This window comes from Nicotiana tomentosiformis, chromosome 3 (assembly GCF_000390325.3).
Source record: "Nicotiana tomentosiformis chromosome 3, ASM39032v3, whole genome shotgun sequence".
In the NCBI taxonomy this organism is placed as follows: Eukaryota; Viridiplantae; Streptophyta; class Magnoliopsida; order Solanales; family Solanaceae; genus Nicotiana; species Nicotiana tomentosiformis.
The window spans coordinates 136,044,628-136,116,716 of NC_090814.1; the positions used below are offsets into that span (position 1 = coordinate 136,044,628).

A 72,089-nucleotide genomic window follows, 5' to 3' on the forward strand; every position below is an offset into this window, starting at 1 on the left:
TTAAACTCTTAATGCCTCACTTACTCACAATAACTATATTGTAAGCCTCTTTGTAATAACTCTATTTCAAAGCTAACCACTTGACTAACTCTAGTAAAAACAATCACAAGGATAATTGTTCAAAAGTAGTCCTATGAATGTTTTTGAAAAGTTGTATAGGAATTACAATTTAATAACACAAGACAAAGACACAACAATACTAAAGGACACACGATATAATCAATGATGGGATCTCGTCCTTTGTTCTGTTGCTGCTTTATTCTTCAATGCCTCAGGGAGAATAGGGGCGGCTGCACACTTGAGAAAATTTAATATTTAGGTTATGCAAATGTGTGTTGAAATCCTTTGCCTGAGAGAATAGGGGTAACTGCACAATTTAGAGAATTCAATATTCAGGGTTTACAAGTGTGTGTTGAAATTCCTTGCCTAATGTTGATAATATATGAGTGAAGTCATCAAAGATGATGCAAGGGAGTGTCCGATACACAGTACGCTTCAACGGTATTGATATACTATTGCGAGTAAAGTGCATCAGCTTTAATAATTGTAGAGTTGACTTGTACTAAGGGTGGCAAGTGGGCCGGTCCACGCCCGGGACCGGCCCGGGACCTCGGGCCAAACAGGCTAAACGGACCAGGACCGTTTGGCCCGGTTTTAGCGGTTCTGGGCCGGTCTCGTGGGCCGGTCCTATGATTTGGGCCGGTCAGCCCCGAACCGTTTAGCCCGCAAGGGAACGGGACCGGCCTGGTCCCTTAACGTGCCAAACGGTCCCAACGACTATTTTTAAAATTAAAAAAAAATATATTTTTTTTTTTAAATATAGCCGTTGGGCTGTCAAAAATAGCCGTTGACTATTTATAAAATAGCCATTTAACCCCCCAACTTTGTTTTAATCCCAAACTTTTTATAATTATACTTTTTCCCTATTTTCAACTATAAATACTCCATCATTCTTTTATTTTTTCTTACAAAATCATCAATCTATCACAATCTCTCTCTAATTTTCTTCTATAATTGCTACTATTGCTTACTTTATTGTTATAATTTGTGAAACAATTGTGAAGTTGGTGAATTGAAGTCTTTAACGATAATCAATTTCCAACAAGTTGTTCGTCAATTCGGTAAACTCATTCCAACTCTTAAGTTTTAATATTATAATTTTTGTTTGTGTTTATTTATTTTCTATTACTTTATTAATTAAGATGGCTTCCTTAAAAAACTTTTTGATAAAAATAAAGAAAAATCCAAGAGTGACGAATGTAGTGCTCAATCTGTTCCTCCCCACTGCCTCGGGCTCCCCGAACCAAACTCCATATACATCCTACACCTGCTATTCTTGATAGCGATAATAGTTTATTACAATTTACTGAAAGTCAATTTTGCCATAATATTAGATCTGGTGAACAATTAGACCATGAATTAATGAATGCTCTTTATTCTAATCCAACTATTGATGAAAATGATGACGAAGAAATAGATTTTGATTAAACTCAACCGGATGATGATACACCAACTAGTCATGCTCCTGATGTTAACCCAACTAGTAGTAACCCTGTTAATCCAAATGATGCCCCATTTGATACTCCTGTTACTACCCCTACTTTTTCTAGACAACCTAGCAAACAGACGGAAACATCTCCCGTTTGGCCATTTTTTACTCAACTAATTCCAGAAAATAAGGCTAAGTGTAAAACTTGTGGCACAGAGTTAGTTTTTAAATATTTTGGATCGCGCGGGGGAGGGGGGAGGGGGGGAGACGGGAACTTTGGCTAGACACATAATGAAACACCCTCAAGATAAAGTGAGATATCTTCGTCTGAAAGCTTTGGCCGAGGGGCAAAGTCTACCTACTCCTAGTCAGGTTGACCTTAGTACCGGTTCAAATCAATTTCAACCGGGAATTAATACTGTTACTAGTGGTATTTTATATTATGATCCAAAAAAAGATCGGAAAGAATTGGCAAAAATGGTAACTGTTATGTATTTACCCTATAGTTTTTCTTCTGATCCTAACTTTGTGCATTATATTAGAAATTATTTTAATCCTACTTATAAAGGTTTTCATCGCACAACCGTAAAGAGCGATATTTATAAATATAAACATGAATATGAACAATATTTGCGCTATTTATTTACTCATATAAATTATCGTGTTGCTATTACAACTGATATTGGTAGAAGTGGTAACGACTGTGATTACCTTGTTGTTGCCAGTCATTGGATTGATGAGGATTGGATAATGCAAAAGCGCATTATTTCTTATAGAATAATTAATTCATGTCACACAGGGCAGTTTATTGCTAGCACAGTCACACGGTTCCTTTAATCTTTTGGAATGGTGGAATGACAAAGAAAAATACTTTCCGGTTCTTTCAAGGATGGCCCGAGACATTTTAACTATTCAAGCTTCAACAGTGGCATCAGAGAGCGCTTTCAGTCAAGCAAGACTTCAACTCGGTGATTATAGAGCGTCTATGAGGGAGAGTTTGGAAAAATCAGTACTTTTCAGAGATTGGATCCGGTCGGAAAGAAAAAATTTTGGACTTGCTGAATCACAACCAGATGAATACGAAGCTTACGAAGAAATGCTAGCTGAATATGCGGAGGATGTTGCATCGCCCGGAAGTGGCGATGACCAAGCAACTTTTCTGCCCACCACCAACGGAAATTCCTCCGGACCTTGATAGATTTATGAAGTTTGTAAGAGATACCATGTTACTTGTATGAACAAAAATTAGTATGTATTATGTAACTTATATTTTGGCACATCTTGATTAGTTTCTTTTTCTTCTCAATGGTGGTATTAGCAGCTTGTTGTGCTCATTCCATAGGGGGATGAAGACTAAGAAAGATATTGCCATATTTTTTAATGCTATAATAAAATTACAAGGCATATCTCTTTACAATATTTTTGTCTTTAGACTTAGATATTATTTTTAACAACCTTTTGTCTTTAGACTAATATATAAACTATACTATACTATATATACATCTTATATATAGTATATAAGCTGTATATATAGCTTATCGAATATAACTTTTATATATATATACACATCTTATATCGATATACTATATATACATCTTATATATATATTATATATATATATATATATATATATTATATACATTTAATATATATACTATACTCTATATATACATCTTATATATAGTATATAAGATGTATATATAGTTTATCGAATATAGCTTATATATATATATACATCTTATATCGATATACTATATATACATCTTATATACTATATATATTCGATATTAAATATTGAATATTAAAATTTAGGATGTTAAATAAAATTTAGGTCACAATTCTATAATAAAATTTACAAAGCATTGCGTTAGATATTTTTTTAACATCCTTTTGTCTCTAATATCTATTTAATTTTTTTTTTTAAAAAATATATATGTTGGGCCCACTTAGCCCGTTTAGCCCGCGGGCCGGGACCGTTTAGCCCGGGACCAAACGGTCCCGGTCCATACAAAAGCCTGTTTAGACCGCTTAATTTGGGACCGGCCCAGGACCGTTTGGACCGGCCCACTTGGCCCGTTTAGGCTCGGGACTGACCCACTTGCCAGCCCTAACTTGTACTGTGACCGGAAGAACTAATCCTTATCTGTTCTCTTATCTGATTTCATTGAGAATTGAACCAGACATTTGACTAGTTGCTCTTAACTCTGAAGAACCAATTGTATCAGGTTCCCTATATGTTCTCTCATGAAGTTTGACAAATTATCAAAACAAAAGACAAATAGCTTATCAAATCTTAAGTTAAGCTTTGGTAAGCACAATTTTAGACTCGTGTTTTAAGTTTTGAAATTCAAACTTTCGAATTTAAAGTTGATTTTGAAGCCACTAAACTTCAGTTACTCTTTATATAGAGGTCCTCCAAAGCCGTGTGAGTGAATGTCCGCGAGATAAATGATATGGACATTCAAGTTTTAAATTAGATCTTCACATATATTATACATCATATATGAGGACGATTTGAAGAAGCTATAAATTGACAAGATAAATCTAAAATCATATAGAAAAGAGTCGTTGAAAAGTTTGCAATATCACATAATAAACACATATTTAACAAAAACAATAGAACATATGGCAACAAATGACCCATATAACAATACCAATTACTTTGAATTAACGTTTAACTGTTGTTAGTATACTTACATTTTGCTTGGCGTTTGTAATAAGTCAGTCATTTTTGCTAAAGAAATTCTTGATTGTATAACGATAAGCGTGATATTCATAGAATATTCAATTTTTTAAAGTAAAACCTTCACTTTGCCTTATAGCACGTTTATTTAGTATTACAATGAAAATACCTTTAATTTATATCTATATATATATACTATATTGAAAGCACAAAGGCCCTTAGCGAAATATCGTTCGCTTTTTTTACTCTTTAAAATAGAGATCACACTGGATAAAATAGTCATTTGCTTATTTTTCTGCTATTAAAAAAATAGTCATTTAATTAATTCCCTAACATTTAGGAGTTTGTATAATAAATTTTTTCCTTATTTGAACTGTATTAACTATTCTGATATTTAGAACTTTAAAATCATTAATATTTTACCTTATATAAATTTTACACTTAAATTATTTATAAATAATAAATAAAATAAATAAAGGAGAGAATAAGAACATTAAAGAAAGAGGAAGTGAGTTTGGCTTAGGATAACATGGAGTGGTCCAATTTTTTAACCTTTATACGTTCTGATTTATATGAAACTCTTCTATATTAGAATATTTTAAAATATATAGAAGTCTATTCCACTAATAATAGTATTCTATATTATAATTTTAGTTTTCAAAGCTTTTAAATTAGCAATTACAATTATTTGGAATATTGAGCCGAAATCAATAACAAACTCCAAAATTATCAATTATTCCAACAAAATAATTTATGAGATCTTTTAACTTCTCTAGATTGTATTAAATTTAGCTGAATATAAGCGAGTTTCTTGACTATAATTATGGCTTCTAAAAGGGCATTTCAATTGCAGACTTTATTTATGATATAAAGTGATTCTTAAATTTTTTAGATTTACAAAGAATTTAATTTACTTCTTTGGAACATGTCATGCATGAATGATTTTTCACCTAATTTTTTTACTATTTGAGAAAGAATTCTTATCGAATAAAAATATAATTGTAATTAAATACCTAAAATTTGGTATGAGCTAGCTAATTAATATTATTTAAATATTAATCTCACTTAAATAATGATACTTTCAAATTAAATAAACACTTCCTATTCTAAGTTTCTAACTTCAGTTATTCTTTGAAATGCATTTTAGGTTGAATATTGAGTATTTTCGTGGAGCAGTTTTATTTTTTTATTAGTTATATACGACCAACATTCATTATTTTTAAGGACTTATATTTTTATTTTATAACTCAAAGATAAATTTTAAATAAATTTTCATTGAGTTAGGTACACGCGCAAAGCGCGTACTAATTGGCTCGCAGATGCGAGCTCCCAAAAGCGAGCATGGCAAGCGCAGAAGCGGACGAGGGGCTGGTGAGGCATTGGTCGCAGGTGCAGACGGGTGGTCCGCATAAGCGGCGTCGCACCTGCGAAGGTTTGATTGCAAAAGCGGAAATGAGGGGGCCAAGCGGCTTCGCAGAAGCAGACAACTTCTCGCATAAGCGAGTCCGCAGAAGCAGACTTCTTGTCCGCAGAAAGGATGAAGCCGCAGAAGCGAAGGAATTCAAGTATCTGCGAGACCGCAGATGTGGCTAACAATTTCGTAGAAGCGGAAACCCCTGGACAGTACAAAAATAGAGGGGTTCCGAATTTTTGCCATTTTTGGGCAATTCAAGCTCGGGCTGGGCGATTTTGAGCGAGGTTTTCATGGGAATTCTTGAGGTAAATTACTTGTGATCATTTCTACTCCATAATATTGAATTATCATCTAATAATCCGACTAGATTACATATTTTAGAGGTGTAAATCGGAGAGTTGAACTTAGGGATTTGAAAATAAGATTTGAAGATTTGGAGGTCTAGTTTAGGTCGGATTTTGGTAAAATTGGTATAGTTAGACTCGTGGTTGAATGGGCTTTCGGATTTTATAACTTTTGTTGGGTTCCAAGACATGGGCCCCAAGGACAAATTTTGAGTTAAAATTTCGGATTTTGTTAGAAAAATTATATTTTCATATATAATTTGTATTGATTGAATCGAATTAATTATGACTAGATTCGAGCTGATCGGAGTCGGAAAATCGAGAGAAAGACATTCTACTTGACTGATTGAGCGTGATTCGAGGTAAGTGACTTGTCTAACCCTGTGTTGGTGAAATTTCCATAGGATTTGATACTGTTGTAACATTTTGTGATATGTGAGCGCCGTGTACGCGAGGAGACGAGTGCGTACACGGGCTAAATTTGGAAATATCGGTTCTTGCTGAGTAATCTTTTTTTAAATTCTTTAACTGAGTTGCCTTAGTATATGTTGTGATCATGATTAGCCTAGTATCACATGTCTACGTGCCTTAACTCTTATTTGCAATATGTGCAACATGCTTAGCTGAATTACCTGCTTTCCTCGATTTGATTTAAATATTTAACTGTAAGATTTCTTGCTGAAAATTTGTTGTTCCTGTGATTACCTACTGCATATTTACTTTTGGGAGTACGAGGCGGTTCCTCAGGAGATCCCCCTGTACTGCATATTTACTTTTGGGACTACGAGGCGGTTTCTCGGGAGATCCCCATGTACTGCATATTTACTTTTGGGACTATGAGGCGGTTCATCGGGAGATCCCCTGTACTGCATATTTACTTTTGGGACTATGAGGCAGTTCCTAGGGAGATCCCCATATACTGTATATTTACTTTTGGGGTTACGAGGCGGTACCTCGGGAGCGCCCATGTTGTTTACCTCTAATTGTTGTGTTATCTTTCTGTAAATTTCATTTATTTCTCAGTCACTTCATTACCCTATTATAAATTTTTGCCTTATTTTCTATTATTTTCAGTAGGGCCTGACCTGATCTTATCACTACTCTACCGAGGTTAGGTTTGGCACTTATTGGGTACCGTTGTGGTGTACTCATACTACGTTTCTGCACATCTTTTTGTGTAGATCCAGGTATTTTCTATCAAACCAGGTATCAGTGAACTAGCTGTACACGGAGACTTCAAGGTACATCTGCCAGCGTCCGCAGACCTCAGAGTCCCCCTCTATCCTTATTATGTTGTTTTCCTGATTTCTCTTTAGACTCTGATGTATTGAAACACTTAGAATAAATTCTTAGAAGCTTGTGAATTATATCTACGGGTTTTGGGAGTTGAAATTATTGGAATGTAGTTTTATATTTATTTCATATGTTGAGAATTTGGCTTCAATTTCATTTTATGTATTTCTGCAAAATTTGTTAGGCTTACATAGTCTTATAGACTAGGTGCCATCATGACATCCTACGGAGGGTGAATTTGGGGTCGTGACAAGTTTGTATCAAAGCTCTAGGTTCATAGGTGTTATGAGTCACAAGCAGGTTTAGTAGAGTCTTGCGGATCGGTACGGAGACGTCTGTACTTATTTTCGGGACGCTATGGAACTGTTAGGAAAATGTTACTTCTTTGATTCCTTATTGTGCGCATTGTTGACGTCGAAATTCTAAACTCTTGTCTTTCTATTCTCTCACAGATAGTGAGGACACGCATAATTGGATCCGATGATCAGACACCCACGCCCCATGTTGGAGACGTAAGAGAACGGGGTCGGGGCAGAGGCCGAGGTAGACCACATGATGCAGCCAGAACACCTGCACGAGCTACAGCAGCAGAGCCACCAGTAGCTCCAGTTAGAGGGCAGACACCTGAGACGCCTGTTACTACCCCTGTACTTCAGGAGACTCTTCCCTAGTTTTTGAGCATGTTTGGTACTCTAGCTCAGGTACAGTTAATTCCACTTGCTTTTGCCACATCTCAGGATGGGGGAGGAGCACAAAAATCCACCACCCGTACCCCAGAGCCACAGGCCTAGGTTGACCATGCTCCCGAGGTTATACCAGTGCAGCCAGTTGTCCCAGTTCAGCCCGAGGCTAGGGCAGCAGTTTCGGAGAGGGAGCAACTCAGGATTGAGAGGTACAAGAAGTACCACCCTCCCACTTTCAGCGGTTTAGCTTCAGAGGATGCCCAGGGTTTTCTTACGGAATATCACTGCATCCTTCATACTATGGGTATTGTGGATTCTAGTAGGGTTTCTTTCATGGCATTCCAGCTTAGAGGAGCGACCTACCACTGGTGGCGGGCATACGAGTTGGATAGTCCGGCTGAGGTAGCTTCACTCACTTGGACTCAGTTTTCAAATATGTTCTTGATGGAGTATGTTCCTTTGAGTCTTAGAGATTCATGGCGCGCAGAGTTTGAGCAGTTACGCCAGGGTTCTATAACTGTGTCATAATATGCGGTCTGATTCAGCGATTTGTCTAGGCATGCACCAGCCTTGGTTGCTACTGTTCGAAAGTGGGTTGGTCAATTTTTTGAGGGCTCCACCCTAGTATCAGATTCAGTATGGCACGATAGTTGGAAATGGACATCGCATGCCAGCAGGTGGTGTATATTGCTAAGAGATTGGAGGATATGCGAATCCAGGAGAGAGAAGAGAGGGAAGCTAAGAGACCCCGAGATTCTGGCACGTATAACATTTCTCGTGCCCCATCTACAGCTAGTCAGGGTAGGGGTTATGGGAGTCGTCCTGTTCATTCAGCACTTCCAGCCGCCAGTAGTACTCCGGCCATTCCTAGGCCCCAGGATTCTTATTATGCACCGCTAGTGTCTAGTGTACCTCATGTACGGGGTACTTCCAGTGTTCAGTCCAGTAGATCAGTCCCGAGCCAGTCACAACAAACACGTCCTCCGAGAGCTTATTTTCAGTGTGGTGACACTCATCATATGGTTAGGGATTGCCCCAGATTCAGGAGGGGTGCACCTCCACATATTTCGCAGGCCCCACATATTCCACAGGGCCCTCAGGCTTCTTAGGTCATGATCACTGCACCAGTTGCTACTCCACCTGCACAACCAGCTAGAGGTGGAGGTCGGACAGGTAGAGGTCGCCCTATAGGGGGAGGCCAAGCCAGATATTTTGCCCTTCCTGCTTGGACGGAGGCAGTTGCATCCGATTCTATTATCACAGGTATTGTTCATGTCTGTCATAGAGATGCATCAGTCTTATTTGATCCAGGCTCCACTTATTCTTATGTGTCATCTTATTTTGCCCCGTATTTGGGCGTATCCAGTGATTCTTTGAGTTCTTCTATTTATGTATCTACACCCGTAGGTGAATCTATTATTGTTGACCGCGTGTATCGGTTGTGTTTGATTATTATCACTGGTTTTGAGACTAGAGCTGATTTATTATTGCTTAGTATGGTGGGTTTTTATATTATTTTGGGCATGGACTGGTTGTCACTCTATCACGCTATCCTTGATTGTCACGCCAAGATGGTGACGGTGGCTATGCCAGGTCTACCGCGACTAGAGTGGAGAGGTACCTTGGATCATGTTCCTAGCAGGGTTGTTTCATTTCTTAAGGCTCAACGAATGGTTGAGAAGGGGTGTGATGCGTATCTGGCCTATGTGAGAGATGTTAGTGTTGATACTCCTACCGTGGAGTCAGTTCCTGTAGTAAGGGATTTTTCTGATGTATTTTCCGCGGATCTTCCGGGTATGCCACCCGACAGGGATATTGACTTTGGCATTGATTTATTACCGGGCACTCAGCCCATTTCTATTCCACCGTATCGTATGGCCACGGCAGAGTTGAACGAATTAAAAGAGCAATTACAGGAGTTTCTTGATAAGGGCTTCTTTAGATTGTATTAAATTTAGCTGAATATAAGCGAGTTTCTTGACTATAATTATGACTTCTAAAAGGGCATTTCAATTGCAGACTTTATTTATGATATAAAGTGATTCTTAAATTTTTTAGATTTACAAAGAATTTAATTTACTTCTTTGGAACATGTCATGCATGAATGATTTTTCACCTAATATTTTTACGATTTGAGAAAGAATTCTTATCGAATAAAAATATAATTGCAATTAAATACCTAAAATTTGGTATGAGCTAGCTAATTAATATTATTTAAATATTAATCTCACTTAAATAATGATACTTTCAAATTAAATAAACACTTCCTATTCTAAGTTTCTAACTTCAGTTATTCTTTGAAATGCATTTTAGGTTGAATATTGAGTATTTTCGTGGAGCAGTTTTATTTTTTATTAGTTATATACGACCAACATTCATTATTTTTAAGAACTTATATTTTTATTTTATAACTCAAAGATAAATTTTAAATAAATTTTCATTGAGTTAGGTACACGCGCAAAGCGCGTACTAACATTAGTAGAGTAAAATGAACAAATAGCAAAACTGACTAATTTGAGGTTAAAGCTTAGTCCCGTTTAATGATTTCGAAACTTTCAGTGCGTCGTTCATATGAAAACTAATGTCAAAATCATGAGTTGTAAATTGTAGCTCCACAAGACATGTTTTTATTATTTTAAAAAAATCAAATGAGATGTGATGCATCAACCAACAAGAGGGGCAAAAAACAGACGAGAATCACATTATATAGGAGGGTTAAACAGTGAAAACCAAAAAAGTTGTGGGATTAAACAGTGAAAACCAGAAAAGTTGTGGGATTAAATAAACAGAGAAAAGTAAAGAAAAGGAAATCATTTTCACACAGAGGAACATGGACTTTTTTGATCCACTCTTCCATCAAGAAAGGTATGATTGCATAGTGTGCCCCCAATTTTAACCCCACCCCCACCCCCCACCCCCCACCCCCACCACACACACACACCAAATTTTGCAGGACCAGTACTGATGCACAAGAATTACACTGTAAACCCAACAATACTTTCAGGGTGATGTACTGTACCCTTACCCCTTTCTGCTTATCCTCAAACTATTTGTTATAGCTTCCTACATTCCCCAGAGAATTGAATCCCTAATTAGGAACAAATGTTGGATCCGGCGAGTGATTTGGTACCACCACCTTCTTCTCCCACAATTTCATCAGTTTCTTCTTCTGATCTCGACACTGAGGTAACTACTTATTGCTTATTCACTTCCCTAACTGCATATTGTGTATGTGAAATGTGTTTGAAGTTTACGGTTAGGTTTTACCGTGTGACCAGTCTACAGGTTCATTTTTTCATGATCGGAGTATAACTTTAGGGACGCTTATGGGAGTTACATTCCAGGCGATCACGTTTAGAGCTCCATCAATGACTCAGAACCGCCAATCGAACGTTGAGAGCTCCGTCGGCGCGGGGAGTTCTCGGAAGAACAGGAAGTCGAAGAAGAGTAGGGTGGCAGCGGTGGCCGCGGCGGCGGAAGAGGAGGAGCGCCGGAATTGCCGACGGCGGAGGTGGTGGAGGCTATGCAGAGACGAATGCGACTCCAAACCTGCTTCGCTCGGGGAGTATCTCGAAGTCGAGCGGAGGTTGGGAGACGGAGCGATTGACAGCGGCGCGGCCGCCGCTGCGGCGGCGGAGCTTGAAGGTGTTATCATTGACACCCAGCCGACAAACGGAAGGACGTTATTCGCCGACGGGAGAGTTCTGCCGCCGGTAGAAGCTGAGGAAGAATCGTCGTCGGCGGGAGCTTTGGGGTTGTGTAGATTTTCTGTGGCGTCGCTCTCCGGAATCTGTAGCCGTGGTGCTGGCTGCGTTGGATAAGCATAAGATGAACTTATCTTTAAATTTTATTAATGAGTTTAAACTTTGTCATTAATATAGTCATTAAGAAGATGCAGAAACTCAGAGAATCAGAAAAGAATACAGTAAAATCGTCCTTATTAGCCACTGTCATTTATTCGCGTTCTCTCTTTATATTGTCATGATATTTATTTGGATTTATTCTACTAAAGTAAAGGCTAGTTTCGGACCTAGTATTTGTTCCTATCTCTTTTGGAGGGATGCGAGAAACTGGGCTAAGAAAAAGGATGAACCTATTTGACAAATTACACGAAACAATTTATATACAACTTTTCTTGAGTATAATGTTGAGAGATAGTTTAAAAAGGAAAATATAATTAGTGGTGATTTAGCTAGTCTATTTTAATTTGTTTGAGATTGCAGCGGAGTTATTATTGTGTACTCGTATTACTTCTTCTTGATCTTGCCTGCCTTTCTTGCCCTCGTTTTGAATGCTAGTATATTACAATGTTGAGGAACATAGACGAAGTCATTATTTGAAGTTTATAGGTTCGAAAATTTAATCTGTTTAAGTTATTGGGTTCTAAATTAATAAATTAGATATATTCAATTAATTTTTTAAGATAAATATATAATTTGATCAAAAGCTACTAGGTCCGGTGTTTGAGTTCTAGCTCCACCCCGCTTGAGGAAATACCCTTTAATGGTTATAAGTCACCAGCTGGCAATAGATCACTGTTGAAGCTAAAGTTATGATCAGACGCATAATAAACACCAATGTCTAAAACAGCAAGCAAACTGGCCTGTTCATCCATCTTCATTCCAAACAAAGGCGAACATCTCCATTGAGTGACTCCACTTCGACAAATTCTTTCGCAGCAGCTTGAACTGAACCGGGGCTATCAACGTGAACGAGAGAAAAACAAAGCCCATTACTCGATCAGGGGATCTAAGCCACAGTGTGCAGGCAAGAGAAGTTGCCCGTGAGCAGGGAGGAGTGCGGGACGAACTTGCAAAAGCTTTTACAAGTAAGCACTGCCAGATTTGAGGCAGTATGCTAAAATCTGATAAAATGAAATTCATGTGTAACAACTAACAATATCTATTTCTATTTCTATTTCCTATACTATAAGTGAGAATAAGAGCCCGTTTGAATTTTTGTTTATTTTTGTCATTTTAGCTTAAAAATAAGTGCTTAAAAGCACTTTTTTATTTTATCCAAACAGTACAAAATAACTTAAAATCACTTAAAATAAGTCAATCCAAGCGGGCTCTAGGTAGGTAGCTGACGGTCATGCTTGATTCTCAGGGTATTTCTGTAATTTTACAAAAAACTAGCAACGTTATTGGCTAAGAAAGGGCATTACTGTAGCTGCCAAGTAAAATTTTATGTGCCTTGACCAAATTACCCATTTCTCCCCCGGTAGCTTCCTTGCCTAACTTTGTACCCCCTCATGTTCCCACGTGTTCCCACCTTCACCCAATCGTTTGTGTGTATAATTTTAGCAGTTCCTAACATCATGGGCGTATCTAGGGAGAATTCCATGGGCACGTGAACTCATGCTTCCCACCCTAAATAATGTATAGTAATGTTATATTTTTTTTAAATAATATTTAAATATATGTGTGTGCACTCATGCTCAAAATATTATATGATGTGATGGTTATTGAGTGCACCTCTTTACGTGAGGTTGTGAGTTCAAATCCTATGTCAATCTTATTATTTTTTTTATTTTTTTTTTCTAGAAGTACACACCCATGGGAGATGGGCGTGTCTTGTGTTATTTTTTGCGTATTATTTAAGTACTTTTTCTTTTTATTTCTTTTTTTATTTGGTTAATTCTTTCAAAATTTTCACACATTGAAATTCCTATTCTTCTTTTGTCGCTGTAAAATCTTATATGATTAAACAAAATGTGTATATTAAAACTAGTAGCAGTGTATGATATAGCATATAGTCAATGGGTTCAAGTGATCTCAATATTTTCAACATGGAAAATATATATAGATGTAAGAAAATTACAATTTAAAAAATAAAAATTTGAACTTATAATTCCAAAAGTGCAATGGATATGCAATCTTAAGAACTAAAGGTTTAACCAGTAGAATTTTTATTTTGGATCCAGCTCTTCTTAATAGTGCACCAATCCTGGTAAAATCCCGGATCTGCCTCTGCCTAACATGCAATTTGTTTGAATGGCAAAGGGCCAAATATACCCCTGTACTTTCGAAAATGGTCTAAGAATACCCCTCGTTATACTATTGGGTCATTTATACCCCTCCCGTCATACTTTTTGAACAAATATATACTTATTTTGGATGGAGTGCCACGTGGCAGCACCATATGAAAATGACACATTTTTTTTTTACCCAATCCGTTTTAAAATTCAGTTTTTTTAAAGCATATATTTTGTAAAAACTGAATTTTTTTTGTTATAAAAACTAGAAGAAAAAAAAAAAGAATTTGCAAAATATATATTTTTAAGTTTTTTTAAAGTATTATTTTTGTAAAAACTGAAAACAAAATAATATTTTTTTGTAAAAACTGGAAAAAAAAACTCTCCTAAAGCAGTGGACTACATATGCATTAGTTTAAAAAAAGAAAATAATTTGCAAAATCTTTTTTTTTCTTCAGTTTTTACAAAAAAAATACTTTAAAAAACTTAAAAATATATATATTGCAAATTCCTTTTTTTCTTTCAGTTTTACAAAATATATATTTCTCAGTTTTTACAAAAAAATATTTTTCTAAAAGTTTTTACAAAAAAATACTTTAAAAAATTGAAAAAAATTAAAAATATATATTTTGTAAATTTCTTTTTTCTAGTTTTTACAACAAAAAAATCCAGGTTTTACAAAATATATGCTTTAAAAAAAATTAAAAAAACTGAATTTTAAAACGGGTCGGTGGTGGGTTTTTTAAAACGGATCGGGTAAAAAAAAGAAATTGGTCGTTTTCATCTTGTGCTACCACGTGGCACTCCATCCAAAATAAGGGTATAGTTGTTCCAAAGTATGACGGGAGGGGTATAGATGACCCAATAGTATAACTAGGGGTATTCTTAGATCATTTTTGAAAGCACAAGGGTATATTTGGCCCTTTGCCGTTGTTTGAATCTATGTGTGGCAAAAGTTTTAAAAATTAATTGAAGTTTTAACTCTACCCAAACATTTTTGGTGTGTGCATTCTTTAGAAAATTATGACATGTAATTTGTTTGAATTTTTGTGTGTAGAACTAAACTATAAAAATTAGTTGAATTTTTCTAACAAGTTTTTGCAGAATAACTATAACGGAGGAAACCAATTTTAGTACAGTTTATACGTAAAGTATTTTGGACTTAACCATATTAAATTATATTTAACTTACTTATTGTTATTAATAATTTGATATTGAAGGATCCTATATAGTTTAAATTTATGACTTTATCATTTGACATTTAATTATTTACGACATTTATGATCGGTACTAATTAAGAAGGCATTTTTTTAAACCATATTTGGTACTTTTGACAAGGGAAAAAAACATTATGCAATACAAATATTATATTTCAGTTTAGTACAATATATTTATTCCAAAAGCAAAATTATTCTCTTTCAATTGTTTGTGAGTAAAAATAGGATGAACTAGGATACAATAATAATATGAAAAATTGAATTGATAGATGGGCATAGTTATAAAGAATTACTAAGCCTTTTGGTAAGAATTTTTAGACATATGGACAAACACAAATGACCATATGTGATTAGGCTCTAAAGAGGACAACAACATGTTAGGATAATCATGGATTTTATATCAAATGCACGAATTTAAGATTGAGTAATTTGTGAAATGCTCAATGATTATGTAGCCCATTCTTTTCCAATTTATAGTCAGGTATTGGATAAGCCATCGCTATAAAAGAATGATCGTATCACTTATCTAGGAGGATAATTATACCACTTACTTAGGAAGATAAATATAATACTATAACAATATAGATTATATAATTATTTGCATTGTTGCGAGAACTCCTCCCAGGTAAGTGCAGGCAATCCAGCTGGTCTGGTCAATCTATAATCTCTCCACCACCTCTTGGCGGAACCCGTCATCTGAAATACAGCAAAATCGATCCCATTGGTCTCAACTATACCCATGTTCCACAGCACCTCATGGCAACGGTCAAGATAATCCTGTGGGTCCTCAGAAGGTGTACCACTGAAGTGAATTGGAAAGAGCTTAGTAAACTTATCCAGTCTCAATAAGGCCTCAGAAGACATGGCGGGCCTATTACCGGTCTGTGCCGCAACAACTAGCTGAACTACCCCAACTGGCGGGATTGCTGGGGTATTATTATTATAATAACGGGAATAATAATAATAATAATAATAATAATAACAGGAATAGTAATAAGACCAGTAAATAATTTTAATAATTGAAATCAATTTAGCAGTCACAATCCCTCAACTTGTTTTCATTGCGGCGTACAACCCCATCCCCCAATATAGACTTTTAAATAAGTCTGTCGCGGCGTGCAACCTGATCCCCCAATATAGACTTTTAAATAAGTCTGTTGCGGCGTGCAACCCGATCCCCCAATATAGACTTTTAAATAAGTATATTGCGACGTGCAACCCGATCCCTCAATATAGACTTTTAAATAAGTTTGTTGCCGCGTGCAACCCGATCCCCCAATATAGACTTTTAAATAAGTCTGTTGCGGTGTGCTACCCGATCCCCCAATATATTTTAACAACTCATAATTGTAATAAACATTACTCCAATAAATACCACGTTCAATGAGATTAAACATCAAGGCACACAATAATTATAATTTATTTATGAAACAAACAACGATAATTAGCAATTTATTTGTGGAATTCAGGGAGAAAATAAGCACTTTAATATTTAATATGTTAAATGTCAAATAGCAATTAAGACACATAAGTCAAATAAGCATGTAACAATTATTGCAGGAATTCAAGAATTATTTGACAAGGAATATGAGTGAAACAATTATTATAACGATTAATTCGTGTCTTAAAATAATTTAAGATATTTAAATAATTAAGCAAATAATTAATTTGACAAAGTATAGGCACCCATCACCTTACCTATACATCGTTACACATGAAATATAAATAGCAAATAATTCAAGGATTTTATTCCCTCAAGTCAAGATTAACCACGACACTTACCTCTCTTTGCAACCAAATTTCAAGAATCCAATAAACCTTTGCCTCGTGAATTCGTGTCCGAAATCTTCAAATCTAGTCATAAATAATTCAATATACTCAATACAAATCGTAAAAATTAATTTCATATGAATTTATAAATTTTTCGGATAAAAATTTGAAATTCATTTTAAAAATCAACAGTGGAACTCATGTCTCGAATCCCGGAAAAACTCAAGAAATTCGAACACCCGTTCCGATACGAGTTCAATCATACAAAAATTATTGAATTCCGACATTGGATTGGCTTTCAAATCTTCATTTTATATTTTTGGAAGATTTTATTAAAAAAATCTGAATTTTCTTCCATAAATTCACGAATTTATGATATAAATGAGTATGGAATCATGAAATATAATCAATATAGGATAAGGAACACTTACCCCAATATTTTTCCGCAAAAATTGCCCAACAATCGCCTTACCCGAGCTCAAAATCTTGAATAATGAAAAATGGGATGAAATCCCATTTCTAGAACTTAAGTTCTGCTGTCCAGGAATTTCTTCATCGCGTTCACGATAGCACCCTCGCGTTCGCGAAGCACATTTTTGTGGTGCCCCAGATTTCTTCTTCGCGAACGCGATGCCTTACCAAACTTGGCCTTCGCGAACGCGGTCTCCCCTACACGAACGCGAAGGCTTATCGCATGGTGCCCGGCCAGGCCTCGCCCTTCTACGCGAACGCGAACGCTCCAACGCTTCCGCGACACTACCTCTACCCCTTCGCGAACGCGGTCCCCTCTTCGCGAACGCGAAGAGTAAATTTCGCTTGCCTCCAGTTCCTCAGAAAAATTCCAGCAGAGTTTCAAGTCCAAAATTCAACCCGTTAACCATCTAAAACTCACCCGAGGCCCCGAGACCTCAACCAAATACACTGCTAAGTCCTAAAATATCATACGAACTTAGTCGAAACCTCAAATTACATCAAACAACACTAAAAACACGAATCACACATAGATTCAAGCCTAATGAACTTTGAAACTTTCGATTTCTACAAACGATATCGGAACCTATCAAATCAAGTCTGATTGACCTCAAATTTTGCACACAAGTCATAAATGACATAACGGACCTATGAAAATTTTTAGAACTCGAATCCGATCCCGATATCAATAAAAATCAACTTGTGGTCAAACTTTAAAATCTTTAAGCCTTTAGGCTTCTAGTTTTTGCCAACTTCCGATAATTCAAGTTAGGGACCTCCAAATGGAATTACGAGCATACACCCAAGTCCCAAATCACGATACGGACCTACCAGAATTGTTAAAATACTGATCCGAGTCTGTTTACTCAAAATATTGAATAAAGTCAACTCAGTTGAGTTTTAAGGCTGTATTTCACATTTTAATCAATTTTTCATATAACAACTTTCCGAAAAATTATACAAACTGTGCACACAAGTCGAGAAAATTATATTTCTATACTTCTTCCATTTCAAAAAGATTATCTTGGTTTGACTTGGCACAACTTTTAATAAAAAGGAAAGACTTTTGAAAAATATGGTCTTATATAAGCCATAACATTTGTGTGGCTGTAACGCTTTTGAAACTTGTAGTCTCAAACCTGTTATAGTATTTGTATGGCTATAAATGAATCCTATTAAGGAAATATTGAAAGGTACCAATTTTTTTTGAAATTGACTAATAAGTGTCAATCTTTTTGAAACACAGAAAGTACATTATATGGTTATATAAAAATATAATTTTTTCATAGTTTTTGAGTTAATTAAAACAAATATTTCTTTCCTTCATAATAAAGTAAAATTTATGTAACTTCAGCATATATATATATATATATATATATATATATATATATGGCACTATATGGTGTCTTACCAGTAACATTGAGGTTTTCATGCACTTCCCTATGATCGAAAATACGTTTTACTTTAGCTAAATTAATTTGGCAAAAATAATTATGGCTTTGAAAAATCAAGAAGGCATTAATTAACATATTCCCAAAACTATCCTTGATCTAATAAATGATCTACAAAATATGAGAATATTTAAAGAGTAATTTAGAAGATATAAAGGATAATGCTATTAAATGATTCTCTTAATAGGTGTGTCAAAAACTTAGAAGCACTTATTTTGAACTAGAGATAGCATCAACTAAGAAACTATCCATAACTATTTTAAAAATTTGATATTATAAGTAAAATTTTATATTACAAATATAAATAAATTAAGAAGAAAATTTACACATACTAATTCATACAACCTAAACATAGTGTTATTGGACCCATGCACAACATGGGCTATCCCTTGCTAGTATTATTTACAAAACGGACAAGGCCTAAAAAATGCCACTCAACTAACAAAAATGGCATGTCTATGCCATCCGTTAAAAGGTCACTATTTCCATACAACTACCGTTATACTTTTGGCCTATTTATACCATTGTCTACTAACAGTTCCATTTTCTGATTTTTAAATAATAAAAATTAATTTTTCGACCCCATCTTTGACACGTGTCTTTATATTACTAGTTCTTCTTTACTTCACCTACATTTCTTTTAACCCTGATTATGTATAATTAACGATGCCCAACCCGATAAAAATCCAACCATCTTTTAACTCAACCCCTAATTCCTTCACTGTCATCTCTTTCTTCAAACAAACCCCTTTCTCAAAAATCCCTCTTTAGTTTTATTAGGGTTTCGAACGGAAGGTAGGCTATTGTCGACGGTGGGTTCAAAATTTGACTTTGTCGGAAGATTGATATAACTTATCAAGGTTAGTAGCATATTTAAATATGGAAAAACTTATTTAATTTGGTGGGTGAGGTTTAATATGGTGGATGTAGATTCTGTCCATATGGGGATGGCTGCGCATGTGGGGTTACTTATTTTAGTTGAATTAAATGTAGTGTAAATCATTGTTTATTCTATGAAGTTTCATCCTTTTATGATTTTGTTCTTTTCTATTTTGGTCCCCAAAATAATTGTCTTTTCTAGGGTTTTGTTATTCTTGTATTTTTTAATTGCCGATGTGTAATGCTGATTTAGTCGCTCAATTTTTGTTTTGTTTTCCTTTTGCATGTGAACTTTATTGAAGCAAGACCGACACATTAGATGTGTATTTCAACTATGGGGGTAAATGTGTAATTTTACTAGAGTTATTGTATAGTAAGAAGCTGGTTCATATGTGGAATAGGTTTGACCCGAATTAGTTGTCTTATAAAGATTTATGTGAAGAGTTCACAAAAGAGTTAGGGTTTACTGAAGTGAAACAACTTTTAGTTGTTGGGCCGTTGGGTAGGTTCTATATAATTAATGGAGATGATGGTATCAGGGCATTACAGTGTCTTATATGTTTGGAGTTCAAAATTATAAACTTGTTTGTTGTAGATGAGTTAGATTTGACTGTACATACTTAAAGTATTCTGCATCATACTGAAACATATCATGTAGATATTAAAGCAGTATCTGAAAATGAACATGTTATTGGGGATTGTGATTTTGATGTTGATGCTCCATCTGATGTTGATTATGATTCTGAAGGACTTGAGATATTAGCAAACAAAGGAGGAGGGTAGTGAGTGATAGGTTGGAGAATTTTAAGGAGTTGGATAAGGGTATGACATTTAAGGATATTGTGGAAGCTGGAAGGGTAGTGAACTATTATGCAATTGCTAATCGGTATGGCTTGAAGATTGAAAAAACAAATCCTACTAGGGCTAGATACGTTTGTGATGTCGGATGCCCTTTAGAATGTTTTATCTCAAGGGATAAAAAGACTAATGAGTTTAGTATCAAAAACTTGAAAGCAGTCCATAATTGTAATCCTTGTTTTAAAAACCCAAGGACTGATGCTAAGAAATTAGTACAATACTTTAAGACTAAATTACAAAATAATCCCAAGTACACTATTAAGGATATGAGAGGGAAATTAAAGACTGATTTTAAGCTTAATGTGAAAAAATTTAAGCTTAAAAGGGCTAGGGTTATGGCCCTTGAGAAGTTAGATAGGAGTTTCAAGGATGAATATAACAAGCTACAAAAGTGGATTGAAACCACTTATTGGTTTGGATGGTACTTTCTTGAAGGGAAAATGGTCATGAGACAGGATTTTATGAACCAGTTATATCCACTTGCTTGGGCAGTTATTGACAAGGAAACAAGCAGGACCTAGAGTTGGTTTGTTGAGCTTTTGAAACGGTCTTTGGACCTAAATAATTGGGCTGGAGTGATATTTATATCAGACATGCAAAATGTACCGAATTTCACTTCTGAAATTTCAATTCTATTTTTTCTATTTTGGTTGTTATAATCCTGCCTTTTCTTTTTGTCAATGTCTTCTGATTTCTTTAGCTTTTGGTTGATGTAATTCTGTTTTTTCTTTGTCAACATCACAGGGATTATTATGTTGTAAGCAATGTACATCCTGGTGCTCATCACAGGTATTGTGCTAGACACATTGAAGCCAACTGGTTAAAAAATAGAGGAGTGTGGAGATGAGGAAGTTGATGTGGTGGTGTGCTTGGAGTACTTATGAAGAAGAGTTTAAAGATCAATTGTTGAAGCTTGGGGGGATGTCAAAGGATGCTGCAAGGGACTTGATCAATTATCCAGGGAGAATATACAAATGATTGAAAGCTACTCTTGTTGAAACACAAGAGTATAAGCTACTGTTGAAAGCTTCCATGGATTAAGTTTTTGTAATGTTCAATTATGCAGCTAGACTGTTGAAAGCTACTCTTTTTGTAATGTTCAATTATGCAGCTAGACTATTGTAATGTTCAATTATGCAGCTAGACTGTTCAAATATGGTGAGTTAAGATATTGTTTGTTAGTATTATGTATTTTGAATACAGTTGATGTGAGACATCTTATTTAAATGTCAACTATGAACAGTTTGGTTTAGCTTCTATTTCATGTGTCAACTATGATCAGTTTGGTTTAGCTTCTATTTCTGTATGATTAGTTTGGTTTAGCTTCTACTTTTGTATGATCAGTTTGGTTTAACTATGATCAGTTAAGATCAGTTTGGTTTAGATGGGAGTGCGTATGATCAGTTTGGTTTAGCTATGATCAGTTAAGATCAGTTTGGTTTAGCTTCTACTTCGTATGATGAGTTTGGTTTAAATGTCAGAGATGTATTCATATTGGACTGTTATATGTTGTATTGAGGTTTCGAAGTCAGTTACTGGAGACAAGTTCAAAATGAGCATGTCCTGAAGCAGACTGTCCTAGAACTAACAAAGCAATGCTCATAACATGGACTATTACGAGCACAACCAAACTAAAGACTGAAGCCAGTCCTGAGGAGAAAATTCTTCTTTTGTTACATGAAGTCAAAATTACATAGCAAAAAAATATACTTAACAAAAGACCAAACTATAAAATTCTAAGCAGTGATCAGAATATGGATCATTTCACATCCCATGCTGTCATGAACATAATAAGGCAAGCAAACAACAAAATCAACAAATTCAACTGCCTGAATACTTTACCCTTCAACTCCACAATCTTCGAGGTATCCTTAACCGCATACGTTTCAAGTGCATATAATCTGTCACGCCCCGACCTCGGGGAACGCGACCGGCGCTCAATAGAGTTACCTCAGTCGAGCAAGCATGCACAGTGCCGTCTACCCAATCCACCCACACATAAAGAGAAGAATATATTTCATTAATAAATCAATAAGACTCATGTGAACAACACCGGTTCATTTTCATTAGTTACGTCATTAACAAGTCTTCAAAACAGTACGTTGTACAATCATAGTTAAAGTGGAACAGATGATACCATTATAACATTTTTAGTTTAACTTTCCCAAAATAGGTACAACCCACACTATGTCTACGGAGCCTCTAATAGGAACAGAAGAGGGTTATGACAATGCCGGCAACAAGGCCCCGACTATATCGCAAAATGTTATGTACAAAGGATAGAAGATACAAGACCCCGAAGTGAAGTGGGGCTCACCAAATCTGCTGAGGAGAGGGTGTGCTACTATCACTGATCAATACCACCTGCATCCATTAAAGATGCAGCGCCCCCGACAAAAGGGACGTTAGTACATATGGGAAGTACTAGTATGTAAAACTAAACACCCTTTCAATAGAACGAGCAACAGTAAACGGAGAATAAACATGATATCAATAAGAGACTCAAACGGTGTCAAAGTGCCACATTAGGGGAAACGTAAATTTCACGTAAGTTTTGGTAATTTAAGTTGGGAGATCTTTAGCACCGATATACCACCATGTTTTAATACGGAGTCCGATCTCAGTCCGACTGGCTAAACCGTCTTACCCCGAGACATACACTCACAATACCACCATGTGCGCAGCATGGCGTCCGATCTCACCACAATGTCGTGTGGGTCGACATTACATCACATCTAGCTAACAATAATCTCATCCCATTTAAGGGAAAAATATTTCATCACATTAACACGGGGATTTACCCCTTAACACTCCTACACGGGCACTTGTAGTTTTGGGGTTAGGTTGTTCCGACCTACCCTTCCTCGGTGACTAATCGATATTCCCAAAGCATTTGTTATTAAAAGTATTTACCACTCAATTCATATTCTTTTACATATCATTCATTTTCTTGACATCATTGGCCATAACGCAATATCATTCTTGGCACATTGGTGGTACTTCATAATTCAGCTCATTATTCCATTTCCAATTGTTATCATAAATAATCAACAACAAGACCTTTCGACATTAAGGCTTTAATCACATACTTGAGCAAATCAGGGTCTTAGGAACATATGACTTCTTACACAATTGACATGGTAACTTTCATAAGAATTCACGCTTTCAAATCGTAACATAGTAACACACAACCCATACTTAAACCAAATCCTCAACATTAACTTAACATGACAAGAACCTTTGGATTACACATTGAACACATAATTATTTCGACACAAGGCTTATTTGACAGAAATTCAATTTATAAAGGGCATCACGAGACCTACAAGGACATTGTGGGATTCAATTCTAAGAGAAGAGTTTAGCCAATATACCTTACTTGAGCTTTCTTAAATTTTAAAATATTCCGGAAATCTTAACAACTTCAATATATTTTAGAAATGTAATAAATTGAACCAAAATTAGGAAGATACTCATGGTTCTACCTTCTTTGAGCATTTCATCAAATACTTGGTGTGCATTAAGGTTTGAAGACCCTTTCATAGAGGACCCATCATCCCTAACCCAATTTTTTTTATTTTAGCTCAACAATCTCCCTACATCCCTTGATAATACCTAAGTTACTCGGACTCTTCACTTTTAGTGCCGCACCCGTGTCGACACGACATGGGTGTGGGTATGGGTGTGGGATCCGTGTCGGATCTGGTCAACCGATTTTGGGTATTTTGACCAAAATCAATGGAGAACTTTGGGACAGATACTATAATTTTTGAAAACAAATTAAAAGCTAGAGTGATATGGAAGAAAATGGAATACCTTGTATATATAAATTTCTATGTCAGTCCTTTTCCTTTTATCTCCTTCTAAAATTCTACTCTTGTTCAATATTTTCTCCTTCTCGGAATACCTTATAAGTTTTTCACATGTCTCATAATTTATACATATTTTTATAACTCTATTTTTAAATAATTGAATTATTTTTAGCCGAATCCCCGCACCCGTATCCGTACTTGGATCCATACCCCCGAATCTTTAAATTTAGATCATGAAAGATCTGACCTCTAGATCTGCACCCGTATCGGACACCCGCACCCGAGTCCGAGCAACTTAGGATAATACATGCATGTAAAATAAACAACTCCCATACCCAAATATTATCTTACCAATTACCCATTCATAGTTAAATTTCGAAATTTAGGTTTAGAGTGTAGAATTTTACCTCGAGGATGAAGACCTAGTGTGCTTTCCTTGATAATCTTCTAAGATTTGAGTAAGAATTGAGGAACAATTGGTTGAGGAACTCTCTCCCTCTCTAGAGCACTTTCTTTCTCTAAAAATATCAAGTTTTTGCTCAAAAGATGGTACACATTGTCTATTTAACGAAGCAGGGTCGGGTTATAAAAACCCAAAAAATGAAGCTACGGAATAGGATCTGCGGACGCATATGCGACAACATAATGCATCTGCGGTCCGTGAAATGGACCGCGAAATGAATCTCTGGAACTCGACAACTTTGCCTGGGTTTGCGGTCACTATGCGGCCCGCAGACTTGTTCTGCGGTCGCATAATGAACCACAGAATAGTTCTGCGGTCGTATAGTCGACCGCAGAATGACACCCAAACCTGCCCAGCCTCACTCTGCGTCCATTCTGCGGCCCGCAGAGTGATTCTTCGATCGCATAATGGACCGCAGAAACGCTTTTATCTGTCAAAAATTTTCTTTAACTCATTAGCGTACTGTTCAACCCAAAAAAAGTCCGTACCGCAACGAGCTTGCAAGCCGCAAAGAATTTATACAATCCTCAAACACATAAGCCTACTTCGGCACCGTGAAACCTTAAATTACCTTGCAAGATTTTACGGGCCTTACACAATCTTTCCCTCAACTATGTTATCGTTTCAGTATCAATAACAGCAGAAGCTTCAAAATCAGCTATCTTCTTCATCAACCTATTTCTTTCAATTTCAAAAGCTTCCAATTTTCTCCTTTGACTGCTAGTGACGATTACAGCTCGCAGGGAAAACTCAACATCATCCCATTCCCAATACTCACACCCTTGTTTCTGCCAAACAATTGCACAATAAAATCACCGATTATGTCTCAATAAAACATTATACCTTAAAAAAATAGAATGCATAATGTAAATTATACTTACTTCAGGCAATGGGCATGTGTAAAAACGTCTCCCACAATTCATAGGAGTCGTCGCCGTAAAATGATGCGCTACAAATCCACAACAATACTTCCTCTTTGAGTCAATTGAGCCGCTCGACCCAGCAGACATTTTGAAGAGTTAACACGAAAAAGGTACTATGAAGATGAATCGTAATTGAACAATAGACGTAAACCCTATTAAGAATTTCCGAATGATAATGGAGAAATTGAATTTTAGATTTTGTAGAGGGTTGCTGATTTGGGGGGTGTTCATCGAGCTAGGGTTTAGTTTTGGGTTAAAAGTGGTTGGATTTGATCGGGTTGGGTATGGTTAATTATACATAACCATGGTTAATAGAAATATAGGTCAAGTAAAAAAGAACCAGTGATATAAAGACACGTGGCAAAGGTGGGTCGAAAAATTAATTCTTATTATTTAAAAAATAGAAAATGGAACCGTCAGTAGACAGTGGCATAAATAGGCCAAAAGTATAACTTTAGTGACATGAAAATAGGGATCTTTTAACGGATGGAATAGATAGACCATTTTTGTTAGTTTTTTGTTAGTTGAGTGCATTTTTAGGGCTTTTCCGTCTACAAAACCTTCAAGCTGAAATTGCAAAATAAATAAATAAACTTATCAGTTGGCTGCATAACATTTCCTGAATATTTCATTCCGTGTTTTAGTTAGTCAATTCTTGAGTTCAAGATAGTAAAGTAATAACATAACCTATTATTTGAGCTTGCGCATCTGATGCCCCAAATGTTAAGATATTCCTACATTCTCTACTCTTTTGCATTATTATCCCACTCTAGACTCTAGTATATGGGGTCCGAAATGATCTTATTCCAGTACATCTTGTTCAATCAGATCATATCAAGATTAGTCTTCAAGATTGCAAAAAATTTCAGATGAGGACAAAAACAAGAATGGATTTTAGCTACCTCGTTTCTGTTATCCAGTTTGTCTTCTACTCTTCTTTAGGATTGGAACTTTGACTGAGAACGATATCATATGAACCAGTCACGTGAATAGTTCATGTATCTCATCATGTGGCTTGTGGAAAGGAATAGCCAGCCCAACAAATCTTGCTGGGGGCCTTGCCATGTTGAATGCAGACCTTTGCTCTTCGTTAAATGAGCTTTGTCTCCTTTCAACTTTGGGCAAGTTACCGGGAGAAATTCAAATATAGCTAGATTTATCAGTAGTAATTTAAAAATAGTCATAATTTTAAAAATAATCGAAATTTAGCCATTTTTTGTATAAAGATAAATTTGAACGAAAACACTATTCAAAATCCGAAAAATAATTCCAGCATAATATACCGGAGTTCCAGTATAATATACCGGTCCAGCATAATATGCTGGAAGTTCATACACAAGTGCTCCAATCTCTAGTATATTATGCTGGACCGGTCCGTGTTACAGCAAAATAGTGACTATTTTTCAATAATTTTGTAAACGCTGACTATTTTTGAATTACTAGTCCGAAAACTGGCTAGCCTGTACTATTTTTATCAAGTTATTCTGTCAAACAAAAATAATTATATTTAATAATTAAATATAGTATATATTTTATCATTTTTTATTTTGAGGACGGCTACGTAGTGTACTTTTCCCTTCCACCAGCAATCAACAACTTTTCGAATCTCTACGAATTTATTTATTTGGGTGGAATTGATGCCATTGCTCAAAAGTTCCCACATTCACTACAAGAAGCTAGGTAAGAGAGAGTAAAATACAATCTCAAAATTAATGCTCATAGGTGATAGGACCTCTGTTGTTCTGTGCTTACCTCGGATGGGTGAATGGTGTCAGGTTATTTTGATTTTATAAATTAGACATTGCTAAGATTCGATGAAAACGAGGTCAATGTCTGAATATGTAAGAAGTAATAAAACATAATACAAATTATTTATATTTTAATTAATCACATGTTATGAGAAATGAGTTTGATAGAGTTAAAATATGTAAGCATAAATTAAAGACTAAAAATATGTATTTTATTTGCTTATTAATTGGCATAGTGCACTATTCAATGGAAGGGTATGATTAAGGAAAGATAAACTAGTGTATTTTGTTTACTTCTCCAATGTAACTGGTGAACTGCTTATGATTTATTTTCTGAAGTTTAGTACATTTGGAAGTGAATAAAAAAAATGAACAATTTGAAAAGATTGACGTGTAAGGGTATTTAACATACTTATTAATCAATGTATACTTTACTTCTTCACTTCTTCTAATTCCTTACCAAACAAGATATATATATTCCTTTTATAGTTCGTGGAAACGCAAAAAATATTAGGACACCAATAATGACGTTTGAAATCTAATTTAAGAAGCTAGATTAGAATAACAACTTAGAGGGCCGTTTGGCCATAAAAAGATTCTTTTTTCCGAAATTTTTTTTATTTTTTTTTCGAAATCAGTGTTTGGTCATAAATTTTTTTATTTTCACTTAAAGATGAATTTCGATTTTTTTTGAAAATTTTAAAAACTCCAAAAGTTATTTTTCAAAATTCACTTCAGATCACTCGCAAAAATTGAAAAATATCCCAAAATTATATTTATGTCCAAATATAATTCTAATTTTCACATAATTTTTTTTTTACTTTTTCCATAAATTTTTCAATTCTTATGTCCAAACGCCCACTTAATATCTAATCATTCTGCCAGCCAAAAACAGAAGTTTAATTTTGCTCCATTTAGGACATACTTCAGAAGTACAATGTCCCGTGTCTCGTTTAATGCAAGTGGATCCAAATAATGCAGAAGCTTATGCTCTTAAGCCGTCGTACAAAAATTCAAGTTAATCGATGTAATACAGTTTGTCAGTTTCTGTGCATGTGGGCATCAAAACACGGAAACATCAATTTTCAGGGTACAAGTACAACACATCAAAACGTAGAAACTGTAGTATTAAAATAAAGAGGTTGGCCGTCGGTGGCGAGGGTAGAGTTAGGCCAAAGAAGTACCGGGGAGAAGTTATTAGGCAAGACTTGGTGTTACTTTAGCTCACTAAGGATATGATCCTTGATAGAAAGGTGTGTAAGTCGACAATTAGGGTAGAAGGTTAGTATGTAGTCGAGTGTGTGTCTTCCTCATACTAGTAGCAGCAGTTTTTCAGCCTTGTATTTCGATCATTGACAACCTTGATTACTAAATATTTTCTTATTATATTGTTGTTCATAATGCTTGTTCTCTTATTATACTCTTATGGTTACTGTTTGTTTTATTATTATCTTGATGTTGGTATTACTTGTTGTTACTACTTTCTTTTTCTTTCCTTGAGCCGAGTGTCTATCGGAAACAACATCTCTACCTTCAAGATAGGGATAAGGTTTGCGTACACACTACCCTCTCCAGACCACACTCTTGGATTATACTGGGTGTGTTGTTGTTGTTATTATAAAATAAAGACTGTAAAATAAATAAATCAAAGATAACTATAAAAAAACTAATATATTATTCAACTTTAAATTGATGTACAAATGAATCATTTTGGCGACATATTTATAAAAGAAAGGAAATTGCTACGAGGATTTTCAGAAAGTTGTTGCAAGGTTTTCTGAAAACTGCTTGTACTGCATACATGAGCTACTTTTTAACTGTTTCCATGAGCTATTTGCAACCTGCTTGATTCAGAAACAAGACTTTTGTTAGGCTACTTGTAAGATGTGTGCATGAGTTGCTTGTAAAACTGCCTGCATAAGCTACTTACGAGCTATTTATTTGATTGCAAACTTCTTGGAGTATGTATACGAGTAAAGTCGGGCTCATGGTACACCCCGATCTCTAACAAAATAAGCCATAATTGAGACATGATGACGGGGGACCGAAATCGAGGCAAAAGTCTCATCGAGTCAGAATCCGGGGGGCATGACTCCTGCCCTCGAGAATATCGAGGTCATGGTTCGTAATCGGTCTTATCCTTGAATGACTTCGAAGGACATTGTCGGGCAATCGAGCACGGCCAACGGAAAGCCGTAATATCCGTGACTGATCGGATATCACGACGAGGATCTCAAGAACGTATCGGTGATGAACCGACAATCTAGTAATCCGAGGATTTTTTACCTTTTATAGAGTTGTACCTAAAGTAGGACTCCCTACTATATAAAGGGGGTCTGATAATTCATGAAGGACATTGTAACACGCATACCAAAATAATATATCGTTATTTTCTCGGTCACTAGCTCTTTTTCTTTATCATTGGTGCCGGCTGTGGTGAGCCCGGCTCGAGGGTGACCATTTCACTAAGGTTGGAACTATCATACTCGTGTGGTTTGAATTTATTTTATCTTTGTTTGTTCAAAAGTAACTTAATTTATCGCTTTGTATCAAATTAATCCGCGTATCCTTAAAACTACTTATAAATTTAATTGTTATCACATTATGAGGGTAAACAGTTTGGCGCCCACCGTGGGGCTAAGGATAATAGTGGTTATTTGATACAAACTTCTATAACACACCATATTTTACACTTGTTCTTTGAAGTGTCTCTAATTTCACGCCAAAGTTCAAAATGTCGAAATCCCGGTCAACCCCTCTAAACGTAGATGCTGAATCTAGCCACCATGGAGAGAATAACAATGTAGTGCCCGGTAACGAGCCCCCCCTCCCCTCCCCCCGATCTCGGCGGAGTTCCTGCCGTGGACTCGATCGACGCTAGCTCGCATGTGGCCATCAATGCAATTTTGCCTATCGATCCAGAGAACAGCGTCCGCAGGGAAGTCCGATCGATCGCCCAGAATACGCACAATGGTGAAGGTAACGGGATCAATTTACGGGTGATCTTCAAAATGTTACAGGCTCAACAGGCAGCGATTGCGTAGATGCAGAACCAAAGTCGCGCACCAAGTAGAATTGAGCCCAAGCCATCTCGGGAAGTTACCCGCAGTATTCAACCGATCACGAGGAGGCCGAATGAAAATGAATTAGAGACTAACCCCGAGATCATAAAGATGCTCGAGGAGCTGACAAAATGGATAGAATCGGGAGAGAAGAAAATCGAAGCCAATGACAAAAATATGGAAACCTACAATTCCAAGGTCGACCAAATCCCAGGAGCACCACCGATATTAAATAGCCTAGATTCCAAGAAGTTTGTTCTAAAACCTTTTCCTCCGAGCGCAGCTCCGAAACGATCCCTAAGAAGTTCCGGATGCCCGAGATTCCTAAGTATAACAGAACGACAGACCAACATTAGCATGTGACCTCCTACACATGCGCCATCAAAGGTAATGACTTGGAGGATGATGAGATCGAGTTTGTACTGCTGAAAATGTTCGGGGAAACTCTGTCCAAGGGAGTTATGATATGGTATCACAACCTACCTCCTAATTCTTGACTCGTTTGCTTTGCTTGCAGATTCCTTTGTAAAAGCACACGTTGGGGCTATCAAGGTCGAGACCAAGAAGTGAGAACTTTTTAAAGTGAAACAGAGGGATAATGAGATGCTCAGGGAATTAGTGTTCCGGTTTCAAATGGAACAGATGGACTTGCCTCCGATTGCGGATGATTGGGCCGTTCAAGCCTTCACCCAGGGACTCTATGCTCGAAGTTCGTTGGCTTTACAGCAGTTGAAACAAAATCCGGTAGAATATTCGGTTGTCACTTGGGCTGATGTACATAACCGGTATCAATCAAAAATCAGGATCGAAGACTATCAACTTGGGGCCCCTTCCGGGTCCGTTTATCCCGTTGGAGCCGTCGACAGAGTCAAGAGAGACGTTGACCGTGAACTAAGATCAAACAAGGATCGGTATCAACCATACAATGGAGACCGAAGAGGTAGTGGGTTCGGGCGAAACTCTATGAGAATTGAAAGGAGGAGTGATCGAGGTCAAAACAACCGGGACTCGTGAGCAAAAACAGTTTCAACAGGCCCATCGGGCCTAAGGAAGCGCCAAGGCTATTGGAGTACAACTTTAACATCGCCGCCGCCGCCTTCGTATCTGCCATTAGACACATCAAAGATACCAAATGGCCTCAACCTCTATAGTCTGATCCAGCCCAAATGGATCCTAATCTAATGTACAAATATCATGGCCCTCACGTCCACATAACAGAGGATTGCCGACAATTAAGAGAGGAAGTAGCCCGGTTATTCAACAACGGACATCTGAGAGAGTTCCTGAGCGATCAAGCGAAGAATCATTTTAGGAATAAAGATTCTAATAAATAGATCGAGCAGGAAGAACCTTATCACATCATTAACATGATCGTCGGTAGGGTCGACGTCCCCCATGGGCCGATGCTAAAGCGCACCAAAGTATCCATCACAAGGGAGAAATGGACCAGGGATTACGTGCCGGATGTGACCTTGTCTTTCAGCGTCGAGGATGCCGAAGGGATCGTTCGGACCCACAATGATGCATTGGTAATATCTATACTCATAAATAAATCTCGAGTTAAGCGTGTGCTATTTGATCCAGGTAGCTCAGCCAACATCATCAGATCGAGGGTCGTAGAATAGCTCGGTCTAGAAGATCTAATCGTGCATGCAGTCTGAGTTCTAAACGGATTCAACATGGCGTGTGAAACCACTAAATGGGAGATAACATTACCAGTGAATGTCGTCGAGACCATTCATGAAGCCCAATTCTATGTAATCGAAGGAGATATTTTACAATGCTCTGTTCGGGAGGCCATGGATCCACAACATGAGGGCAGTACACTCGACTTTGCACCAAGTGTTGAAATTTCAGACGCTAGGAGGGATTAAAACGATCTACGGAAAATAACTAGACGCAAAGAAAATGTTCGCGGTCGAAGAGGCGACCTCGATATCCGCACTTATAATGACAAAAGGTCCAGGTTCGGTCATCAAGGAAGAAGTCAAATAGCAATTACAAACACCGGCCCCAACTCAACCGGAGAAGCAAGGGATTGATGGAGACGATGACTACGGGGTTCCCGGGTCTTTTATAGTCCCCGAAGACTTCGACGCCACTAAATCGACGGTCGAAGAGCTGGAACATGTCATATTGATCGAGCATTTGCCCGATCGAAAGGTATACTTGGGCACGGGGATTGTTTCGCTTGTAGCTAACATAGATTTTTTCGCTTATATCATTCAATTTCTTATAGCTAACATAGATTGTTTCGCTTGGTCCTACCTTGATATGACAGGGATCCGCCAGAAACAACCACTCACAAGCTGAGCGTGGACCCGAAGTTTCATCCAGTCAAACAGAAAATGAGACTTTAGTCCGAAGTCAAGCATGCATTCATCAAAGACGATATATATAAACTCCTAAAAATAGGATCCATTCGGGAGGTTAAATACCCGGATTGGTTAGCAAAGTAGTGGTAGTCCCTAAAAAAGGGAATAAATTAATAATGTGTGTGGACTATAAAGATTTGAATAAGGCATGCCCCAAGGACTCTTTCCCTTTGCCCAACATCGATCGCATGATCGATGCGACGACCGACCACGAGATCCTCAGTTTTCTCGACGCCTATTCCGGGTACAATCAAATTCGGATGGACACGAACGATTAGGAAAAATCATCATTCATCACTAAGTACGGTACCTACTGCTATAACGTAATGTCATTCGGACTAAAACATGCCGGTGCCACCTACCAATGCCTAGTAAATCGAATGTTCAAAGAACAAATAGGAAAATCAATGGAGGTTTACATTGACGACATGTTAGTTAAGTCCCTACGAGCAGTGGACCATTTAAAACATTTGTAGGAAACCTTCAACATATTGAAGAAGTACAACATGAAGCTGAATACGGAGAAATGCATATTCGGAGTCGAATCTGGGAAATTTCTCGGATTCATGGTGTCCAACCGGGGGATCGAGATCAACCCTGATAAAATCAAGGCCATATAAGACATTATCGTAGTGGACAACGGCAAGGCCGTACAAAGGTTAACCGGGCGCATAGTCACTTTGGATCGATTCATCTAGAGATCCTCCGACTAGAGCCATCGGTTCTTCTCACTATTGAAGAAGAAGAACAACTTCTCATGGATTCCGGAGTGCCAACAAGCCTTGGAGGAACTCAAACGGTACCTCTCTAGCCCGCCATTGCTTAACACTCCGAAAACAGGCGAACAGTTATACCTGTACTTAGAAGTATCCGAAGTAGCGGTAAGTGGAGTCCTGGTCCGGGAAGAGAAAGGTACGCAATTTCTAATATACTATGTTAGCAGGACTCTACGTGAGGCCAAAACTAGGTATCCTCACCTAGAAAAATTGGCACTCGCTTTGCTAAGCGCCTCAAGAAAGCAAAAACCGTACTTTTAATGCCACCCCATATATGTTGTAACTACTTACCTATTGAGAAACATAATGCATAAACCCGAGCTCTCCGGACGATTGACCAAATGGGCAGTTGAGATCAGCGAGTTCGATATCGAATATCAGCCCCGGACCACCATCAAGTCTCAAATTTTGGCAAATTTCGTGGCCGACTTTACACCGGCCCTAATACCCGAGGTCGAAAGAGAGTTGCTTTTGAACTCGAGGACTTTTTCGGGAATCTGGACCCTCTTTATGTACGGCGCCTCAAATGCAAAGGGGTCCAAAATTGGCATTGTATTGAAACCACCAACAGGTAATATAGTTAGACAATCTATTAGGACTGTAAAATTGAGTAAAAATGACGCCGAGTATGAGGCCATGATTGCAGGTCTTGAACTGGCCAAAAGCTTAGGGGCAGAGGTGATCGAAGCTAAGTGCGAGTCCCTTCTTGTGGTGAACCAAGTTAATGGGACATTCGAAGTCAGAGTGGAACAAATGCAAAGATACCTGGATAAACTATAGGTAATGTTACATAGGTTCAAGGAGCGGACTCTACAACATGTACCTCGGGATCAAAATAGCGAGGACACTGCCCTTGCTAACTTGGGATCGTCGGTCGACGACGATGAGTTCAACTCGGGGGCAGTCGTACAACTCATGAGATCGGTAGTGGAAGAAGGTCACGTAGAGATAAACTCAACAAGCCTAACTTAGGACTAGAGAAACACATATATAGAGTATCTGAAGACCGAAAAATTGTCCTTGGGCCCTAAGAAATCGAGGACTCTGCATACGAGGCGGCCCGGTTCAACTTGTCCGAAGACGGTACCCTGTTCCGGAGAACATTCAATGGCCCACTCGTAATATGTCTAGGACTAGGAGACACCGAGTATGTTCTGAGGGAAGCCCACAAAGGCAATTGTGGAAATCATTCGGGCGCTGAATCATTAGTTCGAAAAATAATTAGAGCCGGCTACTACTGGATCGACATGGAAAAGGACGTGAAGGAGTAGTACGAAAATGCGATGGGTGTCAAAGGCATGCCCCGATGACTCAGCAGCCTGGGGCGCTGCTATATTCGGTCTTGTCACTAGGGGTGTGCATATTTTCGCTAGAACCGAAGAAACCGATTGAACCGAAAATATTTTTATTTCGGTTTCGGTTATTCGGTTTTTTCGATCGGTTTCGATTTAAAATTTTAAAATTTCAGTTTTTCGGTTCGATTTTCGGTTATTAATTTATTTAGTTTGGTTAACCGAAAAACCGAATTATTAGCATATATATTTTTTAAGTTATATATAGGCTAAGCCCATAGGTAATACATTAATACTATCAGGTCCAATCCATCAAAGATCCAACCCAATTAAGTAAGTCTATCAACTTCCCAATCTTAAAGACTTTCACTGTATTAAAACTTCCATAGCATATATGATAGTATACCGGGAGGATTTCACACAGAGTTTTAATTTACACTATGTTTGAATTTTATGATCCATAATAATGTGCAAAGTTTAGTCTATTTTTTTTTAATAAACACAATATTTCCAAGAAGTCCGAAGTTTTGAAAAAAACCAACAAATTTGTCAGTCCTATTATTACATAGAAGGAGCCCAATATGATAATGTTCAAACCGAAAACCGATTCGAAATAAACCTAACTGAAATTAGAAAATCGAACTAAACAGAACTTATTTCATTTCGGTTTCAGTTATTACTTTTACAAAATCGAAAACCAAATAACCGAACCGAATTTCTTCAAACCGAACCGAACTGACCGAACGCCCACCCCTACTTGTCACCCTGGTCGTTCATGAAATGGGGGATGGACATTGTCGACCCTCTTCTACGGGCACCAGCTAAGGCTCAATTTATATTATTTATGACTAACTATTTTTCTAAATAGGAGAAAGAAGTCATTGATTTCATTTGGGACCACATATTGGTTCGGAATGCCGGCCGAGATCGTGTGCGACAATGGGAAGCAGCTCATCGGCAGCAAAGTAAGCAAGATTTTTGAAGACCATAAGGTCAAAAGGATCCTATCAAAACCCTATCACCCTAGTGGGAATGGGTAGGCGGAGTCCACGAATAAAACCATACTCCAAAACCTCAAAAAGAGATTGACCGACGCCAAAGGAAAATGGAAAGATATCTTGTCCGAAGTCCTATGGGCATACCGTACAACCTCAGAGGTCCAGTACCGAGGCCACCCCATTCTCGTTAGTTTACGATGACGAAGCTCTAATATCGGTCGAAGTGGGAGATCCGAGTCTCAGGTTCCGCTATGTGACCGAAAAGTCAAATGATGAGGCCATGAATACAAGCGTGGAACTGTTAGATGAAAGGCGTGAAGCTGCCCTTATCCGGTTGGCCGCTAAAATACAACGGATCAAGAGGTATTACAATTGAAGAGCCAACCTTCAACACTTAAATGTCGGGGACTTAGTGTTAAGGAAGCACCCAGAACCCTAACGAAGGGAAGCTTGGGTCGAACTAGGAAGGTCCGTATCAGATTATCGACATCACTAGAAAAGGATCATACAAACTCGGAGCAATGAATGGTGAGAGACTACCGAACAACTGGAACATAACTCACTTGAAACAATACTACTGCTAAGGTATGACCACATTTATTTCTTTTATTTATTTACATTTTGGACTAACACTTGCAGGTGACCGTCAAAGAACGATATAATTGTTAGGCGTGAAAGCATGCATTGCACTATTTTTTTCTTGAACCGGTTTTATCCCAAATGAATTTTTCGATAAGGTTTTTAATGAGGTAATAGTGGACCGGGATAACTTAGAATCGAAGACCGGTTATGAACCGGTGTCAAGGATCACATCAACAGTATCTGAGGCTTCTCTATGATCGGCCTCGAACACTGGGGGGCATCACCTCCGAATAATGATTTTAGCAAGGAAAGAAACTTTGTGCTTAAATAGTGTAGGCTCGATCTATAGGATTTACTGTAAGGGCCAAACAGTCAAATGAACCGTGTCCAACATAGACCACCCGAGCCTTTACACAAAGCTTGTACACATGTGTAATCTTGTATATTATACACAGAAATGAGAGGAAGTTTCTGCCTTGCAGATAAATATTTTGTCCCTTAAAATTTTTATTTTTTTTCTTTCTTAAATTTGGTCCCCTAAAGACGTCGAGCCCAAGGGCCACCTCACTCGGGGACTGCCGCCCAAGGCAGGTTCGGACGGCCCGAGATAACGAAGCACGGGGGCAAAAAGTTTATTAGGCAGTGCCCGAACTTTAAAGGCTACGGCCATCCCCATCCGGGGACGATTGTCTTGGGTAAGTCTGGACGACTAGGGGTAACAAGTCCGCTGGGAAATACCCAAACTAGAAAGGCTATGACCGTCATAGAATGGCTCGTAGACGTTTGGGACCCATAACCAAATTATAAGGCCTTCAAAATTTCTAAACTAGTTTAAAAGGCTACCCTCGGTAAATTGTAATCTAAAATATTCTAAGTACTTTGGGGAAAGCTTTCGGTCATACCAAGCCCCCCAAAGTCTTAAGCAAAATAATATCGAGAACAAGGCATGTTCGAATCTCCGAACAAGACCTAATTATTACGTGCTAAGGCATTCGATATCTTTACGATCATAAAGAAAAGACCGAAAGGAAACATGCTTAAAAACTGTGGAAGGGAAAATGAGCCTTGTGTGTGTGTGTGTGTGTGTGTGTATATATATATATATATATATATACACACACACACACACACACAAGGCTCATTTTCCCTTCCACAGTTTTTAAGATATATATATATATATATATATATATAAAGATCTTTACAAAGGTAAAACGGCGTAAACAAAAAGTACAAAGGTGCAAAAATAATGAGAAATCTACGAGGCACATAAACAGTCTGGTCTTCGCCGGAGCCCGCCTCATCACTGGGACCATCGGGGTCTTCTTCGCCCCCGGATCCGCCCGAACCCTCAGAGACTTCTTCGTCCTCGGGATACGCCAACTTCTTGGCCTCGGCCTCGAGCCCTTTAGCACTTTCGATCTCGGTCGATAAATCAAAACCTCGATCATGAACCTCCTCGAGGGCCTCCCTTCGGGACTACTACTTCACATATTCGACAATGTCTTTCAGGCGGTCCTGGGCTTCCTCGGCATCGGATTTGTACTAGGATACCATCTCATCGACATCGGCCTTGGTTATTTCATCCACCGACTTGGCCGTTTTAAGCTCCTTAGCGAGGGTCTCTTGATCGGCAACAACCGAACTCAGCTGAGATTGAAGCTCCTCAATTTTCTGGGACCGTGCCTCAGCCTTCTCCCTCGTCGCTTGAAGTTGGGCCTCCGTCGAGAATAATTTCACTCGGGCAGTCTCCTTTTCCGAGGCCAAGTAGTCCATCTTAACTTTCCACTCTTCGGCCTCGACATTGATTACATCCATCTTGGCCCGGAGTTGGTTGATTCGATCAATATTATGTTGGGCTTGCGGGTTCTCACCATTAGTTACCGTGTCTAGCTCATCGTCACTAACTTCAAAGATTTTTGCCTGTTCAACTAGGTCGCGTGTTCTTTCCGAGCCGCGTTTAACTAAGCTCGAAGGCTCTTAGCCTTTCCTTCATATTGCTCGCTGAGAAGTTTGTACGTGTATCTCTTCTCAGCAAGCTCTTTGACTTCGGCCTCGAGTTGGTTTAGATCATCCCGATACCGAAGGAAGGTTTCGTAGTGAAGCACCGAGGCCTGCAAATATGAGAAGAGATATTAGGATCGTCAAAAACTAAAGTTGTAAAATAAAAAAGTTTGGTAACACCTTACCCGATTCAGCGCCTGTTGTGCTTCGTTGAACAGGCATGAGGCATCCACCTCATTCATTTTATCCCGGTCTTCATCGGTTACCAAGCACCGGAGGTAGCTAGCTACCCCGAGTGGGGCAAAAATAACCCGGATGTCCTCCTAAATGGTGATCATGATTGACCGCTTTCGGCTAGGATCCGTACTCGAGGCCGAGAACCGGTTGACCAACCTCGGGCCCGAGTGCTGCCCGCCAACCTCCGATGATGGAATTTTCCTCGGCACTTCTAAATCACCCAATCTGGTTAAGTCCTCCAGGGCGGACGAGTCTACGCCATCAAAGAAATGACGAAAGGTATCGTCCACTCCGTGGGCCCCCTCGTTCGATTGCTCCTTCGTCGTTCGGGCTTCGTCGAACACTAAGTCTGCGAACGAAGGCGATCCCATAATGTATATCACACCGGGCGTGGCGGAGGCGGCATCTCGATAGTTCTCGGCCCCTCACTACAGTATCGGCCTCGCGAACCTGAGAGGGGTTAGCCTCCATCGTTTCCTCCTCGGTTACCGCCCGTTCTTCAGGGACTAATGGCTCTTGGGCCACTAAAAGTTCGTTCTCTTCAGGTTCGTCCCTGTGCTGTAGGAGTGAGTCAGAGCCAAGCATTCGGTAGATGGAGATTTCTTTTGACTGGCGAACCAACCTCCTTCTCGGTTTCTTTTTCTCTGAGCTTGGGGAGCTCGGAGCCCTCCTCCTTTTCCTCTCTCCGGCCTGCCCCGGAGCAGGAGACTCAACAAGCAAGTCCTCGCCACCGACTGGAGGCCTAAGCTCGATATCCTTAGCCAAGCCTGCAAAAACAAGTAAAGAAAATAAGGACTTGATATTAAAAGAAGAAGCCTAACACAACCTACTCGGGAAAGAAGTCTCATCATGGGAATGGGCCTCCCAACGACCCTTCGAGAGTTTGCGCCACGAGCGCTCGTAGTAGGGCATCTGTGAAATGATACCCTCAACCTATTCCTTAAGTCGAGGGACAGCATTTGGGACCCAAACGACGTCTGTACCACCACGAATACCAATAAGGAAAAGAGAAGTAAACATAAAATCAACATTCGAAAGAAAGTTCTATTTACGTGACGTATTCCACTTCTCGGGGAATGGCCTGCATTCAGCCGGAATCAAGTCCGAAGTCCTCACTCGAATAAAGCGGCCTTGCCGGCCTCGATCCCGGTCCTCATCGATACTTAAGAATAGGGTTTTACTGGCCCCGCGCACAATCTTTATCAGCCCCCCTCAGAATATTCGGGGACTGTACAAATGGAGTAGGTGATCCATAGTGAACCAACAAGAGTCAATTTTGTTCACAAAAAACCGAAGGAGGATCACAATCCTCCACAGTGAAGGATGAATTTGGCAGAGGCATACCTCGTATCTCTTATAGAAATCTATAATGACCGGGTCCACTGGTCTCAATGTAAAGGGATAAGTGTAAACACTCAGATATTCCTCGACATGAGTGGTAATGGCTTCCTGAGGGTCGGGGACCATTATGTTTTTATCGGCCCAGTTGCAGTCTTTTCGGACCAGGGAGGACCTCTTCGGTAATCGAGCAAATGTATCTCGAGAACTCCTCACACCGATCTTGTACGGAGGAAGGTTTTTAACCTTGAAATCGTCGTTAATCGAGCATCCCCCGGGGATGAACATTTTCAATGGGGGTTCGGGTACTGGTTCATCATCGGCCACGCCCGGAGCGGTCTCCTCGACCTCAGTGGCCGGTCGCGAAGTAGAATGAGTTTCTTTCTGGGGAACGATTTTGGAAGTCTTTGCCATTCCTTTAGAAAGTAAAAATGGAGGAAAATCTCGAAAAAATGAAGAAATAAAGGAAGTTGAGGGATTAGACTTGTTGGCTTGAGAAGAAGACTGGTAATTTTTTTTTGCAAAAGGACCTTGAGTAACAGGGGTGAAAGTGCTAAAGAGTATTGAAATCGTAAGGGTACGAGGGTAAAAACGTTTGATGTAAAGTGAAAATGAACAAAGGACGAGGTATTTATAGTAGTTGACGTTTCACGTCCAGGGACAGCCAACCAACGGCCGACATGCATTTAATGCCATTATGACGTGATTGACGAGACGTTTCAGGTTTTTTGTCGTTTCTGCCATGACGTGTCGAAGTAGGAATCGAAAGCTTATGTCGTTTTCCGTTATTTACTCTCCGAGAAATAAGGGGACTATCTATATACGGGTAAAACAAAGCTCATGGTGCACCCCGTCCTCCGACAAGATAAGCCAGGCTCGAGACATGGTGGTAAGGGACCGAAATCAAGCTAAAAGTCCCACCGAGCTAGAATCCGAGGGCATGACACCTGCCCTCGAGAATGTCGAGGTCATGGTTCCAGAATCGGTCCTAGCCTCGAACGATTTCGAAAAATATTGTCGGACAATCAAGCAAGCCAACAGAAGGCCAAAACATCCGTGACTGGCCGATATCACGGCGGGGATCTCGGCACGTATCGATAAGGAACCGACAATCAGTTAATTAGAAGATTTTTTTACCTTTTATAGAATTGTACCTAAAGTAGGACTCCCTACTATATAAATGGGGTCTGATAATTCATGAAGGACATTGTAACACGCATACCAAAGTAATATATCGTTATTTGCTGTGTCACTAGCTCTCTCTCTTTTTCATTGGTGCCGGCCGTGGTGAGCCCGACTTGAGGGTGACTATTTCACTAAGAGTGGAACTATCCTACTCGTGTGATTTGAATTTATTTTATCTTTGTTTGTTCAAAAGTAACTTAATTTATCATTTTATATCAAATTAATCCGCGTATCCTTAAAATACTTACAAATTTAATTGTTATCCGATTTTGAAAATAAACATGCTTGATGAGATATAAGACTTTTGTAAGGCTACTTGTAAGATGGAGTTGCTTGTAAAACTGCATGCATAAGCTATTTGCGAGCTATTTATTTGATTGCAAACTTCTTGGAGTAATAATAGACATTCACAATTTAGGTTATTAACATCAATTTTCATGGTACAAAATTGTGAGTTCGATCAAGCATAAACAAGAGTGGGTTGCTCTAGTGGTGAGCACCCTCCACTTCCAACCAAGAGGTTGTGATTTCGAGTCACCCCAAGAGTAAGATGGAGAGTTCTTGGAGGGCTTGAGCCGAGAGTCTATCGGAAACAACCTCTCTATTCCAGAGTAGGGGTAAGGTCTGCGTATAAACTACCCCCTCTAAATCCCACTAATGTAATTCAGAAGAAATTTCCTGTGATTGACCACATAGAAATTGGGACGACGTGTGCTGGATATTTAAATTCTTCCTCCGTTTCAGTTTATGTGAACCTATTTCTTTTTTGGTCCGTTCTAAAAAGAATGATCCCTTTCTAATTTTAGAAATAATTTAGCTTAGACCTCCAATTCTATCCTTAATGAGAAGTTTTTATAACTACACAAATAATCCGGGCCTCTTTTTGAATTGCTTAGGATCATAAATTTTTAAATTTTTATTTTTTTTAAACTCCGTATCCGATCAAACAGGTTAGGGAAGAAGTACTACATTATAGTTGCGTTGGACTTGACTCTTGAGGATTATGTCCGATAAACGCGTAATGGTCCCACTCCAGCACGCCACGTGTCTTCCAGCAAATTGCTTCGCTAACCCACACCCCCACCGGTCTAAACCCAATCATTAACTCAAAACCGCCCCCCTCCCAAAAAGTCATTCATTCTCACACAGACACACACACACAACAGCCATGGCCGTTTCTCTGCTCTCGATTCCTCCAAAACCCCCTTTTTCTCATTAATTCAAATCACCGGAACCCTAATTTTGAGATGGTGCTTGTAACCGGAGATAGATACTTAGATTCACTTGTAAAATTCGTCGAAAACAATGTGGAATCATTGATCGAAGGGACTTTGGTGCTTAAATTGAATCCAATTGGGCTTCATTACGTGCACTCTAGGCTCGAAGCCTTATTGGAGCTTGAGAGTCTTCTTTCAGGAGCCCCTGTAGATTATTTGCGTGCTTACGTGTCCGATTTAGGTGACCACCGTGCGCTCGAGAAGCTTCGCCGGATTCTTCGCCTTCTTACATCGCTTAAGGTTGTCTCTGTGCTGCCGCCTCCTGCCCGGGACCCGACGCCGTTGTCTCTTTTGCCGTTTGGTAGACTTAAAGTTTTGGAACTTAGAGGATGTGATCTGTCAACTTCTGCGGCTAGAGGACTATTGGAATTAAGGCACACTTTAGAGAAATTAATATGTCATAATTCAACTGTGAGTTTATATATTTTCTTGTGAATTGAATTACACGTGCTATATATTTTTCTTTGTTAAGCATATTGACCGTGTGATTGATTGGATTAATTTCAGGATGCTCTTAGGCATATATTTGCTAGTAGAATTGCTGATATAAAGAATTCTCCACACTGGAATAAGCTGTCATTTATTTCATGTGCTCGTAATGGCTTGGTACTGATGGATGAGTCATTGCAACTTCTTCCTGCTGTTGAAACTCTTGATTTGAGCAGAAATAAGTTTGCCAAAGTGGATAATCTGCGCAAATGCACCAAGTTGAAGCATCTGGATCTGGGGTTTAATCACCTGAGAAATGTTGCATCCTTTATTGAGGTAAATATGGCATAAAGATTTTGATGCAATAATGTTTTATTGTCTGTTCGAAGAACAATATTTGCTATGAGTATGAAAAGAAGTTCACGTCTTGTTGGTCATTACTATTATAGAACTTCTTAAGTTTTGGAATCGTGCCTGACCAATGCTTACCAATGCTTCGAGCTTCTAGAATCCAATGGAATCTTCATAAAGTCAAGCAGTATGAGTGTTACGATGACCAATCAGTTCATAGCCTCTCGAGCACAACCCATATTCATGCAAAGAATGGTGATTGAGGATCCAATCAGAGTTAATGAAATTTGGAGCAGTCATGAATACTTGCACTATCAACTCTAAATGACGTGGTAAAATTGCATTTGTGGCAATTATCTGACTAGTTACCTGAAACTCCATGCTCCTCATTGCTGGAGTGAAGATAAAGGATAGGAGAAAAGGCTTAGCTAAATCAATAAACAACAACAACAAACCCAGTGCAATCCCACACAGTGGGGTCTGGTAACTAAATCAATAGTGTTCAAAAACTTTCTACTTTAGCTGTGATGAAGGATAGTAAGTCACTGGAGTATAGTCTCAAAGATCTTTTTTTCTGCCAAGTTGGTCTTATATCCATTTGCTCGGAGGGTTCGAAGTCGTAAGAGGCGCAAAGTAATATTTAGTCATAAATTAGCTGGTCTTAAAAGCCTCTCATGAAGTACTATTTGCTATTTATCCTGTGCTAATTCTACAATGTTGATAGACGTGACATAATTTTTGTTGTTCCAGCACACTTTCTGTACTGTTGCGTGAAGTCTATACACGTATGAAGTACATGGGACAATGCTTACAACATATTGGTTTATAGAGGTTTTGTAAATGCAGGTCTCATGTCACATTGTTAAGCTTGTGTTGAGGAACAATGCTCTAACAACATTGCGTGGAATTGAAAATTTGAAGTCACTTCAAGGGCTTGATATTTCATACAATATAATCTCCAATTTCTTAGAGATGGAAATTCTTGATGGCCTGTCATCTCTTCAAAGCTTGTGGCTAGAGGGGAATCCTCTGTGCTATGCTCGTTGGTATAGAGCTCAAGTGTTCAGTTTCTTTTCAAATCCAGAGAAGGTGAGTTGTCCGTTTGAAATCTTTTATGTATCAATATCACTTGTCTGTTTCTGTTACTAAATTTTCTTTTTGTCCATCCTCTGCTCAGAGGTTTACAGAGGAATCTGCCTCTTCATCTAACTTTTACTCTTCGGACTTGCCCATTTTTTTTCTTCCATGATTGCACACTACAGATGGAGCTAGATGAAAAGAAAATCTGTACAAGTGAGTTATGGCAGCGGCAAATTATCATTGCCAGCAGGCAAAAGCGGCCTGCTAGCTTTGGATTTTATTCACCGGCAAGAGATGGGGCCAAAATAGAAGGAAGTATTAATACAAAAAGGGTCAGTAACTCCTTAGGTTCTCATTTCTAATTTGCTTTACTATACCCATCAGCAATTCTGAGTTCATCTTGATATACCTATTGCAGAAGAAGCTCTCACGTGTTGCTAGTATCGAGACGGAAGAACAGAATACTTCTATTTGTTCTGATATAGAATCTGTGTCTCTTGATATCGACAACCAAAGCAAGGAGGAGAATGCCCTTTCTGATGAGGAAGCTGAAATAGTTGAGTTGATGAACCGTATCGAGAATATGAAGAAGGAAAGATCTGATGTATGGCTGCAGGAGTTCAAAGATTGGATAAATGACTCTTCTGACAATTTTGTTGGTCTTGCTAGAGGCAAAGAGACTGTTTCCAGTAACCACAGAGATGACGAACTTAAGACACAGACTAGAGAAAAACAGCTCGGAGAGACCTCAAAATATTTATCCGACTCTATGCTGGCTTCTAGAGATGACAGCAGCACAAATATACTAGAATCTGACAACTCATTTGCAGAGATGTCTGCTAATATCAATATGCTTCAGTACCCCAACCAAATTGGTGAAGCAGCTTCCAAAATCTTCCGCAATAACACAGGAGAGTCCGTTGAGATTACTAGAAGCCGAATTCAGGATAGTTTTAGACCTATAAATAATGAAGTGCTTCTACATCCAACTACGATGCTCCCACAATCTGGATCCTTCTCAATTCAAAGACGTGTTAAAATGAGTGCCAAGATCAATATTCCACCACTTACTGATACTGATAATATTTTGGATTCTCAATCATCCTTGGCTAGCACAGGATCACCTCCTCATTACAAGGAGGATATCCTGCATCGACGCCAAAACTTGGAAGAAGAATTCCTGCAGCTGTCTGCTGAGTCCTTCTCAGTTGCATCTTCTGATAGTGATACGAGCTGCAGTGATGATGACTACCCTGAATTGACCTCAATGTCCCTGGTTGATCAATCTCCTATCAACAACTTCTCAGAGAGGACTGTGGATAGCCGCTCACCAGTTCATCTGCATATGGATGTATCCCATGAAAAATTGTATCCAATAAGAATAAATTGTAGACTCCCAACAAGTTTAGGCGTTGAAGGAAACTCTAACTGCATGATGGTCAGAGCATCAGATGCTTCCTCCTCGCAAGGGCATTTTTCTACCGACAGACAAGGTGTTGAAAGTGAACAAGTTATGACGCAGGACGTCAATTGGTTGGAGAAGAAAAAGCGTCGGAGGAAACCTGCTAGGAGAATAATCTCATTGTGCGAGGAAAATGAAGATGATGAGACAGCAGAAGCCAAAAAATTAGATGTAGATATAAATGGTTTTCGAGAAGGTGTGGGGATTGAAGCACAGTTTACTTCAGAGAGAGCTTCCTGCCAAAGTGCGATGAGAATAACCCTTGATAGTTGTGGCAGGCAAATTCATGCCAAGAGCAACCCATCATTATGGGCGCCGGAAAATCTAATTAAGAATTATTTTAGCAAAAAGGCTGCAGAATCTGGAGTTGATGAATCTTGTCAGAGATACATTATATGCAACTGTTTTCTAGAGGAAAGATCTCAGTGCATTGAAAGGTAGATGTAACATTCCTGAAATCTTTAATCTAACTGGAATAGAGCTTTGTGGACAGCAGACATTTAAATTGTCTACTATGTGAACTTCTGATAAATGGTGATGAGCTTGTCAGTTAACTGTTGGCAATTTTGGGAGGCAACTCTAATTTCTACTATATATATATATATATATATATATAAACTTTTTTTTTTTTTTGCTCTTTTCCCTGTGTCTTAGGATTATTTTAGTTTTCCTCTCTGAATTCTGGTGTTCAAATAATCAGCTTGCACATCTTGTTCCTTCAAAATTATGTATCAACATATTAACCTAAGCTTGAATCCCTTGTAGCTGCCACTGCTCTAAAACCCTTCTTTGTCAGTTTTCACACCCTCGCCTAAGAATGCTCGGCTATCTCATTGCAATGTGAAGTGGTTCGTGGATTGGAGACAGTGGTTTCCAGGATTCATGGCATTTTTAAGGGTGTGAAGGATGTTCCTAAGTTTGCAGGATGTGACAGAGGGTTATAAAAGCTGGTGAACCTATTTATGGGAGTTCAATTCTGTTGCCTTGCCCGCAAAAGGGCTAAATGGAATTCTTTAACTCCTGTTGAAGGTTAAATATACTAATTTCTGTAAAGGAAGGAAAATCTTAAATAAGTTTATGAATCAAGCACAAGTGTAGTTGGCTCTTTTAACTGGACTAAGTTGAAAGAAGCTCAGTGATAAAATTATTGCAACTTGCATTTATGTAAAACAGAAAAAAAAGAGAAAATATTGGAACTTTTGAGACATCTTGATTCATATCTTAAATGAAATGATTATTGATTCATCAGGAAACAATTGGTCTCGGTGGAAAGAGTTTTCTAAAGTATGTCATGCATGGGAAGGAAGTCTCAAAAGTAAAACTAGATAGATATTGCATGAAGAAGCTACAATTATTTTGGTCCATGCAGGATGATAATATTATCTAAAGTTTGAGTGTGTTTTTGCTAAATATCATGGGATGCCTAGATATAATCTTCCAGTGTTTTCTGCCATGTGGGAATTGACTCTAGTTTGGCTAAAACATATCATATGCCTCAATGAGATCATCTAGAGATTGTTTCTCTGTGGTGTAGTTTTTTTTAGGCACTGCCATGCATATACTTTTGCAAGCCTTAGTTATTTCAGCTACTGTTTTCTTCCCAAATTATTTACTGTGTCCTACTGAACCTACAGTGAAGTTGCTGTCACCTTGAGCAGCGAGCATAAGTTACATGTGCTACTCCTTGAAAACTCATGTGATGGGTCAGGTTAGCTTTACTGTGGTATGAACTTTTTGCAAGATGTGAAGTTTTTGTTCTTTCTGTTTATACTTTTGAGACTCAAATGATTCTGCATACTTACAAGCATTATTTATCTGTTGGCTTTTAGAAGGTTCAAGCTTTAAATTAGTTGGTTGTCATGGTGTTGAACAGAAGAGAAAGATTTTTGTAGGTTTGGGGCTCCACATTATAAGGTTTGTGGGTTCTGTTTCACTTCCTTTTGTTTTGCTTGCCTCGTACTTTTCCAAAGACCTTATTGTGTTCCATTTTTCTTTTAAGTAGACTGTGCTTCGAATGTGAAACAACCTACATCTTTGTGACCAGAAGCATAGACATTTCCAGAGAACTTTTATCTATATTGGTGTCTGCTGATTCACGTATGGTGGAAAATAATTTTTCTCTGCAAAGGTGATCTATCTAGGCTCTGTACGTCTAAATTGGTTATGTGACAACTTTCAAGTTTTGTGCTGTCTACTTTGATTTCCACTTCATCATGTGCTGGTTTTGGAAATTTGAATGACAGTTTGGAGCAGGTTCAGGCTGATCTGTTTGAAAGGCATGTTTGTGGAGGTTTAAAGATGAGCATCCTTCAGTATGCAATGGTGATGTTCTGGTGCAACAGTTCTAAAGGTATTTCTAGTTGCTCTTGCAGTTTTCTATATGGTTCATCCATATACTGATGCAGTCGAACATGGACAGAGAGTTGTCCTTATAGCTTCAGTGCTGATGTCAAGAAAAAGTGAATAGCCATATTGTTTGATGAATAGGTTACGCTCTTGTTCTGTTAGAAGTTCATCATTGAGATGTTGCTGCTTCTGTTGTACAAAGCTAAAAGTGTTTTTAGTTAGTAAGGCTTTCTTGGTGTAAAGAAAGGGTGGCCCGTTTGCAAGCATTTCTGTTTCGTTTCGTTATAACTTCAAATACTTTTTACTTTATCCAAAGAAGTTTTTACTTGATTGGCAGCGGAAATAAGATGGCCGTAAGTAGCATCAACATGAAAGAAAAAGAACTGTGTTATGAAACATGAAACTTAGTTAGGTAGGCAGCAAAAGTCCATTATTTAGCTTAAACAGATGATCTATGCTGCCTCGTCCCCTCCATGGTACAGAAAAATAACACTCTTTTTACTCCTAAGCCGTGCATCTATTTTTGGGAGCAGAAATAGCATCCTTTTTGTTGTTCTCTCTTTATGTCTCCTTTGATAGCGTAGGTAATTTGGTTTCAGTTCTTTTTTCCATTTTTCCTGTTTCCTCCTTTTTCGGTTGTGGGTTGGGGGGTTGGGGAGATTTGGAGGTTGTTGGACGAGGAAACAATTGTCCATCTTGCGTTGGAGTACATAATTACTGGTCGACATAAATGTGATTTTCTTAGGTTGATAACACGTCTGCAGTGAATTTTCTACTGGATGTAGGTTTGTTGGTTATAATGAAACTTCTTTGTCATTGACAGAGGATCCATGGCTGGGGAGATCACTATTTGTGCTTGAAAGGCATTTGCTTCTGTGCATGGAAGACGTAACCCTAATTGGGTCCCTTTCGGAGAGTGTATCTTGCTCTTCCTACTTCTCGTTGGACTCTTGTTGTCCCATTGTCGGCGTGTCTGAAGTGGTAATTATTTTGTTTATGAACATTTGTTTCTATCAATCTAGCAGCAGCATCCCCATCCCCATCCCCCCCCCCCCCCATTAATATAAGTCGGTTTTACTAGCATGCTCGTGTACACTGAATTTTGCATCAATGCCATCCATCCTGATGAGAAATGTAGAAAGGAAAATCTTTTCGGATACCTTGATAAAAATTATATTTTGGAATACAAGAAATCAGATTTTGTTTGGTGTAAAGAAACAAAGCTGATGAGATGGATTTCCTTTAACTTTCAGGTAATTGAAATGACAGACTGCTATTGTGTGACCCTGACTTTGGGAGGTGTCATGTCAGAGTTCCCTCTTACATTGAAGGAGGGCAAGGTAGTCGAGGATACGAAGCTCGTAAAGAGAAAACCTGTCTTGGGTCCCCAGAAATGGAAGCTCAAGTGGTTTTCAGAAGAAAGTCTCTTCAACTTTTTGGCTTTATTGAAAGCATTACATGGTGAAGCAACCACAAATCCCCTTGTATATCGCCATTCGACGAAGTAGAATCTGTTTTTCTTTTTTCGGGCTTCTGTTTTATATTCATTTCATTCTTTGGGTCTGGTCTACTCTTCCCGTTCCCCCTGTCAGTGTTATCTTTGCTTTCCTTATTTTTCTTTTTTCCAGTGGATGTGTTTCCCATAGGTCTTCCATTCTTTGATTTATTGTGTAGGCAGTGAAATTTGTGTATAAAGTGTACGGAAAGAATCAGTGTATGAATGTCAATTTGCTTTGGTTGTTTAGTTCACTTGAAACTTTTACAAGGTTGAGTTTTACGTGGGAGTAAATAGATTTTCGGTTTGACCTAGTTTTTAATCTGTACGAACTACCACATGCACAAAAGAGCAATTGCTTTCCTTTTGGATCATAATTTTATTGTCCTAAGTCAGTTCGGACGGCAAGCTAGTGAATGCCCAAATCAGCAATCTCCTTCCGTTGGAATAGGTTTTTTGCCAAATAGTTTCTTTGTGAATAATTCATTTGAACTTTTCTCCATCATATGGAATGCTAACTATGATCAGTAACTTGGTCATAAAAAATGCGAAGGGTTCACGTGCATTACGTTAGATACATTGTCATAAGCAGAAGTTCCTTCTGTAGTTCAGATAAAACTCTCCTCCAGAGACAGAGAAAATGCCTTTGGGCTATGAAAGAACAAATATCAAACAATTTTTATCTGGCATGCACATGTTAGCTAACAAAACCTGAGAATACTACAAAAAGGGCACTTATTGGGTTGTACCATTTAAAAATGGATTGCTTTCGCCTGTAGAATTTAGGAGTAAAAGTATCCAATAGCAGCTTTTCATTCCTTAGAAATGGTCTATGTGATGAAGCTAATCTGCTATAGCAGCATTGCCCTCACAGACTAGTTGCTCTAACGTTGCCAAATACACTCAAAGGAAACAGCTCAACGATTCACTATCTCCGGCTTTTCTTTGACTTTAGCCTCTTAAAAGCCATAAAAGTTACTGCAGCTGATAGAGAATACCTTGCAAAAATTTAAAAAGAAAACATCAGGAAAACGCAAAGAGAACAAATTAAAAGAGGAAATCCAAATCATTCACTATTCTTTTTGTTTAGAGGGCTGTCCCCTAATTTATTCAAGTCTGCAACACGGATCAAGCAAACATTCCCCTTTCCCTCTATTGCCAGTAGAGTCAACAACAGCAGCACTGAAGTTTTCTAGGTATCATCCAATTGAATTCTATACTGATTATAAGCCAGAAACTTCTAAATAATGAGTTGTAGTAGTTTTGTAACATCATAAATATTAATGAATCTATTTCATGCATGTGGAAGTCTAGTATAAACAAGAAATGATGCCAGCTAAATATACTTTATCGTAACAGAAAATTAACTTTCTCACTCTTCAGGAATCCAATATTAGCTCATCGAAACGTGATAAGAAAAAAGATTTGACAGATGGAAGTTGGCAAAAGGAAACAAAATATACTAGTGAGATGAAATTTTTATACTTTTGAGTTGCGATGAAAGTATTAGCATTAGACATAGACAAGAGGCAGCCTCAATAAGATGAGAGGAAAGACCAATATATCAGTGGCAAAAAACTCAGAAGCATGTATTAGAACATATATTGAACAGGGAATACCATGTCAATGTATAGTTAAGATGCTGTTGCGGCATTACAGAACTTCGAACCAATGTGTTTGTATCCTTTGGAAGTGGATAGGGATTGCTTGGGTCGACATTATCATTGATGTCTTCAATGTAGAGTGTGTTCTCAGGGAGTCCACAAGCACGGGCAATGGCTGGAACATCAACGTAGAACCACTGGAACGAACTGGGATCATTTGCTGGAACAAATATACTGGGCTTCTCACTTCCTCTAACAACTCCAATCACTTCTGTGGGCTTAACAGTTGGAACTTGATCCTGTTGATTGAATGCACTGCCATCAGGTGTCATGTTCAGATTATACATGGTTTTAACCAGGAATTACGCAAGGAAAGAGAACAACCTCTTCTACTTTCTTCTTTTTTGATCCAAACATCCACCAGGAGCTCTTTGCACTCTCTTGAGACGGGGGCGCAATACTTGAAGGCTGGTCATCAGCCCCAGCCACTTCCAAAGACTTGTCTCTCCAATTCCGTGGGACCCATCCCCTATTGACAAGAATTGGTGACTGCACACTGAAAAGAATTTGACACGATTAGACAGATTTAGCCACTAACTTCTTTGCCAGACATGAAAATTTGTGCTTCCATAGCTGTGCCCTTCTCTTTCCAAAATTTTCTTCAAGAATTTTCCCCCATTTGGTGGGGTGGGTGTTGGGGGGCTAACTGTGTGATGCATAATTTATTTTATCTATGTAAAAGTTAAATCAGGGAAAACATACACCATATGCCTACTCAAAGAAATTACAACTTAATTAAAGAAAGGAGGAACTTCTTCATTTAAAAGGAACGAAGGAACTTTGTTAGATTCTACATGTCCTAACAGGGCTATTGTTCGATTTTTGAGCAGTTACAAACTTTGAGAAATTTTTATACAAAGATGCGTCTGCTATGATTTCCCTACAAAAGTTCATCGTAATTCTTTTTCTATTATCTGCTCAAATAAAATTCCGGGGTAGCTTCAGCCTTATACGGGAACACAAAGAAGTGCCAAAAGTGGAAGGAGTATGAGGATGGAGCGGCCTTTGCTCAAAGAAATAGGGCAAGGAGAGTCAATAATTAACATTTCCAGACAACCAGAAGGTCAAAAGTTTGATAATGGAGAATTTCAGGATGGGATCACATCTCATCGAGTTTCGCTATATCTGCACTAGAGGACCAACATTAAGATAGGATATGTAATTCGTGAACTATATAACAACAAGAGAAGATATCGGAAGGAAAAAAATCATAGCGCAATAAATTTGATGTGATTTTCCTAAAAGGATCAATAATCCAAATGAAAAGGTGCCAAAAAGGTAAAGCAAACAGAAATATTGATCTTGGGGATATCTCGATGATCGTATGATGGTTGGTCTAATGCATACAAAGGTAAGGAGAGTAAAGAAGGTAGTAGATGGTGTAAGAATTAGATCAACAACACTCTAGAAACCGAGACATTAATCAATCAATAAATCCACTCACCTCAATCCTAATCAAATCCCAAGAGCACTGAAGTAAATTAAAAAAAGAGTAACCAAATTTCACTGAACCATGAGATGCAATAAGAAAGCTGATCGGCCGTAATATTGTATTGCAGTTGAGTTGATACATACATAGGTGAGTAAAGTGGAATTATGGGGGGTAAACACTTGACTAAGTCCTAAACAGATAAAAAGAAAAAAGATGCACCAGAGTAAAAAGAAGTAAAGGAACTAAATGCTTGTTTTTCATGCACCAGACTTGGAAGAAGTAAAGGAACTAATGAAATTAATAATATAAAAGTAAGGGAACTAAATTCTTGTAAATGAGAAAGCTATTTTCAAGACTATATAAACGACAATATTGATTCTTTTACGTGCAGCCAAGTACATCACCCAAATCTTTTTATGCTCTCTGTAATAACCCAAGATCGTAACTCAGTGACATCTCAACTGCTAATTCAGTATTAAGTAACTTCCTTTTAACATGTATAGCAGGTGACTAGATGTAGCCTAAATCCTGTTTAACCTTCACCAAGATGATTAACGAAGTTTGAGCAAGAAATACATAGCCGAAACAACTAATGCACAAAACAATGCCAAAATTAATCTACTTTGCATACACGTACCTCTTAGGATCATTTTCCAAAGGCAGGAGAGGAGTAATAACATAATAGCCATTTTCAGTCACTCCTGAAATGCTTCTGGAGCGGGGCCCTATAAAAATGGACCTTTTCTCATCAAACACTCCACTACAAAGTACCCTGCGGAACTCCAAAGCATCCACATTTTCACTAGAAGGGGAAACCTCATTGCAGTTTAGAGGATCCATTCGCAATCTATTTTGTCTATACTCAAGCATTTCAATCTGCAAATAGTGATTGGTGTTACAATTTCTTTCTCAAGCAATCTTGCATTCAATAAACAGGCAAATTAACTGAAACTATATGAACAAATCACACTCCAGAACTTAGACACAGTGATTGATCAAACCAAGCAACAGAATGTATCCATCTGAAATAAATTGCATCAACAGCACTTTTTAACACGCTTCTTTTATTATTATTTTAAAATCTTTTTGGATGACTGTACGGACCAGCTTATGCACACCTCGGGTACCTGCTGCCTCACAAAAGCACACATGTATTGGGGTAACTGTGCCGACCATTGCTTAGACAGATGGAGAAACCACCTAGTGTTTTTTGCCTCACCAATTTCAACACACAATATATTGCATCATAGGGAAATGAGAATTCTTCTACAATACCAAAATAAATGATATTTTTTGGAAATTACTAAGATTTAACCTTTTCTTGCCTTCTGATGATTTGCCACGTGCCAAGGCCAAAGGTGATAACCCCAGGTACGAAAAGCAGTAACTTTGACAATCTTGAAGGTCCATTTTTCTCTGAGGAATTCAAAAAAAAAATGTAGTAATTCAGATCACCTGAATTCAGCAACGAGAAAGGAAAAAAAAAAGCAAAAAAATACAAAAGAAGAAATTCACGTAAAACCCAAATAAAGAAAAATATTTACTTTGACAAGAAGAGAGAAGAGGGTGAGACCTGACGGTTGAGTTTCAGGGGCAGAGATGGCTGCAGCTGACGTGGCGGCGGAGCAGAACCGAAGTTGCAATTCTCGTGTAGTGTCACCACTTCGCCGGAGAAGATTTCTGGTTAGGGCTTTAGAGATGGAAGCTGCCATGATCCTACTGAAGCTACCATTCAAAATGTCGTCGTTTTGATTAAAATTCGATTAAGTTTATGGGCGAATATGAAAATTACTTTAACACTTCGAGGTTTTTTTTGGTAATTCACTAAAATATTGAGATGAGACCAAAAGGCCCTCATTCTCCTGACGGGCTACTAGCCCAATACCGAGTAAAACTAGGGCTCCTTTTGCTTCACTTTACTTCACCGTTTATAAAATCTCGGATCCTTCTCATCTTCAAAATAATCTGCCGCCGCGCCGCCTATAGTCTCCATTCTTTTAGTCGGAAAATGGTCGGATGCATGTAAATTATGTCTATTTTATATGTTAATTTTTTGTTATTTTATAGGTTATAGAAAAAGGCAATCAGAATTCGTCACTGGTGCGCTTTGAACAAAGAGTAGCGCAATCAGCCCTTTTAGTTGCCGATAACGTGCCGTTGCGGCGCGAGTTTATATGCTTGCATGTGTCGTTCTTAATTACGGCTTGTGCACTAATAAGCTCGTACATTTCATTGTTTTATTTACATTTTTACATTCAGATTGTTCATATGCTTTATTCGTCCCTCACTTTCCAACTGATTCGTTTCACTTCTGAGCTAGACGCAAAAAAAAAAATTAAAAAAAATCCAGTTTCTTTTGGTTGATGATTTATGTTAGCTATTTTATTAGTAGTTCTTTTCACTTTAATTTTACAAAATAGGAGACTAATTTACTCTATTTTTGTAATGTCATTTACCTTCATCATTGCTGGAAAATCTTTTTTACCTTCATCATTGATATTGTATAAAAATTATAATTTGCAAAATTTTATTAGAGCAATTTTATTTAAGTTTATTATCTCCGCAAATAAATAAATAAGAGGGAAACAATGTGGCTTAGGGGTGGTCAATGAAATGGGTAGTTGATTTCTTCCATGTAATTTTGGTTTTTGGTGGACAATAGTTATTGGTACTGTGCTGCTGAGAAGAGGTACGTGGAATAGTCAGGCAACCGTTATTCAAACAGAAAATTAATAATACACGTCTGAAGATTGAAGAGTTAGCTATGATACGAAATGGTATACTTTGCTCTTCAACTGTAACTGGTTACTAATTCAATTAATTAATTGGAATAAATGTAGTCACCGTAAAATTTTTACCTTGCTCAACAATACAGGAATCTACTCTCTTCTGCTATTTTGAGGGCTTAAATCACCTTTTCTAACTCCAAGAAAAAGAGGGTTGTCTAATATATTTTTTTTATTAGTTGATACCTCAAGCGAATTTTAAGAACCAAAATGGAGCATGAAGCTTTACTATGAATTGCTTCCCAATCGGTGGTGGTTCATTTAGGTCTGATCCTAGCCCTTACAGTTGAATGGGGTTTGTTGAAGCATCTGGGCTTGCCGATAATCTCCTATTAGAGACTTTAATATTTCTGACTTTATACCTGAAATGCTTTGCTGAGGTGGTGAGAGAATATAGAATTATGCATTAAAACCGAACCGAAATCGTTAATGGATTACTCAATTTTTTTATCGGATAAACCGTTAATCCATTAAGAATTTTTATATTACACTTTTACCACTATGTATATAAGATGCAAGTCGCAAAATTGTAACATAGAATGATAGAACTGTCTGATGTCTGTAGCTAATGGCAGTCGTTTTTGGCTTCTCATGAATTATGAGTGGACATGAATTGAATTCCTCTCTGGGCTATAGTATTACCTTTGTGGATAACAATGCTAATGGTATTGATTGTTCAAAAACTAACAGAGAAAGTTTAAACTATGCATTTGGCTGTTTGGTATTGCTTGTTCAAAAATTTCTATTTGGTTTAGCCGATAAACCGCTCGATAATCGTTAATCCGATATCAATACGCCAATTGTCTTATTAGATGGCTAGCGGTTACTACGTTTATAAGCTGGATAATTGATAAGCCGAATCGTTAAGCGTAATTATTCGTTGAATAAGCAACCCTAATTCCATGTAAATATTTGACTTATATGCAAGTTGTTGGTCTGCCTGATGGACACAGAGACAGTAAATAAGCTCCAATCTTTAGATCATAAAAATGAAAAAAATTGGGCTTGGCTTAACTTAACTAGACTCGATATTTTTCCCTGGTTTAAATTCCTTTTCTTGATGTTGGGATTTAGGATGAGAATATTTCAGATTATCTTGACTTTAGGCACAACTTAATTAGGTTGTCATATGATGCCAACTACGACTGTAGTATTTTGGTTTGACAAGTATCATGTTTGCACCAGTACAGAGGTTTATTGAGGCACGCAAAAGTGCTCTACGAAGTAACAAATAGTTACAAAGAAGTCAATTCATAAAATCGTTAAAGTTGATTGTGAAATTTTATTTATTCGTACGTACAGCACAAGGGGAAGGGGATCTAATTTGATAACCACGTTATTTTGTGAGAAATCTCTAGTATTTTGAAATTGTTTATCTCTTGACATAACGGGTCATTTTATTAACCGCTAGCATGAAAAATGAAAATAGGTATTCCATGTAAAGATAAACAAGTTATTATAAAATAAAGACCATTATCTTCTTATTCATCACAACCTGATAAACAAGTAGTAACTAGTGAAATGTGCACACTCCAAACAATGTTCTTAAGTCTATTTATATTGTTAATTGAAACCAAAAGGAGTAGCAATTAAACAAAGATCATTCTTTCTTCTGGCAGTTACTCCATCTGTTTCAGTCATGTCGAAACTATCTGAACTTATTCCAGGAGGAGTCTTCCAATCGAAGTGATAAAGCAATTGAGCTAAAGGATGTCCTACATTAACTAAACCGAATAATAATCCTGGACACATTCTTCGTCCTGCACCAAACGGAATAAATTCAAAGTGATTTCCTTTGAAATCAATAGAATTATTCTCAAATCTCTCAGGTATAAAACTTTCTGAATCATGCCAATATCTAGTATCTCTTCCAATGGCCCAAGCATTCACTAGGACTCTAGTTTTGATAGGTATTGTGTATTGTTCAATTTTTGTTTCTTCTCTGCATTCTCTTGGGAGTAATAGAGGAATAGGAGGGTGCAACCTTAATGTTTCTTTAATCACTAATTTTAGATACTTCAACTCTTCTATATCAGAATCCTCAAATGTTCTCTTTCCTTTTAGGACTTCTCTAACTTCAAGTTGTGCTTTAGCCATAACACTTGGATTTCTTATCATTTCAGCCAATGCCCAAATAATTGTTGTAGATGAGGTTTCTGCTCCCGCTAAGAACATGTCCTGCATGTAAAGAAAATTATTAAGATATATACAATTTCTAACGTTTCAATACTGTACTCTAACATAAATATTAACTTCAATGTTTAAATACTATAAATAATAAAATGAAATATCTCATATGGCATTAGACTTACGAAAATAACACCTTTGATATTCTTATTTGTGATTGGAGTTCCCAATTCGCCACTCTCCATGACTCGTAGTAGAACATCTATCAAATCTTCACCTCCAGACTCACCATTGCCCTTCTTACCAATTGTTCGATTATTCCGATGCTCATTAATGATATTCTCCAAAATTACATCTATTTTTGTGTGAACTTTCAACATTTTGGACTTCAATCCACTGATCTCGTGAAGCCATTTTCGGGAAGGGAACAAATCAGCCAAGTCAAATCCACCAGCTAATAATGTTACGTCTTTCACCAACATTATCAACTTATCTTGATCATGAATCACTTTCCCGAAAGCTGATCTACAAGTTACAGAACTTGTAAACCAAAACATTTTGTCTGATAAGTTGATCAATGAGTCATCAGGAGTTGAATTAATCGATGAAATGAGACTTGACATCTCTTCTTGTCGAATTGAATTAAATGACTTGACCATCTTTGCACTAAGAAGTTCCAGGACACACACTTTGCGCATATTTCTCCAGTATTCACCATATGGACAAGTTCCAATGTCTGTATAATTGTAGAAAATAATATCTCCAGACATAAATTCAGGCCTAGTAGCAAAGCGAAGGTCTTGAGTTTTCATAATTTCTTTTGCCATCTCAGGTGAAGATACAACAATAATCGATATTTCGCCAAGACATAAGTGAAAGATCGGTCCATATCTTTGCGATAGACTTCTGAGAGTATGATGTATTGGAAGGCGACCATTCATTAATTGGTGCAAGTTCCCGATTAAAGGTAGACTCCATGGCCCTGGAGGCAATCTTTTGGTAACGATTCTTGAATTCTTCCGTATCAGAACAAATCGAAAGATGAAAGAAAGGAATATCAAGAGTGAAATGAAAATGAAAGGGAAGTGTTGTGTCTCCATATATCTGAGAAAGGAAATGATCTTATATATATGATATTATGGAAATACATGCTTCATGTTTATATAGTAAGGAAATGCTTGAAGAGGAAAGCTTAGTAAATTTCTTTTTTTAGAAGCTCAATATTTTATTGAACTGATAAGAAAATGGGCACTCATTAATATCCACAGAAACTCAATGCCAGGAGTTGTATCAGTGACAAGATTTGATGTAAGCGAAGAATATTGCGACAGTGGGCGAGAGAGGGACAATTTTGAATTATGGAATAGATATTGTCAAAATGTGTGTGCCATGAATTTTCTGCTACAATAGTTGTCTTTGTTATCTAGTACACGTACGTAGTACTATGTTTTGACTGATTCATACATAGTTTCAAGATTGTTACGCAGCTAATTGACCTCCACCATTGACTTTTATTCGGTGTGTTTTGTTTTTCATTTGGTCCTATTTGCGCTTTAGCTATTTAGCAAACATGTCTCATCTAACTCGTTCATAATTTGTTTATCAGAATTGGGTCAAATAAAAACAAAACAAAACACAGCTAAATATCATATACACGACATTATAAACTAGAACAGTGAAATGATTGAGGCATTGTCTTTCACTTCAATCTATTTGCGGAGATTTAACTGTGGGGTTGTTGTTAAGAGTTAACCTCCCCTAATTGTTGGTGGCTGAATACATACAAGATACCTAAAGTTATCACAATTTTTCATTTAGATATTTCGGGTTGTTTGGCCATATAAATATTCCTTTTTTTTTCAAAAAAAAAATTAACCTTTTTTCGGAAGTAGTGTTTGGCCATGAAAATATTAAATTTCACGTGAAGTTAAATTTCAAAATATTTCGGAATTTGAGAAACTTCCAAAAGTTATTTTTCAAAATTTTCACTTCAAAGAACTCACAAAAATTCTAAAACAACTCCAGATTGTATTCATGTCCAAACACAACTATAATTTTCAAATACTATTTTCTACTTGGAAATGTTTTTTTTTTTTTTCCGAAATTTCACAATTCTTATGTCCAAACTGTCAGAATTTGGACTATGCGTTAATTGATTATAGCCTGAAAGGATAGTGACGTGGCCCAAGTGGTGGATAAATAAAAGGCCTAATATAACTACTATGTGTGTGTAAAAGTTACATGGGGTGCCCTATTTGGTTGCCCCTTTTTAACTTATACCCGTTTTATTTTTCCGTTTGCATCCGTACCCATTTTTTATTAAAAGCATTTTAAAAAGAAGATTTTGCCATTCTTTAATAAAAGACTATTGACAAAGCTGTAGACTATAGGGCAAAACTTTAGCATGTTTTGGTATGAAATTTTAGCAAATGAACTAAATAACTTCAGCATGCATAAGAAAAAACTAATTAAAAAATTACATACTGCAAGACAAAAATTTAAGCATATTTAGTCTGAAATTTTAGCAAATGAATTAAAAAACTTCAACTTGTTTAAACTGAAGTTTTGGATAAAACTCATGACAAAATTTCAGCATGTTTTGGTATGAAATTTTAGCAAATGTACTAAATAACTTCAGCATGCATTAGCAAAAACTCATTAGAAAATTACATACTGCAAGACAAAAACTTAAGCATGTTTAGTCTGAAGTTTTAGCAAATGAACTAAAAAACTTAAGCATGTTTAGTATGAAGTTTTAGCAAATGAACTAAATAATTTAAGCATGTCTAGTATGAAATTTTAGCAAATGAACTAAAAAACTTAAGCATGTTTAGTTTGAAATTTTAGCAAATGAACTAAATAATTTCAACATGTTTAGTCTGAAATTTTAGCAAATGAACTAAATAATATCAGCATGTATTAGCAAAAACTTATTAAAAAATTATATACTACAAGATAAAAATTTAAGCATGTTTAGTCTGAACTTTTAGCAAATGAACTAAATAACTTAAGCATGTTTAGTCTGAAATTTTAGCAAATTAACTAAAAATTTTAAGCATGTTTAGTCTGAAATTTTAGCAAATGAACTAAATAACTTGAGCATGTTTAGTCTGAAGTTTTAGCAAACGAACTAAAAAACTTAAGCATGTTTAGTCTGAAGTTGTAGCAAATGAACTAAATAACTTCAACATGTTTAGACTTAAATTTCGGATAAAACTCATGGCAAAACTGTAGACTGCATGATAAATAAATTCATCATGCATTAGCATGAAGTTTTAGCTTCAACTAAAGGTGTTTAACGGGTGGGCCGGGCTGGGCCGGGTTGAGAAAAAAAGGTGACCGGCCGGTTTCCAATCTGGGCCGGTTACCGATTTTTTCAAACCAGGCTTAACGGGTCCGGGTACATCCGGGTAAAAAATGAACCGGAACGGTTATGGGTCCAAGGGGCCGGGCCGGGTTAATGTTATTATTATTATTTATTTTTTTTGTATTTTGTATAACTATCGTAATTTATATTAATATAAAGTAAAAAATATAAAACAAAAAAATAATCTTATAAAAAAAATATTTGAATAAAAGGATGCAAAGGCTTTAAAATCTTTATATTTGAAATTTTGAATATTTCATTAAGAATTTAAGATAATAGAATACAATGAAGATAGAAAAAAAATTGTACTTATAATTTGCAAGTACTTTTTTTATTTCAAACTTACAAATTAAAGTTTACATTTAACAACAAGTAAATTAACGAAAAAGAGTAAATTCAAAGGTTTTGCATTGCCGTAGTAAGTTCTTGATAATCAATATGAACTTCTTGGCCATCTTCTGGAGTGTTAAATTCAGATGGGTTACCATGTGTTAATATATCTCCAAGTTCCTCGTCTTCTGGTCTATCAACATCTTCACGTCCCTGATTTCTTCGTTCCGATCTAATCCAATCTCTGAAACATACTTAAAACTTCCAAAGCATTGCTTCCCAATGAGTGACGGGTGTCTCCAAGTTGTTGTCTTGCTTGACTAAATGCACTCTCTGATGCCACCATCCCAACGGTGAAAATTCCTTTGTGCGAGGCTCTTTTTGCTTTTGCAAGTAGAATTGAAGTTCATCAATGTTCCTGCTATTGGTTTGAGTGGTAGGAAATGTAGACCAAATATTAAAACCATTAAGACCTTCATCATCATCCATAGTAGTAGAAGTGGTACAATGCGTAGTGGGATTAACATTGCCTACATTAAGAGCAGCATCATCAACTATATTTTTATAATAATTATATAATTGTTGTAAATAATCATTTAGCTTGTTCATACAACAATATATATTTGGGGTTTCAGTTGGTCCAATCTCCATATAAGTATATAAAGCATTGATTAATTGGTGACAATCAGACATCTTAATAGAATGATTTAAAACAGCACCAATTTAGTAAATCGGAGGAATTGAAAAGAAATATTTTTTAAATTTTGCTTGCATTTTTTCAACAACATCCTTATATTTTTCTTTCTTCTTAAATTTAGAGAGTAGAAAAAAAATTTCAGCTATATGTACTAAAGCCATAGTAACAGTTGGGTAATATGCTCAAGAAAACTCAACAGTAGCTGTATAAAATTTATGTAAAAATTTAACAACATCATTAATGGCCTCCCAAGTAGTAGTTGTTAACATACAGTTTGGATCAGTACAATGCGCATTAGCAACTTCAGTTATTGACAATCTATATTTGCAGCAACATTTTAAAAATAAGTATGTATAATTCCATCTAGTAACAATTTCGTCTGGTATGAATCTGGGGTTAAGGTTATGTTCGGTACACTTATTCTTAAATTTCCTAATTCTAGATTGTCTATTATTTCCTTGAATAACACCAACTGCTCTTCTAACATGAGTAATCTCAGTTGAAAATAAATCAAGGCCACTTTTAACAATTAAATTATAAACATGACATGCACACCTAACATGAAAAATTTCGTCAAGTGGTGGTTGCAAATGCAGTCTTAATATTGAAATTGCGGCATTATTGTTAGAAGCATTATCAAAAGATATACATAATACTTTTTTCTTAAGATTATAAAATTCAACAACTTCACAAATAGTAGTACTTTTAAACATAGCAGTATGACTTTGATCTTCATCATATTTAAAAGCGATAATACGTATTTGTATACAATAATTATTATCTATCTAATTACATGTAATTGTCAAATAATCATTTCCATTAACAGCATGGCCAATATCAGAAGTTAGAGAAACTCTACAAGGAAGGTGGTCAAACAAATAACGTATGTATGTTTGATATTGTCCATGAAATCTAAAGATATCAGATCTACAAATACTTACAGGGATAATTTTAAATAAAGGATTATAAATCCTTTGAATATACATAATAAGATATGATGAAGAAGCAAAAGAAAAAGGTAGACAACCTAAAGCAATCATTTTTGCTAACTCCTCACGATCCTTCATTTTATCATATTTCATAAGTCCTCCAATACTAGGGTTTAGAGTTTCTTGATTTTCATCTAAATTAGAGCCCCATTTTATAGGATGAGTAATTCTCATATGTCTACTAATTATCCCAGTCCCCCCTAATTGTCCTCCAGTCTTATGTTTAAAATCATCTTTACAAAGTTTGTACCTAACTCTATCAATATTCTCTATTTCGTCAAAACATTTCCAAACCTTACTTCTTTTTCTCCGATTAGTAGCCGGGGCCACAGGTGGTCTACTAATAGCACCACGACCACCACCCCTGCTACCAACTCCAACACTACTAGGTGTAAGTGGTGTCTCATCTTCAATTTCTAATTCATTATCTTCTATACCGAAATCTTCCTGTAATTGTTCATAATCTATATTATTATCAGATAATGTTTCAGAAACATATGTAGAGTCATTTAAATTACTACCAGATGTTGAAGTAGTACCTCCTTTTCTATTTTTTCGATTACCCCGATTAGCTACCTTATTACAAACTCTTTTTGCAGCATTAAACATATTGTGAAAATTTAACTACTAGCAAAAATTAAATATGAAAATAAAATAGTAAATAAGAGAAAGAGTTGGAGGGAGTGCACCGAATTCAGCAATAAATTGAACACTTGATAATTTTACAACTCCAATGTTACCACGAAGAAACGTCAATTGTTCAAAGTTTGAAGTTCAATTGTTCAATTGTTCAAACTTCAAATAATAAATAATACGATAAATTAAATTCCAAAAAAAATAAGAGCCAAATAGTTGATTGCACTTTAGGTAAAGAATGGGAGAATGATAATTGAGAATATGAGTTTGAGAAATGAGAGATAAGTGAAGAAATGAAGAGGGGTGGGGGTGGGGTGGGGGTGGTTGTATTTATAGTTTTTCAAAGGGCTAAATTAGTAATTACTAAAGGTGCTTTTTTAAAAAATTGCTCAAAAAGGACTATTTTGCAATCAACCTGTTGGGCAACAGCCAAATTGAAGCTAACCGTTGCCAACGATCATATCACATTAAAAAAAAAATAATTCAGATTTATAGCCGTTGAACTGGTCCGGACCGGGCCGGTTAACCGGTTCAACAGTATTTTTTGTTGATCGGGTTTGACTGGTCCGGTTAATCGAATTTTTTTTTAAACGGACCAACCCCCTAACCCATCCCACTCGGTCCCCTAACTACCGGTCCGGGCCTGTCCAGAAACGGATCAACCCGGCCCGTTAAACATGTATAGGTTCAACATAAAACAACTTCATGCTACATTAGTATGAAGTTTTAGCTTCAAGGTGAGAGGAGAGGAGGAGATCTCACGCGATTAATGCGTGATGCAGGTTTTATATCTTTTGTCACGGGTATAATTGTCATATTATTACGGATTTTTTGTCAGCTAACTATCAAATCAATAATTTTTAAAAATAGGGTACATGTTAAATGTGGCACAAATATAGGGTACGGGCTGCAAATCCCCATATGTGTTTAAGTGAGGCACAATAACAATTGGTCTGTGATGGGTAGACACTCTTTATAAATAGAGGCTAACCCCTTTCCATTTCTATTAGAAAACCCTAGCGTATTCTGCCTCTTGAATACGTGGTAAAGGTAAACGTCCCATCAGTCAAGTTTTTCGGGCTGTGAGAGTGCGTAACTAGTGGATCGTGGAAGTTGGTTTCAGACTTAATCAACGTTTGTTATCGCTGCTGAATTTATGGAGTTTAACGGTACGCTTCTTTAGACTCTAACTCAAGATTATGATTTTATATCTGTATAATTGTGTCTTAATCTCTGCTATGGCTGCGATTTAATTATCTTATAGTTGGTATTAGAGCCACGTTAGAGATTAAGATCGTTGTTTAATCCAGTGGCGGACCCATGTGATGGCTAGCGGGTTCAACTGAACCCGTTTCGCCAAAAAATAATATTGTGTATATATATAAATTAGAATTAAAGCTGTGTAAATTTTGTATAAATATTTATTTGAACTCACTTGACAACTACTATTTTACGACTAAAGTTATGTACTTTTAAAATTGAACCCGCTTGCACAAAATTTTGGGCCCGCCGCCGATTTAATCTTGAGTAAGAAATTTGTATTTGTATCTGTTGTCCGGTACTTTGTTGCGGCTGTGCGAAATCTGGTTCAGATTTGTCGAAATAAATTGACCACGCTGTTGGGTCACCGAAAGTAGATTGAATGTTATATCTGTTTGACGTGACGATTGAGTTGTGGTTTGAACATCACCATTTTATCAATTTAACTTTAATTTTAATTTTAAAAAAAATACCTGATTGTTTTGAGTTTGAGGTGAGCGGCGGAGGCTGTTTGTTGGTTCTCAATGTTGCTGCTTGTAATCGTTAAAACCTAGTGTATGTGAGAATCAGTTTGTACATTTCAGCTATTTAGGAAATTATGCTTTCTTGTTCAACCTTTTATTTATTTAATAAATAAGTACAATCCACATGTACAATAAAAAGGTAGAATAATCATGTTAGTGGAGAAGTATGATTTGGATTCCTTAAGCTAAAGTGCTAAACAAAGGTACCTTCAATGTTACTGTAACCAGTGCGGTTCATTTGGATCGGATATTCGAAATCCGAACTAATTCGCTCAATTTCGAATTTCGGATAATCGGATCAGATTCGAATTGGTATAATTGTAATCCGATCCGAAATCCGAAATTATTATGGCATGTATAAATATTAAACTTTAATTTCGGATAATCAGTACTTCATTTACATATTCCTCCAAGTTATTACCTTTACAATGGATTTAGCTATATTGGCACTATAGTACTCTCATAATTGCATAAACATGAATTTTTTTTACTGTATTACCTCTTTTGCAAAGAAAATATACATATGAGTTTGCAACTTTGAGGCATAATAATCCGATCCGAAATCCGAAAATCCGATCCGATCCAAACTTTAAAATCTAATCCGATCCGATATTAATTCGGATCGATTTCAAATTGCATTTTGTAGAATCCAAAATCCGAAATCCGAATCTGAAATGTGCTAAATCCGATCCGATCCGATTCATGCACAACCCTAACTGTAACCTTTGCAATTTGGCTACCAACGAAATACTATGTCTCAATTGCCGGTGCTTTTGATTTTTAAATCACCGAGTGAAATTAATAAATAGAAGAGTTTAAATATATGGGTGGTTTATCACATGTATTAACTTGTATAACTAAGAAACTATGATTAATAAATAGCGTCACCAAAGTGGTCTATTTATTTGGAGTCACTGAAACGTTCTTAATATTATATACATGTGAGATCATTTACTACATGGATTGAGAATTATGATTAATAGATAGTTTCTACCAAAGTGATCTATTTATTTGAGTCATTGAAATATTCTTAATGCACTATGTCTAAATTGTCTTTTACAAGTGTACATTAGTGTTGGAGGTTTACCTTTTGATACTAGTGACGCTAAATTAATTAATGAGAATAGGTATTATGTTTTTCACCTAAAGGAGGTACATAATATCTTGAATTCTCATGTGTATAAATAAGGATAATTTGTTACAAGAGGAGATTTTGTGTCTCTTACCTAAAGGAAGGACACAATCTTTGTCTTGTACTCTTGGATAATATGGGGAGGAGGTTTTGTATCTCTTGCCTAAAGGTGAGGATGCAATGAATGCCTTGAACTCTTTTTGTTTAATAAAGAGGAGACAATTGCATCGTCCACCCAAAGGAGGGGTGCAATAGATGTCTTTAACTCTTTTGATTTATGCATTCATGCACATGGTTTCACTAAATTTTGTGTTGTTTGCTTATACAACTGTTAACAACATGACTACTTAGTTGATCATTGAAACTTTGACTAGTAGCAACTACAAGAAGTGGAAACAGGATGTTGAAATAATGTTAGGTCTGATGGACCTGAACTTTGCATTGACTGAACAGAAACCTGTTGAAAGTTGAAACTACAACTACTAGTATTGTTGATGAAAAGGCTAAGTATGAGAAATGGATGAAGGCTAACAAATTAAGCCTTATGATCATGAAGAGATCCATTTCTGATCACATAGAAGGTGCAATTAAGGATAATGGAAATGCAAAGGATTTCTTGAGTGCCATTGGACAGAAATTCCCAGAATCAGACAAAGCTGAGATAGGTATCCTAATTGATTCCCTATCTACCATAAAGTATGACCTTGTAGGTAGTGTCAGTGATCATATTATGAAATTGGTTAATATTGCTACCAAACTAAATAATTTAGTTATAATCATTACCGATGACTTTCTTGTTCACCAATTCCTAAGATCCTTTCCCGAGCAGTTTAACTAGCTTAAGACAACCTATAATGCACAAAAAGATAAGTGGAGTGTTGATGAACTTATTACTATTTGTGTGGTAGAGAAAGGGAGGATCCAAAAGGAGAAAGTTGAGGGCGTAGTGGACCTTGTTAGTTCGTCTAGATCAGGTGATTATCCCTCTTATAAAAGAAAATGTGGACCCAAATTTCATAAAAAGAAACATCGTCAGTCTCATCATCCATATGGTAATAGTGGTCATACTAATATGCTTGGTGTTAACTAAGGTCAGTCTCATAATCCTCTTGGTCCTCAAGCTGTAATTAAGAAATAAATAAAGTGTTGGGATTGCAAACAAGTAGGTCATAAGAAAGTTGGTTGTCATCTGAAAAATAAACCAAGTAATCTTTTGACTTTTGTCTGCTTTGAAACTAGTTTTGTTCATGTTCCTTTAAATTCCTGATAGTTCGTTGCTAAGGTACCAAACCTCCCATCTGATTGTAGTATTAAAAATGTTAGAAATGAAGTAGTGATCCCATCTGATTGTAGTATTGAAATTGTTAGAAATGAAGTAGTGATCCCATCTGATTGTAGTATTGAAATTGTTAGAAATGAAGTAGTGTGTAACTAACACATTAGTTGCCACCTAATGAAAATTGACTAAGAGTCACTTCTCCAAGAGGTGGCTTGCTGCCACGTGGGAGTGGGGGTAGGAGTGGGAAATTTAATCTTTATCCACTTATTAGGTAGTTAGGTAATATCCCGATACCCGGTAATTAACCAATTACCCGCATAATTGAGAATTGTCTCAAATTACTTAAAATTCGATCTATTTTTGATACAATTTATACATCATCCTATCATGGTCATATTGTACCTTGTATGGTGCTAGTCCATAAATATCGAGTATTATAGCTCGGACCGTATATTATCCCTAATCGGTAACCTTCAATGAAACTCATTTTCTTTAATTCGTGTACCCCTTATCCTTCATGGCACTTACTTATCGCTTGTTATAAATAGCATAAATATGCTAACTTCAAGATAATCTCATCCCCGAGTCTATGTCAATTAATTGAAGACGAAACTTTAACGTACGAGAAACGCGAGATGTAACAGTTTTCTTCATATCTTTTTGTATAGAGCTCCGTTTAAGTGATCCAAGACTTTCTGGAAATCTATTTCATAGGTCTATAACTCTTATTCAGGAACCAAAATCTAGTTTTGCCTGTATTTACCCAAAAAGGAATCATAAAGTACAGGGCAGGTGCTGCCCATATTTCTAGTTTTAAAAATATTTTTTGTAGTACTGTTAGTAATTTTAGCATAACTGTTTATAAGAAACTGATATTGGGGTGATTCAAGATGTTCTGAAATGATAAGACATATATCTACAACTGTAATGATAGACCATACAGTCTAGTTTGTCATTTATCATCTTCAAAACTGAGTCACAACACAAGACAGTGATACTGTCCAGAATTTATGTTTCAAAAATTTTGGGTAATTTGCACCAATATCATGTTTAATTTGACATGTTAAATCACTGAAATTATATAGATTTTTGATTATGTATTTAAGGTATATATACCCTTGTAAATTCTAAGGGGAAGTGTTTGAGAAAGTGGAAGGATTTGGTTTGTCTATGGCGTAGACGATTCGAACGTCCTCAAGTTGTGGTTAAACTGTTTTGTGGTAAAACACCAAGGTTTGTGTATAAACTTTATACTATTTTTACTTGCTAGAATATTTTGAAATAACCTGATATTTTGTTTTTCTTGTCTTCAATTTATATCGTTGTATTCGTGTTATATCAAGTATTGTAAGATATTCGCTAAATCGCCCACTCGTACGGACTTGCTTGATCATTTTGCATTTTTGTTGGGACTTTGTCCTTCCTGTGGAAGTGACTTTGTCACTCATCTTGGCATGATTCTTGATTTGGATCTTTTTCCATCTTGACTTTGGATTTGTAGTTCGTCTTAAATTATGGAACTTGTTCGTGTTAAGTACGAACTAGGAAGCCATTTTTAATATGGTTCTTGATTCTCTTGACTATTGGGTTTTGACCCTACTTGATTTGGGGCTTTGGTCCATCTTGATATCTGATTATACTTAGTGTGATGGCATGACATACATATTGGGCGAAAAATAGATATTTGGCGAAAAATGGATACTTGGATTGATAGTATACGCTTTCTTGACTCTTGAACATTGTTATTGATATTTGGAAACACTTCATGGTTTGATATTTGATACTTTTGATATATTTGTTCACTTATTTTAAATTATGTTAAAGTTGAGCTACCTATGACTGAAAAGGGGAATTGGAGAATTTAATGGCTCCAAGCCCAAAGTTTATACACCACTAAACTTTATGCTTAGCGATAGTTGTTTTCTATCGTATGTAATATACAAGATGAAATTTGAAGATGGCCTTATGAAGTAGTCTTTTTGGGAGCACTTATAGAGATCACATTTGCATATGCACCATGTTTTTGTATAGTTTTGGGACATGTACATGATATATATGTCACACTTATGTATGTTATTTGGAGGCTTGTTGGATCTTAAGACCAAAATCTTGTAACTTGAATTTGGTAACTTATTTTACTATTTTAGGGTGTGTTAATAACTCAAGTCTTGTAATAGGCTGAATTTACACTTTGTCTTGTAAATATGTACAAAGGAGAAAACTAGTTTTCCTTTTTATACCCGATAGTTTAAAATTTATGTACAATACAAACTTGCAGTGATGTTGAATGAAAGTATAATTTTGTTAGGAAGTTGCTTTAACGTGTTGATTATTCAAGAAGAGTTATATCACCTTATGTTGATATTTTGACATTGTATTTCATTTAAAAAAAAATAAAATTATGAAGGGTATTTTTAAAAATAAAAATATTGCACTTTGGACCTCATGGCATGAGCCTATTTTCACTACTAAATTAATTTGAATATTTTTTAATTAATATCTTCTTAATGTTGTAAGTAGTATATTAGATTTGTTTCATAAGTAGATCTGTCTTGAAAACTCCCTTTGAACTATGGACAACCCGAAAATCTAGCTTGAATCATTTTCACATTTGGGGATGTCCAGCTGAAGTTCATATTTATTCGCCCACAAAAAAGAAAACTGATCCTAAAACTACCAGTTGTTTCTTTATATGCTATCTTGATCACTCTAAAGGTTTTAGGTTTTTCTGTCCTGGGCATGGCATTAGAATCATTGAGTCTATTAATGCAAAATTTCTTGAGCATAGTGTTTGTGATTGTGATTGTGATTGTGGAAAGGAAATTGTATTGAAAGAGAAGGAAGTCATTGTCCCTTTACCTGTTGTACATAAAAAGGCGGTAAACCAACCTATTCATGTGGGGGAGAATCAAGGGAACAATTACGCTGATCTCATGGTCCCTGAGCAAAACGAACACAATGAACCACTCCGTAGGTCACAATGAGAAAGAAGATCTGCTATCTCTAATGATTTTATCGTATATGTGACTGAAAATCTTAGTGATTGTAGCGACCGGGATGATCGTTTTGAGTGTATTAGCCCCGACCCCCTATTTATTACTTTCTTTGTGTTATATTGTGGCTACATGACTTGTTGGGAGGTTTGGTTTTTGGTTCCGGAGTGAAATGGGACACATAGTCCCTAGATTGGAAGTTTAAGTCGTAGGAGTTTACCGTAGTTTGACTTGAGTGAAAACAACTCTGGAATGAAGTTTTGTCAGTTCCAATAGCTCTGTATGGTGATTTTGGTCCTATGAGCGTGTCCGAATGTTGATTTGGAGGTTCGTAGGTCATTTCGGCGTAAATTGGCGAAAGTTGAAAGATTTTTGGAAAGTTTGACTTATAGTGGACTTTTTGATATCGGGGTCGGACTTCCATTACAGAAGTTGGAATAGGTTCATAATATCGTTTAGCACTTGTATGCAAAATTTGAGGTCAATCGGACGTGCTTTGATAAGTTTCGGCATCGGATGTGAAAGTTAGAAGTTCAAAAGTTCATTAGGCTTGAATCGATGCACAATTCATGGTTTTAGCGTTATTTGATGTGATTTGAAGGCTCGACTAAGTTTGTATGATATTCTAGGACTTGTTGGTATTTTTAGTTGAGGTCCCAAGGGCCTCGGGTGTGATTCATATCGTGATCGGATCACATTTTGGACTTGTGCAATTGCTGAAGCTCCCAGCTTCTAGTGTCATCGCACCTGCAGTGGGATTGGCCGTAGGTGCTGACTCGTATTAGTGAGCTTTGATTGGCAGATGCGAATCTGGCCTTGCCCAGCAGTGGTCGCAGAAGTGGGAAAATTATCCATAGAGGCTCCTTCGCTTCTGCGATGGCAGGTGCGAAAGTAGTCGCAGGTGCGACATTGCATCCGCAGAAGCGAAACCCCTAGACTTAAGTGTTTTCCACACCTGTGATGGTTTTTTTGCAGGTGCGATGTCACATAAGCGCTTTTTGGGCCGCAGATGCGGAAAGTGCTGGGCAGAGAGGTTATAATTGAGGGTTCCATGATTTTCTTCATTTTGAACGTTTCAAGCTCAGGATTAGGCAATTTTTGAGAGGAATTGC

General features: G+C 37.1%; 4 protein-coding genes and 2 long non-coding RNA genes across 10 annotated transcripts; 3 read left to right on the forward strand and 3 right to left on the reverse strand.

Annotated features, from left to right (window-relative positions):
* Positions 1-10,867: 10,867 nt before the first annotated feature.
* On the forward strand, positions 10,868-11,853 carry LOC104115073 (uncharacterized protein At3g17950). 2 transcript variants are annotated; one of them, XM_009625647.3, is made up of 2 exons: positions 10,868-11,092; positions 11,167-11,853. In XM_009625647.3, exons 1-2 carry the CDS (start codon positions 11,009-11,011, stop codon positions 11,725-11,727), a joined length of 645 nt encoding a protein of 214 aa, XP_009623942.1. In that variant the 5' UTR covers positions 10,868-11,008; the 3' UTR covers positions 11,728-11,853. The 2 variants fall into 2 exon arrangements, with proteins under 2 accessions (XP_009623942.1, XP_009623943.1); XM_009625648.3 differs by having other exon boundaries at positions 11,185-11,853.
* Positions 11,854-19,480: 7,627 nt separating this feature from the next.
* Positions 19,481-21,788, forward strand: LOC104115072 (uncharacterized). The gene is made up of 2 exons (XR_690529.4): positions 19,481-19,652; positions 21,274-21,788. It is a non-coding gene; the product is annotated as an uncharacterized lncRNA (long non-coding RNA).
* Positions 21,789-25,228: 3,440 nt separating this feature from the next.
* Positions 25,229-26,320, reverse strand: LOC104115071 (uncharacterized). Its single transcript, XR_011414516.1, has 2 exons — positions 25,686-26,320; positions 25,229-25,592 (listed from the first exon to the last, which is right to left on the reverse strand). It is a non-coding gene; the product is annotated as an uncharacterized lncRNA (long non-coding RNA).
* A 16,107-nt stretch (positions 26,321-42,427) lies between these two features.
* LOC104115069 (uncharacterized) lies at positions 42,428-50,075 on the forward strand. Of its 4 annotated transcripts, XR_001973010.3 has the most exons (12): positions 42,430-43,009; positions 43,106-43,363; positions 44,225-44,467; positions 44,641-44,790; positions 44,877-46,357; positions 47,555-47,628; positions 47,750-47,834; positions 47,923-48,048; positions 48,164-48,270; positions 49,090-49,247; positions 49,520-50,002; positions 50,033-50,075. XR_001973010.3 is itself a non-coding variant. In XM_009625644.4 (11 exons), the coding sequence occupies exons 1-11, from the start codon at positions 42,569-42,571 to the stop codon at positions 49,772-49,774; spliced, it is 3,378 nt and encodes a 1,125-aa protein (XP_009623939.1). In that variant the 5' UTR covers positions 42,430-42,568; the 3' UTR covers positions 49,775-50,015. The 4 variants fall into 4 exon arrangements, 2 of the variants coding, with proteins under 2 accessions (XP_009623939.1, XP_033516883.1); XM_009625644.4 differs by lacking the exon at positions 50,033-50,075 and having other exon boundaries at positions 49,520-50,015; XM_033660992.2 differs by lacking the exon at positions 50,033-50,075 and having other exon boundaries at positions 47,753-47,834; positions 49,520-50,015.
* Positions 50,076-50,305: 230 nt separating this feature from the next.
* On the reverse strand, positions 50,306-55,195 carry LOC104115068 (surfeit locus protein 1). The gene is made up of 6 exons (XM_009625643.4): positions 54,431-55,195; positions 54,173-54,273; positions 53,495-53,733; positions 51,750-51,921; positions 51,381-51,664; positions 50,306-50,759 (listed from the first exon to the last, which is right to left on the reverse strand). Exons 1-6 carry the CDS (start codon positions 54,567-54,569, stop codon positions 50,690-50,692), a joined length of 1,005 nt encoding a protein of 334 aa, XP_009623938.1. The 5' UTR covers positions 54,570-55,195; the 3' UTR covers positions 50,306-50,689.
* A 1,894-nt stretch (positions 55,196-57,089) lies between these two features.
* Positions 57,090-59,054, reverse strand: LOC104115067 (premnaspirodiene oxygenase-like). The gene is made up of 2 exons (XM_009625641.4): positions 57,956-59,054; positions 57,090-57,821 (listed from the first exon to the last, which is right to left on the reverse strand). The coding sequence occupies exons 1-2, from the start codon at positions 58,868-58,870 to the stop codon at positions 57,207-57,209; spliced, it is 1,530 nt and encodes a 509-aa protein (XP_009623936.1). The 5' UTR covers positions 58,871-59,054; the 3' UTR covers positions 57,090-57,206.
* Positions 59,055-72,089: the final 13,035 nt, after the last annotated feature.

Excerpts from the sequence above, each read along its gene's own strand:
- LOC104115067 (XM_009625641.4), bottom strand. The coding sequence starts at position 58,870 with ATGGAGACACAACACTTCCCTTTCATTTTCATTTCACTCTTGATATTC. Across the intron at positions 57,822-57,955 it reads ATATCAAAGGTGTTATTTTC|GACATGTTCTTAGCGGGAGC; the intron begins GTAAGTCTAATG and ends CTTTACATGCAG.
- LOC104115068 (XM_009625643.4), bottom strand. The coding sequence starts at position 54,569 with ATGGCAGCTTCCATCTCTAAAGCCCTAACCAGAAATCTTCTCCGGCGA. Across the intron at positions 51,922-53,494 it reads TTGGAAAATGATCCTAAGAG|TGTGCAGTCACCAATTCTTG; the intron begins GTACGTGTATGC and ends AATTCTTTTCAG. Across the intron at positions 51,665-51,749 it reads AAAAGAAGAAAGTAGAAGAG|GATCAAGTTCCAACTGTTAA; the intron begins GTTGTTCTCTTT and ends TTCAATCAACAG.
- LOC104115073 (XM_009625647.3), top strand. The coding sequence starts at position 11,009 with ATGTTGGATCCGGCGAGTGATTTGGTACCACCACCTTCTTCTCCCACA. Across the intron at positions 11,093-11,166 it reads CTTCTGATCTCGACACTGAG|GTTTTACCGTGTGACCAGTC; the intron begins GTAACTACTTAT and ends GTTTACGGTTAG.
- LOC104115069 (XM_009625644.4), top strand. The coding sequence starts at position 42,569 with ATGGTGCTTGTAACCGGAGATAGATACTTAGATTCACTTGTAAAATTC. Across the intron at positions 43,010-43,105 it reads TAATATGTCATAATTCAACT|GATGCTCTTAGGCATATATT; the intron begins GTGAGTTTATAT and ends GATTAATTTCAG. Across the intron at positions 47,835-47,922 it reads TTGGGGCTCCACATTATAAG|ACTGTGCTTCGAATGTGAAA; the intron begins GTTTGTGGGTTC and ends TCTTTTAAGTAG.